The 60,948-nt window shown below is 35.6% G+C and overlaps 1 long non-coding RNA gene and 1 pseudogene across 1 annotated transcript; one reads left to right on the top strand and one right to left on the bottom strand.

The window, feature by feature from the left end:
• The first annotated feature begins 22,263 nt into the window (after nt 1–22,263).
• LOC132641526 (uncharacterized) lies at nt 22,264–23,353 on the top strand. The gene is made up of 4 exons (XR_009582869.1): nt 22,264–22,492; nt 22,592–22,697; nt 22,846–22,931; nt 23,032–23,353. It is a non-coding gene; the product is annotated as an uncharacterized LOC132641526 (long non-coding RNA).
• Nucleotides 23,354–42,422: 19,069 nt separating this feature from the next.
• On the bottom strand, nt 42,423–51,187 carry LOC132639786 (valine--tRNA ligase, mitochondrial 1-like; annotated as a pseudogene).
• Between the last annotated feature and the right edge of the window lie 9,761 nt (nt 51,188–60,948).

Raw genomic sequence — 60,948 nt, 5'->3', positions numbered from 1 at the left:
GTTGATGCTCTAGGGGAAGATGATGTGGTTGGGCAGTAACCAGCTGCTAATGATGATCCAGAGGGTTCTCTCATAAGATCTATTAGAGAGAAAGTAAATTCATCTCGTTATTCTCCCAATGAGTTTGTACTCTTGACTGATGAGGAAGAACCTGAAAGTTTTGATGAGGCCATGGATAGTGAAGAAAAAGAAAGGTGGTTTGATGCTATGCAAGATGAGATTAAATCCTTACATGATAATCATACATTTGATCTGGTTAAGCTTCCTAGAGATAGAAAAGCTTTGAAAAACAGGTGGGTTTTTAGGGTGAAACATGAAGATGGTAACCCAGTTCCACGGTACAAGGCTAGATTGGTTGTCAAGGGCTTTAATCAGAAAAAGGGAGTTGATTTTGATGAATCTTTTCTCTAGTGGTGAAGATGTCATCCATTCAGGTTGTTCTGGGGTTGGCTGCAAGTCTAGATTTAGAGTGTTGCTTGATCGCCGGGATGGCAGTTTCCTCCACATAGTCGGAAGGGGGAGAATTGTTAGGTTTTTGGGTTTTCTTTTCCTATGTGGAATTGGATTAATAAAACCCAATCCAATTTGGAACAGGCCACTTTTGCCCAAAAATTCCTCTATATATAGGATCAATTTAGGTCTTATTTTCATAACACAAGAGCGAATTCATAGCAGCCATATAGAGAGAAAAACATGAGAGAGAAAGCAGATTTTCGTCCAAAAATTTTCTGCTACAGCAGTCCGCTTTAAATTGAGTTTCCCATCGTTAACCGTTGGATCGTGCAGAAATTTCGATTGGAGGTTCTCAACATCTGGTTCTTCGATTTCAATGGTGGAGATCGTATTTTGTGGTCTGTAGCTCCAGTTTTCGAGTACGAACAGTAGCTCATTTTTGGGGTTGATTTCTCTCCTTTCTTCACTAGTTTTGGTGCTATCTTTTATGTATTGTTGCTCCGTGCTTGGCTTTGTTGTTGTAGCCATTTGGAGAGTATTGTTGTAACTCTTGTTGATTATAGTGGAGCTTTTGAGGGCTGAAGGTCCCGTGGATGTTTCCTCTTCACCTTGAAGGGGTTTTACCACGTAAATTTGGTGTCCCTTAGCTTGCATTCGATTTATTTTTGCTTGCTTTGCTATTTTATTGTTGGTATAGTTGTTGCTCGGATTTCCATCTCTGCTAGTGTTTATTGTCTTCTCTTGGTTCAAATAGTGTGGAAAGTTTCGACTTGGGTATTTCTTCCGCTGTTACCTCGTCGTGCAATTTGATTATTGCTTGTTTCTTCCCAATAGGTACAAATATGGGTAATATTAACGTTTGAGAATATCAGAAAAAGGTACTAATTCCTTCTCCAGGCCCTTGGCTTTTCATCCTATATTGTACCTTTTCCTTTTTATCTTTTTTCTTTTCATGCCTTAAAGATCTGGGTGATGGCTTCACTTGCTAATTCTTATACCAATGATTTTAACTTGTGATATTATATATGTAAAACCTAATCAATTACAATCTCAAGTTTTTTTCTTGCATCAATTTGCTGGAAATTATGGGCCTAGACTTTTAAATTTGTTAAAATTTAAGTAGTTTTTCATTTACATACGACATCTTCCACTGCTTGTGTGAACAAGGGTGCTTATGATTTATATTTATGAATTTAATTACTACCATTTTCTTTGACTATTATACGATTCTTTTTAAGTATCTCAATTTTCTTTTAAATAAACTTAAAGAATCATATACGAATTCACTCCGATATTTTAAGATACACTTTGACTCTTCTGTGACCGATGGAGTATATGTGTTTAATAAAGATATTCTAGATCTTGTCCAATTTGCTTTATGGTTGGTAAAATAAGGATTGTCAACAGAAAATATGACGTTGAGTCAATTTTATTTGTGCATGGAATGTTCTCGCTTTATTTTGGTGTAGCTAAAAGCTGAGTCTTGTAAGAGAGAACTCTTCTAATTAAAACTTTTGTAAATTGTTGAAAACGACCAGAAAGAATATTAGAAGACCACTTCTATTTGCCTTCACTTGGATAACAATGCAGACCAAGTTCAATATTAAAATCTCAAGGAGTATATTCTTAGCATTATGAGCCTATTGTACCAAGAAATATTTCTTGTTCAGAGTTCAGAAAGGTCATTTACCCAATTCTGGCTACCCCCTCCAGAATCAATTCAAGGTGCGTTGAAGAGGAATTTTCATGTAAACTATAAAGGCCAATCAGAATGTCATGAGTTTAAGTCTTACCATCATTTATTTTCTGACAAAGGTGCAAATATACTCCTCAACTTTGCGATTTAGAACAGATATACCTTTCGTTAAAAAAATGGTGCATATATACCCCTGCCGTAACACCAGTGGTGAAATATATCCCTGCCGTTACAGAAATGGTGCAAGTATACACTTTCGCTTCCAGATTTTTTTTTAAAATCATTTAGCTTATCTTTTAATGAAGAAAATGTGACGTGGCTATAAAAAAAAAATAAGTCTATCCATTTTTTCTAGTAGACTTATTTTTTAAATGCCACGAGACAATTTTTTTTTTCTAGTGGGTTGTCTCGTTCATTTTAAAAAAATATCTCCTTGGCTTTAAAAAATAAGTCTACCCTTTTGTCAAAATGAAACAGACTCGACCCACCAGAAAAAAAAATATCACATCGGCTTTAAAAAAAATAATCTGTAAGCGGAAAGGGTATATTTGCGCCTTTTATGTAATGACAGGGGTATATATGCACCACTTTTTTAATGAAAAATATATTTGCTCTAAATTACAAAGTTGAGAGATATGTTTGCACCTTTTCCCAATAGGAACTTTTACTTATTGGTTTGAGAAAAAGATTATGATCCCCATATATTTGAGGAGACGTGTTGCAAATACCAAAAAAAAAAAAAAAAAAAAAAAAGAGTTATGAATATTGTTTCCTAATCTTCATTGGCAGAGGTATACAGAAACTTGACACGGGTTCTTCGGCGAACCCAATAATTTTTGCTCAAACAAATGTACTTGTGTTAAAAAAATTCATAGTATTAGATTTAAAACCCTGTTATTTATACATGAAGTGATCGTTCTAAAATTCAAACCCATAAAGTTTTTTTTTTATTTTAACTCTATTATATTAAATTATTTAAACTTTTAAATAAAGTGATCATGCGATTTAGAGGTACATTTTACTTTAGGGGTAGAACAGTTCGGCCTTGCTGATTAATGGTCGCTAAGGAAACTCTGTATGTGTATTAAAAAACTTATTAGGAATAAATAACTGATTTCAAATCACAAATCCATTGAGCTATGATAGAATTCGAACTTAAAGCTCATAAAGTTTAAACTCTGATTCCACTTCTGATACCTGGCTGTATCAGCTGAGATGCATATCAACATTATCTTCCCGTCAGTGACTATGGGTACATGTATTAATTTTCTAACAAAAGCCAATGTCATCCGAGTACCTTAGTGACAATGAGTAGTTCTATTCGAAAAATATAAATGCTGAATGTGCTAATTATGCATACACGCTTAATTGTTAATCAAGTTCATAATATGTTCTATTAAAAACATGTCATTTTTTGTACAATTTAAAAACAAGTCCGCTGTTAATTTTGATGCAATAAGAATAAATATTTAGAGATAATGGTTCAAAATCCTCTTAACTATCGTGTTTTTATTAGTTTCATACGTAAATTAGACATAATTTACGTTACCCCCTAAACTATAAATTTCAAGTGCTACAACCTTCTGGCTTGTCAAGTGGCAAAGTGTGTATAATCACCTCCTTAGAGGCGCGTGAGGGGAGAATTTATACCACTAACAGAGTGTCTAGAGGCCTTTTATTAATAGTAGTAGAATAAAACCTCAACAGGGATAAGAGCAAGGCTAGGCCTCACCTTACACTACTTTGAGAATTTCAATACAAGGGTTAGCTAGGTATAAAATGCATTTATGTTAAATTACTTGATATTTTGTTAAGAAGATTTTCCTTGAGATTTAGTTTTTATATTACATTTATACAAAGTGTCGATGAAGAATAAAAATGACAAAGAAGCGGTTTGGGCTGAATTTGGTTAGATTAAAATGAACTGGATTAATAAATGGTTCATTGTCTAATCTTGCGCAATATTAATTGAGTTGAGATACGTTGGGTGCTAAACAATGAGCCAGAGACAACCCTCCCAACTTCACCTAGTTTTAATTTCATTATTTATTTTCTTATGATTTTTTACCAAACAGCACAACAGCAATGCCACTATCACAAGCAATGCCTTTAGTAATATGGACAGTTTCATCAACAGCTAGAAAAGGATTAGGAAAAAGGATTTTGACCATTTGATCACCTGGGAACATCTTCTTCCTTTCTGCTTCTGGGGAATCTGGTTAAACAGAAATTCCAACCTCTTCAATAACAAACATGATCAGCCCTCCTTTCCAAACTTATATAGTCAAGCCATAGAATTCTCCCTAGTTGGCACCCCTAGTAAAGGGACTAAGACTAAAGCATTCATCTCTATTAAATGGGAACCTCCTGAACTTCAGAAGTTTAAGTTGAACACTGACGGCTCTTGTAAGGGCAATCCTAGGGTGAGAGGTATTGGAGGGGTCATTAGAGATAGTCAAGGAAACTGGGTAATTGGGTTTATGAAAGGCTTGCCTCATACTACTAATAACCATGCTGAACTAACAAGCCTTATGAAGGGACTGCGTATGGCAGTGGATCATAATCTAACTCCTATTGAGATTAACACAGACTCCACAGAGGTAATTACAATGATAAAGAATGGTCACATTCCTTATAATCCTATTATCTCTTAATGAAGGTCCTTACTCATGGCATTGGATCTTCCTGAACTGAAGCATTACTATCGCGAGAAAAACCAAGTAGCAGATATGCTGGCAAAGGAGGGTGGAAAACAACAGCTTTTTGACGGGCCTCAAATTTTGTCTACGTCTCCTGTTTTTGTTAATAGTACTGTTTTGGCTGATATGTACGGCGTTTTGCATCAAATACAAGTCTTTGTAGGTAATGATCCTAGGCGGGATGTTTTCTCGGAACAATTTGATGGCAGAAATGCCATAACAATTATGTAGCTTTTCTGTAGATATTAACATATAAGTAGTATCTATTTCACCAAAAAAAAAAATTATATATATATATAACATATCAAACAAAAAGAAATTGAATATTTTAACAAGGTTTATCATGGATCAATTTGATCAGTTATATATCTCTTTTAGATGGGCGAAATTTGCACAAGTTGCGCTAGATTGAGTTAGTAAATGAGCGGACCATTAATCCCCCCAAACTTGGGCAAATTGGACATGGTATGTTTTCTTGGACTAATTTTATCACTCCAAACGAAAGCTCATGTATTGATGATCTTAACTTGTATGATCGAGATTGAGGGGCAAGTGTTGTTATTCTATTACTCCTTATGTCCCCAATTTATGTGCAGCTTTTTGATTTTCGAGATTTAACTATATAAATTGTGATCAACATTTTAAAATGTATTTTTTTCGACATGACATCATATCAGAAGAATTGCAACTTATAGTACTCGCACATAGTCTTTGAATACCTAAATTTGAAATATTTGTAACACCCTATATCTTAGAACAAAGGTTAGACTTATATCATTAGAGTTTAGCAGAGAATTTGAAAGTTTGTGCGTTTTGCGAAAATGGTCAACAGGCCTACTTCGAGCACCCATAAACCCTTGAGTTATTGAGAATTTGAGAAAACTTAAAACATAAAAGTTGTAGCACTTTGAAATATATTTCCAACGGTATCTTGTGAAGCTCAAACGAAGCTCTGTGCTAAGAGTTATGCCTGTTTTACTATCACTGGTCGGAGCAGAATTTTCAGATTTTGGGTTACGTTTTTAGCCTTTTTCTACTCGAATTGGGACTCCTTATTTTATTATTGTATGAAGTAAAAACGTCCCTAACACTATTATAAACCCTAAGAGACTATTATTTTTCTCTCTACCTCCATTCCTAAAGAACCTAGACACTGCAATCTTGCAAGAAACTCATTCTTGCAATCAAGAAAAATCAAGAAACCTTCAAGAATTTGGTTTGGCAATCTAGTTTCCTAAGGTTTCCTCCAAGGTAAATATTTTAATCAAGAACCTTTGTATTCTACAAGATTTATCATTTATAAAGACTAGAATAAATCCATCCATCCCGTTACCCTATAAAAACCAAGAGTTGTAAAAAAGTTGGAGAAAACTCTAGTATTTTTCTGGTGAGTTTCATTCCGACCAGCCATATTTATTTGGTGTTTTCTGATAATCTAACCATTAGATCAAGCCCAAAATTTAACTGAGTGTTCATAACACATAAGTCTAAAATATGAACGGTGAAGATTTGATTTGGAGGTCCGGAGCAGTACCCTTTGAGCCACGAACAGTAGCTACGAAAATCAGTGAAAATCCTCTCAAGGTTTCCAAATTCAAAGCTTTTGGAATTCTTCTTCAAAGATTCAGACTTTTCTTCAAGTTTTGGAGCGATTAAGGTATGTAGAGTTTCTATCTACGTGTGGGAACATCATTGTTCTTCCCCACGCCTCCTAATCCATAAAGTATGAAACTTTACAAAACTAGGGTTTCTATTCTATACTATGCTCATGATAACCCTAGGTCCATGTCCATGATTATAGTATGTATGAATTGCTATGATTCTATCATTGTGTTCTTAATAACTCCATATGATTATTGAGAATCTGTCTGTAATCCATGAAAACCCATATCTCGTATTCCATGGGTTCTTGCATGCATGTTTTTAAATAAAAATGATTATTTCATGAATATCCTACATGTCTACAAGTTTTCATGCAACTATATTATATAATTACTTTCATGCTATGATACAAGATACATACATACTAAATACAAGTTATTTCATGAAACCATATTTACAAGTTATTTCATGAAACCATGTTTACAAGTTATTTCGTGAAATCATGATTACAAGACAAGTACAAGCTAATTCACGAAAATCATAGGCTTCTTAGCCAACTATATTATGTTCATGTTTTTGGGAGTTGCATGAATTACCGAGAAGGCTCAGATAGCCTGAAACAATGTAGCCACCATAGGACAAGGATCGCTCCGCCCAGTTAGGACGATACCTTAATTTTACACTGAATGGATCCATCATGCACGTTACCACCTTATACCCGGCAAGGTATGAGGGCTCTGCTGGTCCGGCGAGGTACCAGACTCCACGTACCCACGTGGTGATATCACATGTCGGTTTATGAAATGCTCTCCCTACTTATCATGTTTTACTTATGTTATATATATATATATATATATGTACTCATCCTCATGCTCATGTTCATGTCCAGGTTTTCAGTTTCAGTTCTTATCATGTTATTTCATATCCCATGTTATTTGATTCAGTTGCTTTACATACCAGTACATTCAATGTACTGACATCCCCTTTTATTGCCCGGGGGCCTGTATTTCACGATGCAGGTACGTATTTACAGGACGACATATCTGCTTAGTAGGACAGCATTCGTATCAGCTTATTGGTGAGCCCCATCTCATTCAGGGTTTACTCAACTTTTGTTTTATGATTAGTTATGCATCTAAGGTATGTTGGGGGCCTTGTCCCAGTAAGTATGTTTTCCAGTCAGACTCATGATAGAGGTTTCATAGACTAGACAAGTCAGTTATGTTATGTCAGATATTCGGAGTCGTATAGCCATTTTGGCTCATTCATGTTATTTCCGCACTCATGTTTAAATAAGTATTTTTATTAAGTATTATGACTTACTACATTTTATAAAGGCTCATCATGCATTCACGTTATATTCCGCTCATGTTATGCCTCATGATGATTCAGCAAGCCATGTGGTTCGCTCGGTCACATGCAGTAAGGCACCGAGTGCCGTGTTTTGCCCAGGCCATGGTTCGGGGCGTGACAAAGCTTGGTATCAGAGCCTAGGTTCAAGTGTCTTAGGGAGTCTATGAAACCATGTCCAGTGGGGTCACTTTTATATGTGTGTGCGCGCCACATATATAAATAGTTGACCACCAAGACATCTAGGATTGTCTCACTTCTTTCAACTCTAGATCGTGCAATAGAGCTATGTTATCAGAAATCAATTGAACTCGTGCATTGTTTCCCATTCTACCAAATACGCCTTGTCTCAACGGATGAGGGAGATGTAAATTCTAATCATTATCGACATGTTGCTTTCAGATGGAGTCATCAGGAATTATTATAACTCGTGCCATGAAGCTTAGAGCAGTAAGTGACATTTTTTTCTATCGAATTCTGGATTTATCAAATGTGTAAGCAATGAGAAGGAAATTTAAGACCAAGACTCGCCAAATGGGCCTGGTGTGTTTAACAGACGGTAATACCATTTTTTTTTTGACAAGTTTCGGTATGGTAGTACATGTAGGCTATTTACCTTACATAGTAAGTTTATTTGGGTTCTTTGACCATGAAGCTATAGTATAAGGATGATAATTCAGATTTAAGACCCTACAAGGTAACATGGTATGAAGTTAACCACGAGCAGATGATATTAAATTTCTAGGGATAGTTTTTAGATTATTTAAGCTTATTCAAATCAAACCTAGAAAGTATGACGTTAGTAAGTTACTACAAGAAGCAAATATTTATATGAGATAAAAAGATATGACAGTTCCCTCTTAGGGTTATGTTATTAAGTATTTTATCCCTGATGTGTATAGTATGGTAGAATTTTGAAAGTGGGGGTTAGTTGTTCCAATTTCTCGTTTGAGATAGATGAAATTTCCCTAAGTATGATCTATGTCTATAGTTCAGAAAGATAGTATACAATCCAAGAATAGAGTCAGATGAGGAGGAAAAGTTAGAAATAACCTTATGTTTCACTTTAGTACTCAGAGAAGAATTAGAGAATATGATACTAGCAAGTGGTAACAGAAGCTTAGTAAGTAAGTTTGAGTAGTTACAGTGAATTAGAAAATTTCAGCAGAGTTAGTAGTAGTATGATTTTAGTTACTTAGTCAAGTTAATACTAGTGAGTGGGCAACCGTCTAAATACACTGAAGGCGCGTTAGAACCCAAAGGGTTTAAGTTAAATTCGAGTATAGACATGGGTGAAAGAAGAAAACCATCTAAGCAGTAAGAGAGCAAGCTATAGAAGAAGAGCCTTTAAGAATTATCAGAAAAAAGTTTTCCCCAAGACTGACAAAGCCAGGTTATGCCAGTTATGTATATTAGAAACCCATTCATTTAAGTAATCCAATTTTCCCACTAAGTAAGAATTGCTTGAAGTAAGCTAAATAAATGAGTCGTCAGTATTTCAGAGGAAATTAGCGGAACCGCTAGATGACCACTTATCGTTAACTTAAGGGATCCACAGGCTTTAGACGTCTGCTTTTGAACTAAGGGGGAGATAATATGATAAGGTGTCAATATAGATGTTGTGTTTCGTAAGTTGATAGGCGTCAGAGGATAATGTCAGAGGATCACAGTTTCATGTAGCTAAGATAAAGTGTGTGGAATTCGTCTTTTGTCATGTCGCTGAGATCAAGTTTCAGGGCGAATAAAAGGTCTAAAAGTGTAACGTTTCCAATTCCAGAATAATTCATGCACTATGTAGTACCAATGCCCAAACGTACTCTACACATACATAGCATACCTATCTTATGCCCTTGTTAAAGCTTTACACTCCATGTTTAAGATAAAAGAATTAAGACTCCATACGATAGTAAGCTATGCAAGGGAATGTTCTTTCATGTTTCTCACATCAGGTTGTACTCATGTCCAAGGTTAAAGACCGCATTCATGTCTCACGTATCTATCGTGCTTTTATACCCATGACCACGTTCTAGCTTCTAAGTGCTTTCCGAATATGATGTTGATTTTGATAATGATTGAGGAGAAGGTAACACAATAGTTTAAAGACTAAGAATCCTATGGAATGCCCACCTGGTCCTTGAACAAGGGAAAAATTTCTTAGGTAAAGGATTTATTTCAACTCCAAAGATATGCTACCTACGTTCTCACGTACTCGTGCCCACGACCGACTTCTTTGAGCATCCACATATAGAAATAGCATAACAGTGGGGTTGGTAGGTAATGATAAGAGTAAGTCAAGATGGATGTCCTAGCCACGATTCTACGTAACTCATGCTTATGGTCCTCTGGCTACTATTTTAAAGCAGCTCGTAGCTTGGCACGAAGGATGCCATTTTCTTTTCCGAAGTACCTATGCCCTGTTTAAGTTCAAGTTGACTTTCTACTTATGCCTTAGGTGCTTGACGAGCGAAGCATTCATGCCTATGATCATTTCCTTCATGAGTCTTATTTTATAATGAGGGTGTCGACTTACAGTAATAAGAGTAAATTATGTTGAACCATGTCCCATTCTGTAAGTATAGCTAAGTTCCAAAAGTGATATCTTATCCATCCCTATGTCTCTAAGTACTCAAGAGTGAAGCCTACAACTTATACTCCATTTAAGTCACACTTATGTCTTATTCACACTTCAATATTCATGACCTAATGTCAGGGTATGTAGCTTCGAAGTACTTATGTAAATGCCGTGTCTCTCATGCCCCATGCCATGCTACTCATGTATTCATGTCTTATGCCATATTAGTCCCATTTCCATGTATACATGTTCCATGTTATGTTCTTCAATCTGATGTACCCATGCCACATCTATCTTCGAAGATGAAGTGTCTGATTCGTATGAATGATCCCTTTCTCTCACTCCTTAATGATCTGCTTACAATAATAAGCAAGGTAAGCCAAGATATTCATAACTATGTTTCAGAGCGAACAAAGTAAGGTTCGAAGTAAGGTATGTTCCAAGTTCATAGTGAGATCCCTTCAGGTATTCTATGGTAGTTATCTCAAAAATATTCTACTCAGATTTGATGTATCATGTCATGCCTACGCTAGAGCTTTATGAATACCTATGTTAGAATCATATTCCTAGTATATGACTCAACTCTATCTCATTCGCACGGAGTTGCACTTACATTCAGAGCCTAAGTCGTACTCTTATCTCGTATGTCTATCGTGGTAACACATGAACATCTATGATCAAGTCTCTAAGTGTTCAGATCCTACCTGCGCTCAGTATTCAACCCTCATGTTGTAATAATCATATTTTCGACATTCAGATCTCATGTTGATGTCCATGTTTACACGTGTTTTTATCTTATAAAAGTTTAGCACTCATGTTTTCATGCCAACCAGTCTTCATGTATTTATGTCCCATGTCATGCTCCTCACGTCTAGGTAATCATGTCATGTTTGTGCCTATTTTCCAGTACTCATGTCATTCATGCCTACAAATTCTCTTCCAAACCCCATGTATAGTAATCATGTAATCATTAAGCCAATAATCATGCGTTCAGTCCAGCTCAGTATTCGTGTTAGCCACATTCAAGATTCAGTAATTAAGATTATGCCACATCATACGTATTAAGATACCCTGTGAGTTTTATGTTGATACTTTAGTTAGCTGACAGGCGTTTGAGAAATGTCGTGAGAGTCCGAATTACGAAGGAAGTCCTGCCATAATTTTCATAAATTCTAGAGTTAGTAGAAACTCTTAATCGTTATTTATGAATCGAGGACAATGGTTTCATGATTCTAGTTCATCTAGGTACTACTCAGTTTTATTTTCCCATGTACATGTTTATATGTAATCACGTATTTAGTTCTCATGATCCATGACCATGTTTTCATTTAATCATGTCAAGTTCTTATGTTTCATGTCATTTTCATCACGTTCATGTATTCATGCCATGTCCAGTCCCATACCTAACCAAGACCCATCATTCGAGGACGAATGATCCCAAGGGGGAGATATTGTAACACCCCATATCTTAGAACAAAGGTTAGACTTATATCATTAGAGTTTAGCAGAGAATTTGACACCCCAGCTTAGGAGAAAAAGTCCCACATCGGCATAACACAGGAGAGGTGTTGGGTATATAAGTAAGCATGCCTTACCTCCTAGTGACGCGTTTTAAAGCCGTGCGGGCCTAGGCCCAAAGCAGACAATATCACTAGTGGGCTGGGCTGTTACAGATGGTATCAGAGCCACTCCTGTGTCAGCCTTGTCGATGGGGGGCTAGAGTTCAACTGAGTTTAGGCAAATCCCGGGTAGGCGGGGCAAACCTCAGTGTTGAGTCTAGACAAATCCCATGCGGTGGGGCAAACCTCAGCGAGGACGCTGAGTCCATAAGAGGGGGTGTATGTGACACCCCAGCTTAGGAGGAAAAGTCCCACATCGGCATAACACAGGAGAAGTGCTGGGTATATAAGTAAGCATGCCTTACCTCCTAGTGACGCGTTTTAAAGTCGTGCGGGCCTAGGCCTAAAGAGGACAATATCACTAGTGGGCTGGGCTGTTACAATATTGAGTTGATCTAAATTAATTATTCCAAAGATTAGTTAAATTATGTACATACAAAACCCAAATGGGGACTAGAAAAATAAGAAGAAAGAGGAATTACCAAAATGAGTATGTTCACAACGGCTACCTTTTTCTTGAAATGATGGTGATTTCGGTATGTCTTTCAATTAGGGTGTTCACGGTTTGGTTAAAAATTGATCTGAACCGCAAATCGAACCAAACCGATTAAATAAACCGATAATTGTTTGGGTTTGGTTTTAAATTTTACAAAACCGATAATGTTTGGTTTGGTTTGGTTTTATAAAAACGATCTGAACCGCAAATCGAACCAACCCAATTAAATAAACCGATAATTGTTTGGGCTTGGTTTGGTTTGGTTTAGTTTCAAATTTTACAACTTTTTTTTGCGCGGAGTGCCCTTGTTTTGGGGTGGTCTTTATATTTTGCCCCTCATTTATGCCTTCTTTAATTTTTGCCCCTGCCACCTGTTTAATGAAAGTTTTTTGACGAAATTACCCTTACCCCATTAAAACCCTTTCTATTTCGTTTTTTGCCCTTTTTTTTTTTTTTGCTTCTTCGTTCCTCCTCTATTTGTGTCTGTCTTATCTGTTCTAAAATCTAGGTACGAATTTGGATCTTTTAGCTCGTTTCATATTTGTTTTTATGTTAAATTGTTTTTTGTTGAATTAATATCTTTGTCTTCGACGTTTTTTTATATTTAATTGATCCTTTTTTATTTAAAATTATTTTCTAACGTGTTTTGTTAAAGTGTTTGTATGATTTTTTGAACTTTAGTTTCGTTCCCCATGTTATATCTTGGTTTTTTTAATGTCGTATTATGAATGTCGTAATATGTTTTAGTTGATTTTGATATGCGTTTTGGTTTTCTCTTTGTTGAATCTTTGAAGTTTTGCCTGTGAACAGCTGTTTTATGTTGTTGGTGTTGTTTTTGTTTAATAATCTGGTTTTTGTGAAGAATGTGTTTGTGTGAGGAATGCCTGTTCCGGTAGAATTTTTGTTTTTTGAAACTGAATCTATGCCTATTCCGGCATAATTTCGTGATTTAAGTTAGTTTGTATGTGTTTTGATTTTTTTTTTTTTTTTTTTTGGTTAATAATGTTGGTTTTTATGAAAGTTTATATGTTTTCCTGATTGTAGGAAAAAAAATTAGGCATTTTTTGAAGTTTAGTGGTAATAGTTTGTATGAATGAAGTTATTTTGTATGTTTTTTGGTTTTCAGTGTGTTGAATATGTTTATTTTGCCTATCAACATTAGTTTAAGATTTTTGGTGTTGTCTTTTGTTTAGTAACCTGTGTTTTCATGAAGACTGTGTTTGTCTAAGGCAACATATGTCGGGTCCGGCAGAGTTCTTGGTTTTTGAAACTGAAGTTATGCCTGTTCTGGCATAAAGTTATGCCTGTTCCGACATAACTTCGTAAATTAATTTAATTTATGTGTGTCTTGGTTTTTTGGTGTTGTCTTGTTAATAATTTTGGTTTTTATGCAATCTTATGTGTTTTGGTGTTGTTTTGTTAATAATGTTGGTTTTTTATGCAATCTTATGTGTTTTGGTTCTTTCTTCTATTATGCAGGTACTTGTGTACCAGTCTAGGGGCTGATTTTGTATTATGGTATATGTTAATTTTTTTCATTCTCATTTTTGGTTTATTCTCATGTAAATTCTTTGTTTCTGTTGACATTAATTTTTCTTTAATAGAAGGAACATCCCTTGGTTAAGTTTGAACACTGGGTTGAAGGAGGTGGCATGTGGAGTGGTGATTTTCATTTTCGGAGTTTGATTTTGTCCTTTTTGAGTGTCTCTCAATTCGACTTGTTGAAAAAGGGTGTTTTTGGACAGTTTATGGATTTGGTTAACGGCCATCTGAGTGATAGTATTTTCCATTGCTTGATCTTATCCCAACTTTCATCTAGTAATGATAGTGCGTTAAAGTTTAAGATATTTGATCGCGTGTGTGTATTTGATTCCGAGTCTTTCCATCTTATTACTGGTTTGGATTCTTGTGTTGGCGATTTTAGTGTTGTGTCTAGTAGACCAAATAGATTGTTGAGACTTTATTTTCCAAATCAGGATAGAATAAGGTTGGGTGATCTCAAGAGTTTCTTACAGATTAAGTCAAGTGATCGTAGTGGTGGATTTTGGGAAAGATCTAGTGATCCTGTTAGACTTGCTGAGGTCTATATAATGGAGAGGGTTTTGTTGGGTCGTAATGAGAAATGTGTTGTTAAAGGTCAATTAATGAAGATAATTAATGATGACAATCTTCGAGTGTCTTATCCTTGGGGTTCTGTGAGTTTTAATTGGTTGGTACGGTCAATTCGTGGTTGTGTGAAGACTTTCAAGAGCATGCCATCTACACGTTATATGATTAGCGGTTTCCCTTACGCTTTAAATGTGTTGTTGTTGGAGGCTTTCCCTATCTTTCGAGGGTTTCCAAGTTTTCATGGTCTGAAGTCTCCTCGTATGTTGTCTTGGGGTCCTGCAAAGCAAGTTGATTATAAAGTTATTACTGATAATTTCTTCCATGCTGAAAAAGTATGTGTTTCCTTTTTGTTGATGCTTCTTTTTCTTGGTTCTTTTTCCCTCTTGTTATTTTTGTGTTTTTGTCTAATTGATGTGTTTATATTGTGTTATAGAGATTCAAGAAATTTATTGTCCATGCAGTTGTTGTTGGTACGGAACAAGAGATGCTGGATTATCCAGTTACACTCAAATTTCCTGATGATTCAGGCGCTTGTTCTTCCAGTGCGGTTTTGCTATCTCAACTTACTTCTCGGATAGTTGATGTAAGTTGTACTTTTCCTTTTGTGTTTTTGGTTGTTTAACTGAATTATGAGTTAGAGGACTTCTGGTATAGTATTTTAGGAGGAGACATTTTTGTAGTCTTTTTTGTTTTGGTTATGGAAATGAATGTTTATGCCCCTTGAGGCATACTTTTTGGTTTTGCAAACTTAGAATCTGCCCCTTCCGGCATACATTTCTCCTTTCATATTGCAGTTCTGCCCCTACCGGCATACTGTTCTCATTTTGAGACTTATTTTAGTAGGTAACACATTTTGCAGTCTTCTCTGTTTTGGTTATGGAAATGAAAGTTTATGCCCCTTGAGGCATACTTTTTGGTTTTGCAAACTTAAAATCTGCCCCCTTCCGGCATACATTTCTCCTTTCACATTTCATTTCTGCCCCTACCGGCATACATTTCTCCTTTCACATTTCATTTCTGCCCCTACCGGCATACTGTTTTCATTTTTAGACTTCACTTCTGCCGGGTCCGGCATACTTGTTCAACATTAATTTAATGACATCAAAAGTAATGTGTTGTTTTATTGATATGTTATACAGGGTGTTTTGACTAGTGTGAAGAAGCAACTTGATGGGTGTCATGGAAAATTATTATCAAATGGTGGGAGATTTGTGTTGATAAAACATGTTCTTCAATCTTTCCTTATCCATCTTCTCTCAGCTGTAGAACCTCCAAAAGGTGTTTTTGATGAAGTAGAAAAACATATGGCTAGATTCTTTTGGGGGGGTATAGATGGAAAACAAAAATATCATTGGAGTGCCTGGTTTAATATGACTTATCCAACTGATGAAGGGGGCCTGGGACTAAGAAGGTTACAGGATGTTAATGAAAGTCATAATATGAAAAGATGGTGGAAATTTAGGACTGCAGAGTCCTTATGGACCAAATTTCTTATGGCCAAATACTGAAAATTCACCTCTCCAGTGACTAAGAAGACTATGCCTACCCAATCTCTTATCTGGAAGAAGATGCTCAAAAGCAGGGACAAGATGGAGGACAAAATATTATGGAAGATTAATAGCGGCAGTTGCAATTTATGGTGGGATAACTAGAACAACATGGGGGCTATGGCTCTTACAATTCATATTGAGAATCCCCCTATGAATACTCTTGTTCAAGGTCTCATTAACAATTGGGAGTGTAACATTGATCATATACAATTCCCGGAATTCTTAGCAGAGCAAATTCTCTCTATTAATATTGGAGATCTTGATACTCCTGACATACCTATTTGGACCCCTACGGGTCATGGTCGTTTTTCTGCATCTTCTTCTTGGAATGTGGAAAGGCAAAGAAAAGAAAAATATCCTCTTTTGATGAAAATATGGCATAAGCTTATACCTTTCAAAATGTCATTTCTGATGTGGAAACTTTTGAAGAATATGTTGCCCTTTGATGACATCTTATGCAAGTTTAAACAAAATGTAGTTTCAAAATATTTCTGTTGCAGGATTTCTCAGAATGAAACTGTACATCATTCCTTTGTGGCTGGAGATGTGGCTAGAGAGCTTTGGAAATTTTATGGTAATCCCCTTGGCATTAGATGGGAAGATATTCCTATCAGAGCTTTGTTGAAAAGGTGGTGGAACCTGAAGCCTAAAAATTCTATGCATCAAATGTTTTTACAAACCACACCTTTAGTAGTTTGTTGGGAAGTTTGGAAAGCTAGATGTTCTAAAAGATATGGCAATACCAAGTGTTCTATTAAGAGGATAAAATATCATATCTTGCCTCATATGAAATGGATTTTAAACAAGGTAAAACCTGATAAAGAGTGGGGGACAGATTGGTTTTGTATTTGTAATCAAATTCTACATTTGACTCCCAGAATTGAATACACGATTGTTACATAGGGGAAACCATAAGGGGCATGCGTCAAATTGAATACTGATGGAAGCAAAAGTAAAGATGGACCAGCAGGAGCAGGTGGTATATGCAGGGATGCAACAGGGAATATTATCATGGCATTTACTTCTTCTCTTAGCAATGTGAGTAGCAACAATGCTTAAGCCAAAGCTACTCTCCAGGGGCTGAAATGGTGCAATCAAAATGGTGTTGAAAAGCTTATTCTGGAAGGTGATTCCTTGTTAATCATTAACATGCTGAAAGGCATAACAATCCCACCATGGCACTTGAAAGAAACTATTATCGAAGCTCAAAGACTCGCTCAAACTATGGACTGCCGATTTCAACACTGTTTTCGTGAAGCAAATCAAGTTGCAGATGCATAGGCCAAATGGAGTTTCAACAAACTTGATCATAATTTCTTCTCCTTGGAGGAACCACCACAGAGTGCGAGAGACCCTTATAATTTGGATCGAATGCAAATGTCTTCGCTAAGACTCAAACATAAGAAGCTCAATTTTTGGTGACTCTTGTGCTAGAAGCCTAGTAAATAACTAACTGCTTTAGGCTGTTAATATAACCTCTGTATAGTAGGCTGTACTTTTGTTATGCAATTGTGAAGTTGGAGGCATGGATGTTTAATCCACCTCTATGTAAAGCACTGGTTTTTGGTGATAATGAAATACCCAGAAGGCTATTGGGAAATTGATTTTTATTTTTTTAAAGGCAGATTCTTGTGAAGTGTTGCCAAAAAAAGTTACTATATTAGTTGTTGTACACCAGTAACAACATTTTAACTTTAACAGAAATAAAGCAAAAAAAAAATCGTGATAAAGCTATATGAGATAAAATAGGTACAAATTAATCAATTGAAAAATCGGTCACTTTTTTCCAAATGGTGATTCTCTGGAACAACAACCTGAAAATACTGCAATTATTTAGTACCTCAAATTGTGATGTATGAGACGCTCAATATTTTCTTCAATTGTTTTCCATTCTTCCTTTAGGACATTAAGTTTTGATGTATTATATCAAGCGATACAAAGAAAGCCTTCATATCAAGCGATACAAAGAAAGCCTAACATATCGATCTCTCTTGCAATCATTTATATGTGTACGTTCGCGACGGCTACCTTTTTTCTTGAAATGATGGTAAGTTCTATATGTCTTCCAATGTTTCAAATTCTTAACACAATGGATAAGGTAACCTAATCTCTTTGCAAAGTCCTTATACATTTTTATAATGATGAACAGTTGATACATCTAATAGTAGAAGCTACATAGTAGAGTACTTAATTTTAACCTAAAAAAGTACTAGTAAAACTGCCCCTGGGCCAGAATTCTATCCATTGTGCAGCGCATTACAAGAAAGTATAGAAATGGTAATAAAAAATTTAATATTTGGCAACAACTTAGTTTTCTTGTTGGCAAATGAATTTTTTGTTGCCAAAGAATTTAATTTTGTTATCATAGTATTGATTATTGTTGCAAAAAGTATTTTTGGCAACAACAAAAAAAGTTGATGCGCGTTGTTGCAATAACAACAGTTGGGAAAAGTTTGTCAAAACTACTTTTTGCAATAATAATCAATTTATGGCAACAAAAAAAAAACTTTTTTGTCAAATATATTTTTTCTTGTAGTGGCGGCAATGGTACCACCAGCAACTCCGCTGTAACCAATTTTCACGATGAGGCATGCTACTACAATATTATATACTCCCTCTGTCCCAAAAAGATTGTCTTACTTTCCTTATTAGTTTGTCCCAAAATGATTGGCACATTTCTATATTTAAAAATAATTTAACTTAATAAGATGATTTACAGCTACACAAATATCTAAGACTTGATTAAGACCACACATTTCAAAAGTCTTTTTTTATTTCTTAAACTAAGTGTCAAGTCAAACTAAGATAATCTTTTTATGGGACGGAGGGAGTATGTAAAAAAACCATTACTATTAAATTGTCTGAAAAATAATTATAGGTAACTGGTACTGGCATTAGTAACCTAAAAGATAACTTACTTGTTACAACAGGTTAAAATACTCTGAAAATATAAAAGAGGAAATAAGAAATACTACTATCATAGCATAAAGTTAAATTTTTTCAAAGTGAACCCGGGAGTTCCCCCAAACACTTCAGCAGAGCTACAAAAATTGAAGTAAGCCCCGATGAAGCGGTCAGGGGAACTCTAGGGAACACCTTGATAGACTTATACATGAACCATGCATTGTGTTCATCATCTCGAAGTAGTACGTACTCTTCTTGCGCTTCTACTTAGTTTGTTTAATCTTGTTACAACATACACTCCCATTTATACTATTGTTTTGGTAAGAAAATCCCATGGCAAATGTGAAAGTGGGGTTTGAACTTGGATAGGGGGTTACACTACATTGAATCTAGCTGCAAACATGGGTAATATTAAAGTATGAGAATATCAGAAGAAAAGGCATTCCTTCTCCAGATCCTTTTCTTTTCATCCCATGTTGTACTTTTCTCCCTTTTTTTCTTTTTTTCTTTTTCATGTCTTAAAGTTTGGTGATATTCTAATTTTCTTTTTTTTCTTATACCAAGGATTTAACTTGATATTATGTATGTATAACCTAATCAGTTACCATCTTCAAGTTTTAGATCTCTTGCACCAATTTGCTGGAAATCTTTGTTAGACAAAAGCTTTGATTAGGCTCGATACATCATTTTTCACAAATGTACAAAAGTTTCTTTTTACAGGTTAAAAGGCATCGTATATTTCCTGAGATGAAAGGCCGGAGAATCTGTACGACCACTTGAAGAATTAATGGTCATTCTCTAGCATTCACATGGCACAGGATACAGGCGAGGTTCACAATTAAAAAAAAAAAAATGGAAGCAAATGGATGATAAATTAATAATTAGATGCATTGGGGAAAAATTGGAAAAGAAAAACCAAGTATCATGAGAAGAATTGGCAAAAGGGACTCCTTAAGTATTCGATTGGCAAACTACCTTCTGATTTTCTTTTTCTTTATTTTCAGGTCAGAGAATGTCTGACTGCCTTTTAGGGTTCATTAAGTGCTTCACGGGGTTTGTTTAATAATTTTAAAGAGTTTGGGGCAAGGTTTCAAGAATTTATTATCACCATTTCCACCCTCAGTCTCTCTCACGTTCTCCAGTTGTTGCTCGATTCACACTTCATTATTTTCAGGTATTTTGTCAATAAACTTGTCGTTGCTTGCAATCATTATCTTTAGAAGTTCCAGATTCTCTTGAATTGAGAAAAATTCTTATTTTTTTTTCAAAGCTCAATCCTTGGCAAATTCATCTGGGATAATATATTTTTCTGGTTCTTACGAATGAGTTTGTTGGGTTGGGTTATCTTTGTTGTAGTTGTTGTTGTTGTTGTGTATTCATGCTCGACCACCACGCCATCACCATCACCTCTATCGACGCTCTTCATTTGAAGTACTCCTCCTGAGAAAGGACATGGAGCGTCTCTTTAGGGGATGTGGAGAGGACAGGCAATGGATGAACATATACACCCGCGAGATTGCACATCTTTTATATGTCATCCCTGATGATCTGATCACCCCTCCTCCTACTCACCAATAGACTATTTTATGTCATTTTTGGCAAATCTTTCATTTATGAAAGCAATGGAAGCTTTTGGGCTTTCAGAGATGAAAACTTTTAAATATTTTGCTTTTTATGAATGAATAAGTTATGTCCCTATTACTTTCATCTGTCTTTACTTTCTGTAAAAAACACAATCCAAACACAAACGACTTTGTAAAATATAAATCAAAGCAAACAAAGATGACTGGTCGAAAACAGAAGCCTAATAATGACCTACTGAAAACCCCAAACTCCAAACTCCGAACCTCAATTTGCACAAGTCTAATGGACTATGGATAAGAATATCATAAATCAGCCCGTGCCAATTGTCAACAGATATGGTTTTTGCTCAACGACATAATTTGTCAACAATCGACCACTTAGTATATATGGTCTAGGCTACTCTTTGGCTAAATAAGCAATAAATTAATTGATTAAATTAAAATAAAATAAAGGACTTAACACTATTTAAACATGATAATAATAATTTTGTATATTCATATGAGAGTCTCCATCAATTGCTGACAAGATCCAATGAGTTTGAGAACAAGTAACGGTTGTACAAGGCACTTCCTAAGAACAAGATTGTGCTTTGACAACCATTACTTGTTCTTAAGCTCATTGGATCATGTCACCAATTGATGAGTCCTCACATAATAATGTCTTACAAATTAATAATCCTTAACATAATAACATGTGACCGATTATTGTGATTACCATATAACACTACTAAAAAAATGGGCATTTTCGACCTAAAAATTTCGATCACACTTTTGGTCGAAAAAAATCGACCACGGGCGGTCGAAATTGAAGAATTTAATTTTTTATAGAATTTCGACCACACCGGGTCGATTTTTTAATAGGAAAAATGCATTTCGACCACGTCTGGTCGAAATTAATTTTTATACAAATAATAAATTGGAAAAAACATTTTATACATAATTAAATTATATATATATATAAAACAATTAATTAAAAAATAAAAATAGAAATCTAATTTCGACTACATGTGGTCGAAATAATTAAGTCAAAGTCGGTCAAATCTGACTTAATTATTTTCAACCACATGTGGTCGAAAATTTCAAAAGATTTAGACCAGATCTAGTCTCTTTAATTTTCTTTTCATTTTCCCCCTTCTCTTTCACTCTCTTCTCTCTCCCTCTCCTCTCTGTACCATCCCACCACCCGACTGCCCCACCCCTCCTTAGACGGTCAACGCCGCAGCCACCGTCATTTCCGACCAGCAAGCGTCGCCACCAGACGCTGCCGCTGTTTCAGACCAGCAATCGTCGCCACCAGACGCCGCCAGCTCAGGTATTTTGTTTTTCTTCCTCAATCTCATGAACACAACCCCCAAATTGAACTAGTGCTCAAACTTGTATTTCAATACCATGTAATCAGTTACATTACCTTCTATATTTAGTAGATTTGATAACTTTATTTAGTGTTCAATAGTTGTTTTGGGGTTTATATTATGTTATTTTTTTTAGGGATTTGAATTGAAATAGAATGAAATATTGAAATTGAATGTTGTTGTTGTTGTTGTTGCTGCATTTGGCATCACTTTGGGGTTTCTGCACTCTATGTTAATCAATGAATCTTTTAGTTATGGTTTGTTGTTTTGGTCTCTTTTTAGTTATAGTTTGTTGTTTTGGTCTCTTTTTAGTTTTAGTTTAGTTCTATTAACACCTCTGCTCGGCAATAAAGCCAATAATGAGCTTTGACTCCATATGAATTCTCAAGAAACTAAATAAAAAAATGGGTGTTTGAAACAATATCCATCGTGTCCTTCCCCACATGTGAATGAACTTCTGATTGCAGCAGCTGATTTTGAGAGGAATCTAGACTCATGGAACATCAGGTTATATGGAATTCATGTAACTTTGTATCAAAGCAAAAAAATTAATTAGGCTTGCTTAGACAAGTTTTCTCACATTGTTTCTTTTCTTTAATGCTTCAGTTCGGTGCAAGGTGGTGTAGACTCAAGGGGTCTCTTTCATAGTTATATAATGGTTTGGATAGAGGATATGCAACTTCACTTACTCGAACTTTACAAGGCAGAAAAGGTTCGCTTCTCTCTTTATCTTCATAGGCTTAAAGATTTTCAAGAGATGCAATTGGTTTGATGAAGTTGCATATTCTCACTCTATCACCTCTTTCAAGTGTTATGGTCTGGAGTTGTAACAAACTATTCTACTTCTCCTTTTGCTGAAGAAATGTTTGAGGAAACCAAACAAATGTTAACTGAGTATGAAGTAGTGATCAACCGTTGGCCTCAGTACACCGTCATTTTGGAGAATGTAAGCTCTATTTTTGCTTGATCTGTTTTATGGCTGGAGAATGTATAACTGAGAAGCCCTCCCATTTGCTGATAATGCTTTCTGTTGATATCATATATAGGCTGTTGCTAATGTAGAAAGAGCAATTATAAAAGCCATGGAGAAACAATACAATGAGATCTTGACCCCTCTAAAGGATAGCATTCCAAAGAAGCTCGGCATGCAAGTTCAGAAATTAGCAAGAAGGCATTCAACTACTCTTTATAGCATACTCAATTATATATTATGTTTAAGAGTTTGAATGTAGTTTTAATTCGAATTAGAAGTACTTTTAATTTTAAGATGTTTAAGTGTTTGAACGTAATTTATGATGTTTAAGTGTTTGAATGGACAATGTTTAAGTGTTCAAGTGTTTGAACATTGTTTATGGTTGTTGTGTTGCATTGTTGATGAATTGGATGACAGTTTTGGTTGATGAATTTGGTTATTTGAAAATTGGCAGGTGGGATGTCAAAAACAGGCAAATGCTGGAAAAAATATTCCAGATTTTCGACCACAGGTGGTCGAAAGTCATCCCAGATATTTCACAATTTCGACCACATGTGTCAAAATTGTGCCCAGAAAAATACAATTTCGACCACGTGTCGTCGAAATTTAGTAATATGGTTGCCAGATTTCGACCACATGTGGTCGAAAATCTGGGCCCAATTTACAATTTTGACCACATGTGGTCGAAATTGTGAAAATAATTTTTTTTATATTTAAATATAAATAGTGTTTTCGACCACACGTAGTCGAAAAAGTTAAATATATAATTTAATATAAAAATAATTTTTCGACCACATGTGGTCGAAAATAATTTTTCCTTAATTTCGGTAGAATGTGATTGCGACCACGTGTGGTCGAAAAAAATTTCGACCTACCTGTTAGCGACCTACGCGTGTGGTCGAAAAATTGGTCGAAATAAAGGTCTTTCGACCTCGTGTGGTCAAAATTTTTGGTCGAAAATCCCGATTTTTTTAGTAGTGATATAAGCAATGGTCCTCAGAGCACCACACCTTAGAATAAAGATGTGCTTTGAGAACCATAATTACTTGTTCTCAAATTTTTTGGATCACGTGTCCAATTAATGAGAGCTCTCATATGATATAATAAAGTATTATTTTTATGTTTAAATAGTGTTAAGTCTCTTATTATAATTTAATTAATTAATTGCTTTTTTAGCCAAATAGTTGTGCATTGAGGATCATTACTTGTTCTCAAACTCATTATACCGTGTCCAATTGATGGGTACTCTCATATGATATAATAAAGGATTACTTTCATGTTTAAATAATGTTAAGTCCTTTATTTACTTTAATTTATTTATTTATTGCTTTTTAGCCAAATAGTAGTGCTACGAGGATCATTACTTGTTCTCAAACTCATTAGATCATGTGTCCAATTGATGGGGTATGCCTTATGATATAATCAAGAATTCGTTTCATGTTTAAATAATGCCAAATCCCTTTTTATAATTTAATTAATTTTGCTTTTTTAGCCAAATAGTGGCCTAGCCTAATATACCAAGTGGTCGATTATCGACAGATGATTTAGTTGAGTAGAATCTGTTGACAAATGACACGGATCGATTTATGCTATACTCGTCCATTGTCCATCATCGGCATAAGGGGTAGTCTATGATCATTGGTGAAGTGGTTGAGCTTTTACAGCAATGGATAAATTAATTGGCGATAATAGTTTTGAGAGCTAAGATAACAATGGCTGAACTGAAGTCTTTTTCGTCATTGGGGAGTGCTTTTTCGATGAAAAGCCTGAAATTTGCACCGGAAAAGGGATATGAAGGAGAGAAAAACGGGGACTTTTGGAGGGGAAAATTAATTTTTATTTCTGATTTGAGTTTTTTAAAACTTTGGGGAAGGGGATTATTTGATATTTTTCAAGACTTTGGGGTTCGGGTGTAGATCATTCAGGGATGATGACTATTTTGTATTTTTCAAGACTTTGAGGCTAAGGTTGAAGGTTTAATTTGTTTGTTTGTTTGTTTGTTTTTAATTTAAAACCACCATAATGGTGGTGATGAGACACTGTCTAATCCTTCCATTGCACCATAGAGAGAACCAAAAGTAAACAGTGCAGGGGTATTGGATATTAAACTACGTTTGTTGATGTCATAAAAGCGAGGTATTTCGCCAATTTTTTTGACTCAAGGTGTAGTTTCCCAATTGACGACCGAGATCTTTTTGCCAAGAGAGCCAAGATTCATGTGTGTTATGGGTTATTCAGTTGTACGGGATGGCAAATAAAATAAGCTAAGTAGCATTTTGTACAAAAGGCATTTTAACGCTGCACACCCACACTGGGATAGGTGATGCTGTAGTACTAATTTGTATTTAAATTATTCTACACTTCACCTCCAGTGTATGGTTAGAAAGCCAATTTTGATCTTAACAAAAAGTTAAAGCTTAATTGAACTGCAATTTACCGAGTTAATTAGTTAATTTCCTCTATCCCTCCACTAATATTAAATTAGCATCTCCCATGAAGAAATGAACGTCAGATATATGCGTAACTCCTTTTTAAACAGACAATAAAAAACAGTGTCAAACAAAAAGGAAGGAAGGAGTATTACTTTGAGAAAAAGGATCTAGAAGAACACCTTGAAAAAATAGATTTTAGTTTTAAAATACACCTTATATATAAATAAACAATGTAGGGATAAAAAATAACAGCATTAATTTAAAGAAACCCAGTGACTTGAAGTTCTTAGCTTATATATAGATGATGTGAGGTGGCTCCCAGAGTTCCTCCAAACACTTCAGTAGGCACATTAATAATAAAATACACCCAATGAAGTGCTCAGAAGAACTCTAGGGGAAACCTGACTCTTTTTATTACTCTTCCAATTTTCTTAGCTGATAGGAAATGATAATGCTCTCTATGGATTGGAAAATTGCCTATTTATAGAGAAGCCAAAGAATATAATGCATGTGGCTAACATGGGTAATTTTACGATATATAGTAATTTCCTTTCTGACACCAAGAAAACTACGAAAACGCATTTGGCCAGATTGAACCCGGTCACAATGGTGGGTTGAATTCAAGAAATGGAATCATATTTTGTAACAAGTGACCACAAATCTATCTTTTGTTACATTTTTGTTAAAGTTTCTGCTCGACCATACTCTTTGTGCAAAAATATTCTGGCAAAATATATATCCTAGCTGTTTCAATGATTTAGTAAATGGCTTAATGCATATGCAGTCCCCTGAAATTGTCTCTTTTTTTTCTTTTTGGCACCTTAATTAAGTGTTGTTCCTAATGAACTCATAAACTCGTCATCAAGTGTGTCTATCAAACACAATCTGACTTGCATAGTATTCTATCTTCGACGTAGCAACATGCTAATATATATTCTAATTTAATTATGTCACATTTTAGCTAAGATTAGCAGCGGGAAAAAAAGAGTAAGCTCTTAATTAAGCTGGTAGTGAAAAAGCAGAACCAGCAAAAATCAAAACATCCATAACCTAAAGAATAGCTTACCATGCATCTAAAATATTATTTCACCTTCATTACCACAATTTAATTTTTGCTTAAAAAAAATCAGGTTTAGAGAGTTTGATAGACACACTTGAGGACGAGTTCAGGGGTTCAATAGAAACAACACTTAGTTGAGGTGCCAAAATGGGAAAAAAGGACAAGTTTAAGGGGCTGCATATGCATTAAGCCTTAGTAAATTTACAAATTTTGAATTGATTTCAAGCATAATGACAAAAACAAAAACAAAAAAATCTAATACGTACCTTTTGCAGCCGAGGAAAGTGTAGTGCAGATAAATTATAGAAAAGTAAAGTGATAACTTTGTCTCTTTTGATGCTCGTCCTTCTTCTAACCAGTAAGTTGGCCTAAATTCAGAAAACCACTATCTTTTCCATCCATTTCTCTTACTTTTTCTTTTTATTTCGACTTACCTCAGTGCGAGAGTTAATTACATTGATGGTCAATTAGTTTTTACTTTATTTCATTAAAGTTACTAAAATATTTTTTGTAAAGAGAAAGTGATTATTCAACTCTACCTAAGTATCATAAAATGTCATACATTTGTTTGTTACAAAAAATTCACTCAATTTTACCTTCTTCTTCTTTTAGTTTATTCCAGCTACCCAGGATACATGCTCCCGTAGGGACTTAATAGCTCAGTTGGTTGGCTACCTGAACTTTCACCTTGTTGCTGAGGGTTCGAATCCCCATATTGTAATCTCCTCCCCTATTTCCCCTTCCCCTACCCCTATGTAATAAAAACAATTTTTTCAAAAAAAAAAAAAAGATACATGCTCCCAAGATGGTGGTCAACTTTACCTAAGTATCGTAAAAAGTCATTAAATATTTTTTTGCAACAACAAAAGAGATTTAACATTGTCTAATTATCATAAAAAAAAATATGTTTTTGCAACAACAAAAGTGATTTAACATTGTCTAATTATCATAAAAAGACACTTAACAATTTTTTTTATATCCAAAAAGTCATTCAAATTTAAATAAGTATGATAAAAAATTAATGCATGTTCCTGACATAATTGATGTAAAAAAAAATGACAATCATGCATGTCCAATCACACGAAGACCACTATAAATAGTAGCACGGTAGCACCACCTTATTCTTGTAATAAAAGATGGCAATGAAATAGCAAGATCAGGTTTCCCCAAGAGTTCTCTCAATCACTTCATTGAGTTGTTATTCCTTAACTTTTCTAAGAAGAAATGTACCCACTTAAGTGTTTGGGGTATGGGTGTCTAGTGGGCCGGGCCAGGCCATTTTAACGTGGGCCACAAGGGGTCGGGTCGGGGCCGGGCTGGGGGCCGGGCTTGGAGAGGGAAAGGGTGTCCGGCCCAGCCCTCCTCGGATAGGGGCTACACCTCGGGCTAACCGGGCCCGTTAGTGGGTCGGGCCGGGTTTTAGTTAGTGGGCTGGGCCGGGTTTTAGTTAGTGGGCCGAGCCGGATTTTAATTATTTTTAAAAAAAATTCTAATACTAAAATTTATTAAGTTTGATACTTTAAAATCTAGTTGTTGTCAACTTTATTTTAACCATCAAGTTCCTTAAATTATACTTTGGCCGTATTTTCAATCTATAAATACCATTCATTCCTCTCCATATTATCTCACAATTCCCTACTCTCCTCTTTCTCTAAATTTCCTACTCATCTAAATGGGAACAATGCACATGAGTTTTGATACTAAACCAAAGTTCTTAATTTAATTATCTCATCTGATCCTAAGTCCTAATGTCATGGGTAGATTGTCACACCTCCATCCTCGGCGGAGACATTTCAATAAGCTAAAAAATATTTAATTATTATTATATATAAAATATTTGAAACTAATAAGATTTTATTAATATATATATATATATTATTATTATATACTGTATAACCTATTGAAATATTTTTGAACTTGTGTAAGCCAACAGCAAGATAGTAACTTAAAAGGGGTATTTGATTTATTTCACGCATCAGCAATTTCATAGGCTTGTCATTTCATTTAGTAGCAATGAAATATTGATCCGACTCCTCTCCATTTTCATTGTCTCCATTTTCCCCAAGTTCTTACTTGAATAAGAGACACATTACATGAGTTAAAATTAATGGTTAAGTTTTAATTAACTAAAGTAAGATTCTAACTATGGTTTGAATAATTAATAAATATTTCATATATTTGCTTCCAAAATTTTGAGAATCCCACAATTATAGCTACAGCTATTTTATTGGGATACAATATTTTTAAAATACTTATTATTAGTAATAAATGTAGTACTTATTTTTTTTTTATTTGAAGTGGGCCGGGCCGGTGCCCCGGTGGGCCATCACCCGGGCTGGTGGTGGGCCGGGCTGGTGGGCTGTCCACCTTGTCCGGCCCAGCCCCCTAATAAAACCCACCTAGCCCAGCCCCTTACACCTCTTAGTGGGCTTGGGCCGAGCCGGTGGTGGGCCGGGTTTACCGAGCCGGGTCCGGGCTGGCCCGGCCCACTTGACACCCTTAGTTTGGGGGAACTCCTGTGGTTATTTGGTGCTGTCATACAATGGACTGTTCACTTATATATGTTTTAGCTATTATATCTTGATTAACTTTTCTGCACTTCTACTATTTTAACTATGGCATCGGATAATTCTACCTACCTTTGTGTCCATGCATGGGACCATAATAGCACTTCCAGCATTAAGTTTGTCAACAATATTGCTTTTTGGTAATCTCTTGTTTGTTTATAATTGCCATCGACCGGTAAAGTTAGAAGGCAAAGTTCTTAGGGGCATGGAATTAATATTCATTGTTTTCTCACTTCTTCAATTTACATGTTTTCCTCCCCTTTTTTCCTCCTTTTTCTTCTCACTAGCAGTTTTTGTTGTCTAAAATAATCCAAAAATATTATTAATATGTGATGTTGACCCCTTTGGGCAAAATCCCCAGGGTTTTTTTCAAAATGTCTCACGCCATTAAAAGTATCACTATACCTTATATCTAGTTTTTTTTCTTTGCCAATGCAAGACTTTGATCCAAAAATAAGACCATAGATTCGTACGTTGAGATTTTGATTTCTTTGCTTCCAAAACCATTGTTGCAAAAAAAGGAAAAAGAAAAGCTTACGAGTATTTTATCGTTAATAAACGACTAATGTATTCCTCTCAAGATGGGAATTTTCTTCTTAAATAATAATCCCGTAAGAATTGCCTTGTATTCTTAAATAATATAACAAAACCAACCGCGGCAACCATCATCATCAATCCAATTAATCAATACTCATAATATAACAATCAATCTAACAACATAATCAAATAAAAAACATTATCTATGTACAAGCAATACTAAAAGTAAAATGTTCATTTATCAAATCAATAAATTCAGATAAAATTAAACCATAGGCCAAATAGGCAGCCCCAGAAATTATTATTTAGACACCTCAACTTAGGTCATGATTTATTAATTGGATTTCCCATTATTGGTAGGAGTACAAGTTGGGCAACCAATGTTCCTCTCTAACCAATGTTTCATGCAGTTGAAGTGAAACATATGTTTGCACGGCATCTTTAGAATTGGGGATCCTCCAAAAATGTCTTCTTCACATATTATGCAATTCTCAGTGGGAAGAGTTCTTGCCATGGCATTCCTATCACTCTCATTTATTTGCTTGTACCTATGCGACATATCAATCTTAACACCAAGATTCAACACATGACGATCATCAACGAGCACTGAACGATTGCTATGTTCATGTGCCAATTGAATTAATTCATCGACGATCACTTTGCATTCGAAGAGTGGAAATTGGAAGATTTTTAGCTGCTCATATATGGCTAGACGAGTCTTTTCTGGGTTCGTAAAATCTTGAGATTCCATTGTGATACAAGTTGAAATCTGTGGACGTTCGCAGCTTCCCTTCTTTTTATTAGAAAAATTATGCCAAAGATGTTCTACTTTGCAAATCAACTGGATTTCGACTAATTCAAAGGTAGGAGGAGGATTTTGGGAATTCTTTGGTTTCGTTTTAGGCCATCCAAAGGTGTAATGCAATTTGCACTCTTCATAAGCAAAAATCTCCATGCTAAATTTACCTGACAAAAGATTGTTAGGTTTGTCAGGAATTTATAGATATTTTTATTCTAAACCTTCTCTAAGAAGGATTTAAGTGTTTTACTATAATTAAACCTATTTGGACTTGTTTTAATAATATTAACAAATTTAAGGTTATTCAATGATGAAATTAAAAGGGAAAAAGAATTATGTCCGTGCAGATATCGTATGACTTTATTTATATTCTAGTTTAAAAATTAATTATGAGAGAAGAGTATGGGATAACTGGAACAATGTAAAATTATGTAAATGAATAAATCAACTTTCAGGCCACTTCCTTCAAATAAAACAGAGCAACAAAATAAGAAAAACTAGAATGAGAGAGGTTCCAGATCTATGTTCTAAGCAACAAAAATATAAACAAGATGATTCACCTCCTTCTAAACAATGCCTTAGCCTATTTATGCAATTCTGTGCAAGGACCTATCCTCTAACCGTTTGACAGAGGAGTTATTCTTTTAGACTTTGGGACTACATAGTGGTCCAAATATTTAGGCACGCGTTTATCCCTTGTGCTACATCTAAGGGCCTCTGACGTGTCATGCTGATTTGTTACAATAACGCTTTTAAGTTCAAACCAATTTGGACTTGATTTATGTTTAACGAAGTTAGACTTCTTTGACGTTTGAAATGGAAAAAGTTTAGGCTGGTGCAGATATTATAGAGGCTTTTGAGTTGGGATCATTTGCACCTTTGTCCCTTATTTTGTGATGGTTTTTAATTTTTGTCCCTCTAATAAATATTTTTTCCGCGGGGCATAAAATATATTTTTATATCGTAACATCCGCGCCCTTAGAGAACTTATGTCCGCTAGGCATAAGTTCGATTTTGAAGGGCAAAAGTTAAAGATCAACCCATTTGAAGGGAAAACCGTGCAATTGCACCTTTAACTTGGATACTACTTTTTTGTTTGCAACCTATCATCTTATCTTTATTTCTTCTTCTTCTTCTTTTTTTTTGTTTTTTTGGTGTGTATTGAAATAATTGTAATTTCTACCTCAATAGAATGTTTCGAAGTCGTTACCAGAGCTGTGTGTCCTTCAATTTATGTGACTCTATTATTGATTTAATTTAAGAATTTTAGTTAATCACAACTTGAAAAATACCAAAATTCCTAGGAAATAGGAAGTTTGAACACGTTAGCCTCTAAATTCTACTAAACTTGGTCTACTATCATCCAAAGTTTTCTCTGTAAGAAGTAAAGGAAATAAAAATAATCAAATTGTTTGTTGTCAACTTTAGTGTCTGCTACTAATCATTTTTCGGATATATTTTTTTATCAGAAGTACTATTCATTTTCAGACATAAACAACCAGCAGATAGTATCCCACAAGAAAAAGGTTGATTGTGAATTTGCAATAGCTACTCCTCAACTTTAGTGTCTTTCATCTCCTTTATAAAGCGACGTCTCCGCAATTTTCGATATCTTCAGCAATTTTGATTCAAAGGCATAATATTAATAGTATCATATAGTACAATACTATTGAAATTAAATAAGTCAAAAGAAAACTATAATTTGCCTTTTAATTTACATTTATAAGGAGATTTACACCAAGTCTGATAATCAAAAATTGTTGTGTAATTGATATATTGTTAACTCCAAGATAACTTTAGTACTACAGTCGAACCTTTCCTTCGATTGCTCCAATATTCTTTTTGTTGCAATAGCGAAATATTGTTGTAGAGAATATATAATATAACATTACATGAAAGATCTGTTCCACACAATCACATGGTTATTAAGTGAAGTGCTATTATATAAGGATGTTGCTATAGAAGGTCTGGCTATACTTAAATAGCTCTTCTAGACCAGCTTCAATATCGTTACCGAAAAAAAAAATTGAAGTGTTGCAAAAGTAAGTTACTATATTAGACATACTGTACACTAGTAACAACATATTATACTTAACAGATGTCACGTCCCAAAATACCCGCTAGACGTGATTGGCACCCAACAAACACCACCCGTCAGGCGAACCATATATCATACTCTTAATCATTTACAAAAGCACTAAAAGAAAATAAGTGCAGGTCCAACAACGTTATTAATGATAACAATGCGAAATAGTCGCCAACCAAATCCATAATCGATTTATGAAAACCAATCAACGCTAAGATAAAAAGAATCTCTAACCCACATCCCACGCTAAGACCATAGAGCATCTAACAGAGTTACATGAGTTTGAGTGTCGGGCATGTAAACCCAAAATAAAAGAAATAACTAGAAATAAACTAGATAAAGCCGAAATGGCTGCCTCCACGAACAATGCGGTGGCTCACCTCAGCAACAGAATCCACTCACGAAGTCTTCAATTACCAGCCTCGTTCTCAACGACAGTATCTGCATGGACATGCAGGTAAGGAGTGAGTTATACATAAATATAACCCAGTAAGATCCTCGACCCGCCACTTCAAATACCCCTGGAACAAGTGTTAGAAAATACAAGCACACAACAAGCACAAAAATATTATGCACATGAATATATCATTATATAATAGCAACCAAGGTCCAAACCACTGTTTATCAAATATATTATATATCTCAACTCAATTTACACTACGAACCGTCATAAGTGGCAGTTAAAGAATTAGTCAACACTATGAATCCACGGCAACATACACAATGTGTCAAATATGTCAGGAAGCATACACAATGCTAATCATGGCTCGCGGCTATATCACATCATAAAATAATTTATAAATAGAGTTTTGGATTATTTGAATATAAAGTATATGCGGTTGGCCTTAAGGACCACCGATTCTGCCAAGCACACGCTCGCCCCAATACATGGACCAGGCGGACAAAACATATTTTTAAAACGGGTTTGAAAAGCAAGTACCCAAAGCTTAAAGTCTCACTTACCTCAAATTCACAATTCAAGCACACTTCCCAATAAATCAAAACTGCATTCTCGAGTCTCCAAATTGCCTCAAACTACACAAAATCGGATTTAGAATGGTCAAAACCCTTAGGGTAAACCACTTCTATATTTTTAGAGGCTTAAACGGTTAAAGTCAAATTTTAAAGGACGAAAACACCCTCTGATCAATGTGTTCAAAACCCGACAAGACTTATGTTTTCATAAAGTCCTTAACGAGAGGATTCCAACAATATATAGAAGTCTAAAATCCGACGCTTTTTGCCCTTTCAAATCAATGATTTTGGTTGAAGAACCCTAGAGCTAAACTTCCTCATTCCTCAAAATATCCCCATGTTTTCTCCACAAATATTCACCCATAATTACTTAATAAACTTAAATAAAAGATTAGAAGCATTACCTTGATGATTAGGGTTGAAAATCCCTATTTTTCTCTTTTCTTTTCCTCTCTTTTTCTCCCTCGCTTTTCTTTTCTTTTTCTGCGTATTTTCTGCCTTTTATGCTTCTGTTACATAGGCTTCCTTTTTCTTTTTAAATCATTCTTCTCTTTTCTTTCAAATTTGGGCTTCAGCCCTTCCTTTTCAATTTTTTTTTCTTTTTCCTTTTTGGGCTTGGCCCATTAAATTCCTTCTGTTCTATTTTCTTTTTAATTCCTTTTAGCAAAAATTACCAAACAAACCCTTATTTAAAAAAAAATGAGTTATTACATTCTCCACCACTTAAAATAACGTTCGTCCTCGAACATGTTCAAGAACTTTTCGAAATTGTCAGGATATGAATACTCAGTACGCATGTCCCACTCATACTATCAAAGTGGTCTTTTTTTTAGATAGTCCTACTATAATACTTTGACCTCAGAATACATGTTCATCCATAACCAACAAAGTCATATGTTCGAATATAGAATAACAACTTCCTACAAAAAGACGTAATTCGCATTTACCAGCACTATTTCAGTCTCAATAACATGGATCCGATCATAAATGCACTCTCGGAACGTATTCACATAATATAACATGTACCTCTTGCAGCATAGCAAGTATCTTAGCTACCACCACAACCTATTGCCCATAATCTTATCGGTAATACGCTTGCACCCCACAACTTATCCTTCTTTCAATATCCCACACAACACTGCTAACGATAAAAGAAACCTCTAAAAGCAGTCACTCACTATAAATTTAAGTCATGAATTTTTCTTGTTCGAAGGGAAAAGGAAACTTTACCTGCTCCAAGCTGTATTTTGGTCCAACCCAATCTTATCAGAGCCTATCACACTTGTTTTCTTAATAAAATAGCATTGCCTTCTCGAGCTCAAACAACTCAACTAGAGACGATATCGATATCCTAATAAAGCCTTAAAAAAAACATGATTTGCACACCATACTTCCACTTAAGAAACCTTGTTCGAGCTCAATTATCGCACTTGTCTTTACAATAGATATTGAACCTTCTTCGCAAGTCAAATTTTAATCTAGCTCCACTTTTTTTTGGACTGAATCATGACTATCATTACGAACATATGATCTAAGCATGGACACGTGAAACATGAGATATGAACAACAGACAATCACAGAGGTAAAGCAAGTTCACATGCACCAACCTGATTCGATCCCAATCCCACAAGAAACAATATACCTAAGATTTTGCCTACCGTTCGACTGAATCTCATGACTCATTTCGTATTGAGAACTTTCAAATTACTCCCTTTCATAAGCTTCAAATCACAATCTTGTTTATCACTATAAGACTTTTGTCTACTCTATGCTATCTGAATTCGTTCCCGCATTCAATGCAACCTTCTTTAAGGCTTGCTAATCAAAGTCTAGACCCCACTACTCTGATTTAGAGTATTCAATCAACCAGATAGAGTAAGACTCCAGCATTCGTATAAAACCTAAAACGACAAGATTTGCATAATGAGTTAGTAAACTAATATCATACACGAACTCGGTCAAAAGCAACTGATCATTAACCACTTATCAGGTAATATCCATCTGACTAGTGCTAAGACTGGGCACCCAAGGATGGCACAATCCAAGTGCCACAACCACGATCCTATGACGAAACATTGTATCTTTTCGAGTACAAATCTCCTTAAGTCAACCACCATAGGTGTACACACATTCAACTCTTTAATTAGAATGTTCCCCCTTTTTTTTTCCACTATCAAGTAGCCTCGTCTTTAGAGACTATCACTAATCCCCAATAAGGTCAAGACTCTCATATCAATCAACTGTGTATGTTAAAAAAAACAATTGTAGCATAACACATGATAGAGCCTTAGTGTGTGTATTAAACTCAACCTTCCATCCTTTTACTAGACACCACAAGGCTCATAACGCCATGATGTAAAAATTAAACTTCACACTTTTAACCTCAGTTGTTTAATCAATATTATCCCGGCATCTTTTTCAACCACATCATATGCTTCTATCGACTAAGAAGATATACGTATATGTCATTAATGAACATAACAAATAGAGAGCTAATGAACGTTTTTGAATACCTCAATCCTCTAGTGCATGACAATCACTAATGCATTCTCTATCCAAAAGATATCACTAGAAATTTACACTAACCAAAATAAGTCTTGGTACATGTCTTCAGATTATCCACCCCTTTCTCCTACTACTCAGCGTATCCTGATCACAAATCAATCTTAGAATAGCATATAACACCCTGTAACTGAAGCCACATATCATGTAATTTAGGAAAAGACAAAAAGATACTTGCCCATCATATGATAAAAATTAAGTCACTTTTCTCTTAGTGATAAAAATCTGCATAGATTCAATGTTCTCCCCAACAAACAGAAATTAAGCACCTCCGGGCTCTATACTTGGTATAGTGACCTCTCAAACACGAAATCTTGTAACTTATAATTTACTTCCTTTGACTTTGCAGTCATTCTATAATTAAAAATAAAAATATACCAGATTAATGACAGTATATCAATACCAAGTTTTAGTCGACCTCCCCATTATATGGTATAATTAGTAGGTTCGCTGAAAGAATAGTCAAAAACTTATTACCAACTCATATTCAAAAACTTATTAACTACTCACACTAACCCACTAGTTAGTTATTCAAGATAGGTGCCTCGAGTTAAAGTTAGCTACGACCTATATTATCGACGAGGTTGCTTTGTCTGTGGACATACCAATTGAATCCTTTAAACTCATTACAAACTCAATATTAGGCTCTATCGAAATGGGAAATGGAACGGTCTTTTTATGGCAATCAAGCTTAAGGCAAGACGAAGTTATTCAATCTGAATCAAAGATAACCTCAAGGTCAATAACGCCATGTTTTCTTTTTCTAGCACATAAACGTATCATGACTCTGAACTGTGTCCACACATGTTCGATAGACCAGCCAATAATAGTAGACTCCACCGCGAAATCACAAAGGGTACATCTAAGTATCAACTTTTCTCTTTATCCTCATCTATACTATCATCTGATTAACGTGTTTCTCATCTTCCTCAAGCTTGTGCTTTATCGAAAACAATGTATATTAACAAAACTGTGTGAACTAGTTATCTGCGACAATCATGTCATTTCTTATTTACTCCAACTTCTTTTATGGTTCATTTATTTTCTTGGTGCGTAATAGTCTTTAATATTCCACGTCTTTCCCTTCAACAACTAATCAAGCCACTATACACAGAGTTTCATGCTAAACATCTTACTATCTTGTTTCAATAATTCTTATACTTAAGTCTTATTCTCGCTCACAATCTGGAATTCACCCAGGGACCTACTCCACGAACAAGTTGTGCATCTCCTAGGGCCATTATTATGCTAATACTTAATACACTTAAGATATGTAATATTACGCCACAGTCACACTTATGACATCACCATCACGACGTTACTAATAATAGTGAATCGCTTTAAGAGGCATTAATCTTAGAGCCATTTAAGCACTTTCCTCAAAATATCTTTCACCATAAAGCCCAACAACTTAGGCATGGGTATGCAATTACACTTCTTACTTTCCCGCTACCCTCTTTCTCTTTACCGATAAGACGCATAATATAAAGTTATAGCAACAACCCCAGATTTGGATGGTCGCTCTTACACAAATTTTTTTTTATATCATTTGACCACTTTTTTTTTTATGACTAGGGAACCCGCAGACGCTACCCTTTCATTCAACGATTTCTTAACGTTCAAAATTTTCACTAACTCTTAAACATTCAAAAAAATATTTGGCAGAATTTTCTTTGTAAATAAAACTATCCCAAAGTGTACACCGGTCCAATCTCAACTACAATCAACGCACACAACATTTCATGTACTCAGTATCACTCTCAGTTGCACATATGACGTTAAAAAAAAACTTTTGAATCAACCGTGACATCTAGCAGAGGAGGATATGCATGTCCTAGCCGTCTGCGGAATAAGTATTACAACAATTAGACTAGATTCAACTCAACGCACGAATAAGGAATGAAAGAAGGGAAAACTTCCTAGATATTCAGTAGCCTCAAGGTCATAAGTATGGGCGCCTACATACCGATGAACAAGACTCTACTAAACACTGCTCCATGACCCCGGACTTAAAGCCTAAGCTCTGATACCAACTTTGTCACGTCCCAAAATACCCGCTAGACGTGATTGGCACCCAACAAACACCACCCGTCAGGCGAACCATATATCATACTCTTAATCATTTACAAAAGCACTAAAAGAAAATAAGTGCAGGTCCAACAACGTTATTAATGATAAAAATGCGAAATAGTCGCCAACCAAATCCATAATCGATTTATGAAAACCAATCAACGCTAAGATAAAAAGAATCTCTAACCCACATCCCACGCTAAGACCATAGAGCATCTAACAGAGTTACATGAGTTTGAGTGTCGGGCATGTAAACCCAAAATAAAAGAAATAAACTAGATAAAGCTGAAATGGCTGCCTCCACGAACAATGCGGTGGCTCACCTCAGCAACAGAATCCACTCACGAAGTCTTCAATTACCAGCCTCGTTCTCAACGACAGTATCTGCATGGACATGCAGGTAAGTAGTGAGTTATACATAAATATAACCCAGTAAGATCCTCGACCCGCCACTTCAAATACCCCTGGAACAAGTGTTAGAAAATACAAACACACAACAAGCACAAAAATATTATGCACATAAATATATCATTATATAATAGCAACCAAGGTCCAAACCACTGTTTATCAAATATATTATATATCTCAACTCAATTTACACTACGAACCGTCATAAGTGGCAATTAAAGAATTAGTCAACACTATGAATCCACGGCAACATACACAATGTGTCAAATATGTCAGGAAGCATACACAATGCTAAGGGAAGCATACACTGTCACACCCCAATTCCGCTAGGGTGTGATGGGCACCCGACCCCGTATCCGAAGCCGAGCGAACCCACAAATTCTTATTTCACACATAATTTCTTCAGACTCTGAAAATCAGATAAAAGTAAAATACATATTAAGCTTTCGAAATCCATCTTTTTTCGTTCTCAATTTTAGGCAAAATCCGTAATTATATAAAATTTACTACATAACACAGAATGACATATCGGCAGATGGAGCCGCTTACAGACTGATAACCAATACCCACGACTCTGTCTGCAAAGTCTCTAACATCAATCCAGAAAAACATACGTACAAACCCTGACTCGGCAGCACTCCGGGAGCAAATGGAGCTTGCCAACTCTGCCGGAACATCCTCTGTAATAACTTCATATCATCTAGGTGTACCTGCGCGGCATGAAACGCAGCGTCCACAAGAAGGGACGTCAGTACGAGTAATGTACCGAGTATGTAAGGCATGAATAATAACATACAGGAAATATAGAACATGGATAATGACATCAAAGAAATACCGAGCATATCATGAGGTAGAAAAATAACCTGTGCATATAAGTGCCCTTGGGCGAATACCATGCATGCTTGACGCTGCGGAACGTGCAGCCCGATCCATATGTGCATATACTATAACATATTGCTGCGGAACGTGCAGCCCGGTCCATACACATATATTACTATACTTTCTTAGGAAGACATTTCTTTCCATATATATAGAAAATAGAACATGTCATATTGTCGAGGCGTCGGCTCCGATCCATTTAACCATATATCCCGCGTCCGGGACGATATCATGTACCATACTCCAACTGATCAGGTGGTTGTGCGTCTATAGCGCCTTCCCTTTTCCAATCTTCCCCATATACATATACATATACTTATAACATATAAACAGCATGCATGAGAGCCTAAAGAAAATCGTGTCCGTATCGGAGTGACATAAGGTCGGTAGCCTCCGATTATCTTATGGAATAACCATGGTCACTTTGTCTCGCCTTGGAGGAACTAGTACTATAAAGCGAGACCATAAACGTAGAGTAGTATTAAGAGAAGACATATAATAAGATCACAAACCTCATAAGGCGTCACCTTGTATTCTTGAAGTCTTTAGAAAGTAGAGTCATGTTCAAAGAAATAAGATTGAGGATTAGGCACTAACTCTATTTTCTCATATTCATATTGAGTCCATAACTCGTGATCTTTGACCATGAAACCATATTCGTCATATTCATCATAGAAATATTCTCATTAGGATAGTCACAACACCTATGAAGGTTTTAGTGTAATCCGATTTCATTTGACAAGTTATAGACGTTAGATGCAATTGTCTCAATAAGATATGGAAAGCTTAATTCAATTTTATTGAATGAAAAAAGGTTAATTTCAAACTCGGATTTCTAGGAATAGGATCGTCTCCGAGGCTCGTATTCAAACCTATTATGTCTAAGACATGCCAAAGAAGGAAGAGTGAAGCCTTACATACCTTTTCCGCTTCATACACGTCTCCAAAATCAAGTTTCAAGTTCGCCAAAATCTATAATTTGGTCACAATTACCAAATGTTAATTGTAAGGCTTTAAGATTTCAATCTTAACCAATACTTGTCTACAAAAATTTGGGCAACATCTCCCCTATACATACAACATCCCCGAGATTTAACTCGGCTCAAATATCAACAACCATACCAACAACAATACCAATAATCATCACAAAACACAATATAGCATAACTAGTCTCCTTTCCAACATAGTGTAATAGTTTTCATTCCAACTTCACATTTTCAAATCAATACCAACCTTCTCATATTCATTTACTAATCAAGATCATTACAATACAATTTGGAAATATTTCATATCATTTCTACGAAATATTCACAAAATATACAAAGTATACAAATTTTTCACCAAAACCATAATCCATCCAAAACTTCTAATCTTCAACATACATATTCATAACATATTTCCATCTTCCAATTTCATCAACCATAATCATAATTCACATCTTAACAACTTCATTTCCATAATATCACAAAATCATTCTAAAGTGACATAATCTTCTACATTCCAATTCAATACCAACTTAAACCATTTAACCTTCATTTACATTATAAGAATCACAACAACATAACTAACATATTAAACAAAATTAATCCATTTCCATTCTACTTCCATACACCACATGACTATATTCCATATTTCCAACCTCAATCAAAGTCATTCATTTTCCATTTCCAATATGAATTCCACCACAACCACAACTAGAATACAACATAGAATTCAACTCATATTATCTATACAACAATATACATATACGGCCACCTACATATATACACACCCACTTTGCAAACTTCCATATTTCCATAAACTCTTTTCATTTCTACATTCTACAACATAAACAAACCTTCATAACATAATAAAAATGAATTAATTCTTACCTTTTTCTCCAATCTTCTTCACTTGACCAAGTTGTCAAATTGATGAAACAAGTGTCCTTTCTTCCAAAATAACTACACCAAGTTGTAAAGGACCCTTGAATTAGTAGGAATACCACAAGAAAATAATTTTTGGAACAATATTTCAAAGGGGCAAAAATTTTTGGAGATGGCCGAATGGCCCTCTTGCTTTGCTCTCCTTTCTTTTGTTTTTTTCTCCTTCTAAATTTTTCTTGAAAGTTCTATGATAATGATCCCCTTTTATCTAATTAGCACATGGAAAAATTAATTAAATCTCATGGGCTTGCCAAGCCATGGCCGGCCACCCCCTTTATTTGGGCCTCAATTTCCTTTTTTTTGTCATGGGCCTAACTCGGTTGGCCCCGAGTTGGGCCTAGCCCACTGACCTTTCGACCTTAAAACGTCCATATCTCCTTGTACCGACGTCACCTGGGAACCCACGACCTATGGTTTGAAAGATAATTCAATTATATACAACTTCTATTTCTTGGTATTTTCTCAAATTCCAAACTTATAATACCGTTTTTGCCTCTCAAAGTCAAGTCACCCGAAAACGTTTTCTTAAAAATATTCGTTTGGAGGGCTTCCACTTTGATTTGGCCCAAGGTTCCTTCATGAGTTGTGTTTAAATTTACATATGTGATTCATATAACTTGTCACATGTTCCATAAAGTTTGCCCCATAAAGCATAATTAAAAGTTTGCCTTGAAAAGTAAAATATATATATATATATATATATATATATATATATATATATATATGTCTCAAGGCAAAGTCTGCCCCCTCCAGCATAACTTTAGTTTTTCCTTAAGGATTGTATGCCGGATCCGGCATACACTCCCCCCAGTCCTGCCTTGCAAAATTATTTTTTTATTTTATGCCTGAGTGGGGATTCGAACCCAGAACCTCAGGTATCCAAGCGAACGGCAAAACTTAAAGAACACAAATATGAGGGGCAAAATTTAAAGACCACCACAAAAGAAGGGCAATCCGTGCAAAAAAATGCTTCCTTTTTCTTTTTAAATCATTCTTCTCTTTTCTTTCAAATTTGGGCTTCAGCCCTTCCTTTTAATTTTTTTTTCCTTTTCCTTTTTGGGCTTGGCCCACTAAATTCCTTCTTTTCTATTTTCTTTTTAATTCCTTTTAGCAAAAATTACCAAACAAACACTTATTTAAAAAAAATGAGTTATTACAACAGAATGAAAGCAAAAACAAATTTGTGGTAAAGCTTATGAAGAGACCAAATGGGTACATATGAGTTGAGAAATCGGCCACATTCTTCCAAATGGTGATTTTCCGGCACAACAACCTGAAAATATTGCAATTATCTAGTACCTCAAATTGTGATATGAGACACTACAACTCAGTATTTTCTTCAAATGATTGACGTATGAGACGTAAGATATCTTGTTGACATATGTGAAGTATGAGACGCTCAATATTTTCTTCAATTGTTTCCAGCTCTTCCTTTAAGACAACTAAGCTTCAATGTATTGTCATCATGGACGTTAGGCGGAACTTTCTCTTTATAGCCAGAGGCACTCATGTTTTTGTTCAACTTTTCATATTGCCTGCAAAAGAAAGAAAGAGTTGGTTCACATCATCAATGACGAACCGAACAAATTGTTAACTTCACAATATAAACCGACTCAAATATCACGATAGATTTTGGAGGGGGAAGGAGGAACATGATTTCGGATTAGCAAAGGAATAACATGCTAGATTTGATCTTTCACACAATTTTTCCTATTCGCCAAACATTTTTCGTGATGTCATTCAATGACCTCAAGTATCAGTGACTCAAAAGACTAAGACAAACAGCGATTTCCTGTTTCTGCAAAGCTGAAATGCTTTATACACTGACTCAATTAATACCAGACAAAAAGCGTCTAGTTTGCTTCTCTGATAGAAAAAACAGGTAGTATAGCTTCGAGGAGAAACTTCAGAGGCACTTATTCTACTAGTTGATAAATCAATTTTGCAAACACCTGCACTTAGTCTATGAAATTTAACTTACTTCCTCGTCTCTTCTTCCATCTTTCCGAGCCTTTTAACTTGAGCATCTGGGTTACCTGTAGTCTCAAGAAAAACTGTGATAGATTCATGATCCACAATTTCTTTTTTATTTGAAACTGGTACAACTTTTGTCAGCCATTGAGGTGGAGCTGCATCACTATCACTTGAGACCTGACGAAAATTAATGCAAGAAAAATAAGGATGTAGATTCTCTTCTTTTTCGTGTGCTTCTACACACAGCAGATTTTCCCATTATCAATAAAATCATTTACTTTATAAAAATAAAATAGGGAAGACAAGGATGACTATAACATGTTTCTCGTATGCAATTGCAAAACGACAAAACTAGTTTTTACAGCACAGTTGCGCAAACTCACATCAAAACACATGCATTGATTGGATTTATTTTCCAGGTGTTACAGAATCAGTCTACAACTGTATAATCTTGTATATATGGTAGTATAGCTGATTTATAGGGATTAGAATATCTAGTTACCAGAGTTAGCTTATTCTCTTCATGTATTTATATCATTGTATCCTTGGGGTAATAAACATGAAATTCTCCTAAAATACCTTGTTTAGTAACACCAAGTAATATACTTGTCCAATTGAAACAAAAGTATAAACCATCCTCAAAACAAGACCATAAATAAGCAACAATACTGATAAGACTTTCCTCCTCTTTTTTCCACAAACCACGAAGATATCATCAGGAGGATACGAAAAAGTCTCGGATCAAAAAGAACCAAACCAGACATAAAAAGAAGTACCTTCAAAGATGACAATGTAGCTACTAGACTACAAATCTCCACTTTCCGGCTTTTTACGGTCCCCACAGTATCATTCGTCCGGCAAAGCACAAATGCTTCTCGCCTAAGGACAGCAAGATCACCACCGTTAGTTTGGAAAGTTCAAAGTCAAAAAAACTATTTCCTGCTCAACACAAACTATCATATCAAGCAATACAAAGAAAGCCTAACATATCAATTCTCTTGCAATCACTTATATGCATCAAAAGGATATGTATCACTTACTGAATGATTCACAAACACATAATCAAACAGATCAAAGCACACTGGTATCCTTTGTTCAAGTACCATGCATACATTATATATCTTGTGGAATTTAGCATAGGTCCCTAAAGAAACTACAACTCAACTGATAAATATCAATTACAGCAGTATGAAAGCTTAAGTAGCAAATTCCAATCTTCTAAAGATAGGCAAAGAAGATTGATATTACAAACAATTAAGACGAGAGATTGTATTAGGAATGAAAAATTAACTAATTCACTGATTGTCGATTATTAAATGAAAAGGCACTTGAAACTTCTTTATTACACTCCCACACCCAAACTGTGACTACTTTTAACTCTTCCCACTATAGCTTTTCCACCAATTCAAAGATAAATTCAACTTTCTCACATCTCTAGTAATCACAAAGCTGATATTGACCAACCGCATATAAATTGGACAACACTTAAATTAACATGCTCTTTATCCTCTCTATCACTTGTCTTCCATGCAAAAGTGATCCATATGGGTACTTCAAACATTCTTGTGTGTATAAGGTTGCACATGTTCACCATCCATGATGGATTTTTTGCTTAATGCTCAACGGACAATGAATAGTGAACAAAGGTGATTTCACACACTATGTTACACCACATATAACTTTTCCCTGGAAGAGATACCAAACGAAACCAGAAAATGTCATTTCAAATGCAGATTATACGAAAAGATAAGTTCACCCAGAAGATAGAAGTTACGCCTAACACTTACCTTGCAAATCTCTCATTTTCGAACAATGCCCTCGTCGACCTCAGTCCATTAACAATAGATGACACCTTCTCCATCTCAGCTTCCACACTATCATTATTCCAGCTCTGAAAAAGTGAACAGACGTAGAGCAACACGGTCAGTAGACAATAAAATAACCATATAGCAGCTAGCATGGAGCATTCTATTAAGTCCTGTTTTTCACTACTAGACTCAACTTGATAAGCTGCCTATTATTGAAAAACAAATTGCCTACAAGGGCTTCTTTTCACAGATACTTGATGAGAGGTTTGACAACGTACATATGTGAATCGCTATATTGATTTTTCAGAAATAGATCCCATACCGCTTAAGAGTAGTCATTAAGACTCTAGACCATCACACCAAAACCAACAGCAAAAAGATAAGAGGAAAAGAATACACTTTAAACTCAGACAAATAAAAAGAGGAAGTATACATCAAATTTTACTTAACAGCCACCAACGGAGGTAATGTATCTAATGTTCTGGTCCTTAAAATTTGTGCTATAAATCATACCTCTATTATTGAAGGATAATCACTTATCACTATAGATTCTTTCTTTATAGAATTCCCTTTATCAGGAAGACGCTGCCATAATTCTTCGGTGACATATGGCATAAATGGATGGAGTAATCTCAACCCGTTATCTAAACAAAGCCACAAGGTGTCTTGAGCAAATCTTCTTGCAGATACAAATTCTGGATTATCACCGGCAAAGTATGGCTTGATTACTTCTATAAACACATCACACAACTGATTCTGCCACCATGAATATACCTCTTCTGCTGCATTGGAGAAATAATAAGATTCCAGGGATGAGACAGTTCTCGCTATGGTCTTGTTAAGTGCTGAGAGTATCCACTGGCAGATAAAAGGCAGTTCACGAGGAACTATCTTTATTGGAGGGGTGTAATCTTCACCCAGTTTACTCTTGGCAAACTTAACGACATTCCATAGTTTGTTACACCATTGACGATACCCAACCACTATGTTGATATCCAGATTTATCTTATCGGACTGGAAGGAGACATAAGAATATTAATAATCCAAAGAAAGTCAAAAGAAACATCTTATTAAATTTTAAGACACAAATGTGACAAACCTGGCCGGTATATTTGATTAGCGCAAATCGAAGAGCATCAGCACCACAAGGAAAGTTCTTTTCCTGACCCTCTTTTGCCCTCTCAAATTCTTTGACCGCATCAGCACCACAAGTGAAGTCCTTTGCCCGTCCCTCTTTTGCCCTCTCAAATTCTTTGGCATCCAGGTTACCCTCATTTAATCTCTTACGAAGATCATCAAGGGTTCCATTAATTACCTCAAGAGGATCAACAACATTTCCTAATGATTTGGACATCTTACGTCCATGTGCATCACGGATCATTGGATGCAAATAAACCTGCAAATCATGTTAAAATGAATAAGATTAGTTATGATCCCAGCAGAAAGATAAAGTTACATAACTACTTCCTGTAGATAAAAAAAATTATATGAGCAGATAAAATATGGATTAATAAATAACTTTCAGAAGCACTCCACTTAAAATTTTGTTTTAAGCACTGAAAATGCCATGGATCATGGAAACAGAGCTTTTTGGTGAAAACGACACCAACTGCTCCTAAAATAGATTCAAAGAACCAAAATCCACGTATAGCATAAATCTCAATAAGAAAAATTGGGTTTTTCTACGAGGAATGATGAAGCTTGCTAACCTTCATAAATGGTACATCACCTCCCAGTGTAATCGCCAACATGACCATTCGTGCAACCCAGAAGAAGAGAATATCATGTCCAGTTTCAAGAACCGAAGTTGGATAAAATGTTTTTAAATCTGCAGTATCATCTGGCCACCCCAGTGCAGATAATGGGAAAAGACCAGATGAAAACCAGGTATCCAGCACATCTGGATCTTGAGAGAGCTCAAGAACCTCCCTCCCTGAAAATTTCCTACAAGCCAAATCCCGAGCCTCTTCTTCATTTCTAGCGACAATCCAGTGATCATCACAGACACCAAATTCCTTCTGCTTATCATCATGCAGTTTCACATACCAAGCAGGAATACGATGACCCCACCAAAGCTGCCTTGAGATGCACCAATCACGAATATTCTCAAGCCATCTAAATGTTCACCACATAAGTCTTTGTCACATGGAACACAAAGTATTTTTAAGCAAGTGATGAATCAAGAAGAAAAAATTGGCACAGAACATCCTATTATCTTTAAAATCCATAAAAATCACAACCAAGTTTTTTGCATGTATACATCTACATTTGATGAGATACTTGCACAAACGTAAATGATACTATATCCATTTCCACCACGAACAAAGGACAATAACAAATAGAAGAACTCAAAACATTCATTAGGCCCATCAAAATGCACTAGTCTACATATGGGTAGGGCAGTGGGGGATACAAGTTAGCATCTCATTTATACCCTTGCATTCATTTAATTAAAGAATCTTTTTGGGGCCAGATCAAAAATTACCTTTTCCATTCAGCAACATATTGTTTTGGGATGATCTCTACTTTCCGATCCAAAACAGCATCCAATGCCTGTTCAGCCATACTTTTGCAGTTGACAAACCACTGGGGCTTTATAAGAGGTTCCACTACATCATTGCTTCTTGAACAAATCCCAAGGCGCATCTCATTATCCTTAGCACCCCTGTAGAGACCCTGTGACATCAACACGCCACAGTCAACTTCACTAATCCTCATCCCATTATCTCAGAGACTAGTTGACTTACTGAAGTCTCTCATAAAAAGCCCTATGCACCATGTTACATAAGACAGTTTCTTCTTGGAATTATCCTCAAATGTAACCCACACTTTCACAGGTAACAAACTTGAGCACAATTCAAAAGTCTCAAGAACTCATAAAGCTAAAAGTCAAACATGATGTTACATATCAAAAAGAAAAAGTTTTAAGACACTTTCTATTTGCTAACAGCTACCAAACAGCAAACAGCAAGGCCTGGGAGCTCAAAACCGCTACCAAGGCCTCTGGATATCTGCTAATAACTTGTTTTCATTAATAAACTGAATGCAGCTCACTACATCTTATTTCCCCTAGTTTTGACTGTGGTGGTTATAAATACGGAATCACAACCTCCGCCCTGATATATATGACATTTTCTAGTTTGAGACATCCAAAATGTTTACACACTTAAGAATTTTTTATAGTATTTGATAAGCGCATCTGACCATAAAAAGTCATCTACCGGTATATGAAAGTATATGAAAAGCCTATTTTTCGATTATACTTTAATTGCTAGTTAAAACATAATTTTTTACAAGGAAAAATCTAGAGTATTTTGTCCTAGGATGCACTGTCATATAGCACATGTATTCGTGTATTTGTGTGCACACACAAACACACACACAGCAAACACATACATGTGTGGGTATGGCAAATTGGAAATTCTATTTGAAGTATATTTGTGTATCAGGCGTCCATCAACTTTGAACCATGGATGCTACAGAATGGCCATAAACACAATATGGAATAGGATCCTTTTTATTTTTAATGAAGACATCCATGGATCTTTTAAATGCAAGACATCATAAATTAGAACAAAATTTTGATATATCAATTCATGCACGCAAGTCCATGAACATTCCATTTCCAGCTAAGACAGTACACAAAAGTTATGATGGTACCTTTTCCTTTAAAGCTTTGGTCACAGCGACACGAGCTTTGAAACGAGCCATTCCTTCAAAGTCTGCACCTGCATTGCTGTTTATTTTCCCGTCATCAGTAAAAATACTTATGAATTCAAGTTTGTGACGCTGTCCAACCTCAAAATCATTTGGATCGTGGGCTGGAGTTATCTGCAAGGATATTCAAAGAATGGTCCATAAGCAATGGTGAATATCTGGAGATGCAAGCAATTGTTTCTCAACATTCATTCAAAATATAATGGTATAAAGCACCTTAACAGCACCAGTCCCAAAGTTCATATCTACAAGTATTTCATCACAGACTATTGGAAGCTCCTTCCATTGAATGGATGAATAACGAATTTCCCATGAAGGTGACTGTATCTTTTGTCTTCAGGATGTATAGCAATTGCAGTATCACCAAGCATAGTTTCAATTCTGGTGGTCGCCACAACAACTTCACCAAGGCCACCTTCCAAGGGGTAAGCAAATGATGTCAGCACCCCAAACTCCACAGGCTCTTCATATCCAGGAACGTTCAGAAATGTCTTCTCTTTTATGTCTGTATATTAAACCTACAAACAGCAAGAGCTTCTACAGTGTATAAAGAAGTATTTTCTACACCATCCAAAACTTGATCCTGAAGGGAGACGTGGCTCACCTCAATATCAGAGATTGCGGTGCGCAAGACACAATCCCAATGCACCATACGTGGAGCCCTTGATAGATGATAACTAAAGGTTAATATAGAGCCAAAACTAATTCGAGGAACTTAGGCATTCAAGAGAACGGCTACTTCCTACCCATAGGCAAGAAGACATTCACATGCACATGATGAGAGAACGCAGGCAGAGAGGAAGAAAAAGAACTACATACCTGTATATAAGACCTTTGCTGGACAGCCTAACAAATGCTTCAGTAACAGCCTTAGACCTTTTCTCATCCATGGTAAAGCACTGATTTAGGAGAACACATGTTAGAGCACAATTAATAACTAACTTCAGGATTTTATCGACAGAGGGAGAAAAGGGTAAAATCTCGATTCATACCTCACGAAACCAATCAAGTGACGCACCCAGGCGACGTAATTGCTTCAATATGGTACCCGCATACTCATTCTTCCAATTCCATACCTACAAAAACAGTAGCAAGTACAACTAATTAACAAATCTATGGGTGCAATGAATTGTCAAGAATTAGTAATCGGCTTCTTTAGTTAACTCTTCAGCAGAGACCTTGTTCCAGACTGAGAAAGAGGCAACAATTGGAAGGATATTATAGCCATTGAAGTGATGTTTTGACGGGATTGAAATGCTAATAATGATAGACTAAAAAATAAGTTCGACATTAAAAGGTGTTAGCACTTGGCAGTAATACTTACTTCAGATACAAAGTTCTCCCGACCTATATCATGTCTAGTCAAATTCCTCTCCTGCATGATCTTCTCCACAACAACCTAGATTCAGCATAAACGACACACAATAAAAAAAATAGTAGATAGGAATGCAAGTAGAAGAAAAGGCCATGTATTTTAAGTAAAAAACAATTGCATTAACCTAAAACCCTGCTATACCACGATCTGACCCCCTAACAAATCTTCGAGAAACAAATCGTAGAGGTTTAGGAACACTAAACTTACTGACCTGAATATTATCTTAACTTGTGGTAGCTATTTTGTCCTTGACTCTGATTCATCTTGGAAAAAAAAAATGTAATTTCAACAATCCTCTCTAAGTAACCTTTTGATTCAAGTTCTGGCCATGCGAATGTATCTAAGTAATTGCAATTCCATAAGACCATACTGAAAACACTTTTTTATTTTTCTTCTGGAAGAATATGATGTTGCTTCTTTCCCAGGACATGAATGGTTCCTTCTAAATTATCTAACTTAAGGAAAATATTATTACTTTAGTCCATCTTTCTTTTCTGAATATTGACATATAATCCAAAAAGCGTATCTCTAGCAAATTGCATATCGTGATCAAACTGTAAACTCATTTCATTCCACGCACCCAAGCAGTATATATAGAATATTTTTCTTGAGAGACAGCGGTTAGCAAAACCAAAAAAAGAACTCCACAATCATATATCTATAATATCTTTTTTTTTAAATAAGTGCATCTGTATGAAGATCATGGTCCTCACATAACATAGAATCTAACAGAAGTCCTTATCTCACATAGTTCCATATATTCTGCAAATGCAAACAAACAAGCCATTGCATAGAGTCATGATTTTGACATGTCTGACACACAACCTGGGTTGCAATCCCAGCATGTTCCATCCCTGGGACCCACAACGTATTGCATCCAGACATCCTCTTCCAACGAATAATTGTATCCTGGAAATAAAGGTAAAATATAAAATCTGTATAAATAGATGAACAGTCAGTACTAGGCTCGGTGATTCTGATACCTGGATAGCAGCAGTGAGTGCATGTCCTATATGGAGAACACCAGTCACATTTGATGGGGGCAAGACCTGCATTTAAACAGAGACGGAAGCAGCTCAGGATAGGGGAGTCCAAGCTAGATACAGTACACAGTAACAAGCAAGACTTTCAATCTCAGCTTATTTCCCTTCCAAATTACTGAGCAACGCAATGCACCAAGTGATTGTCTCAAATGAAAAGATACCGCTTAGGTCCATCATTATCATACTCCGTATAGAGTTTTTCTAAAACTTTTGGGCAGCTAGCATTCACTGAAAGTAAGTGAAATGGAGTCTCCTTGACATCACGGAATTCCATCCAGGCAGCGGTTTGGTAGGTAATCTGGAGAAAAAGCAACTCCAGAATTTTTTAAGATGAAAAGAGTTACTCCTATACTTAGTCTTAAGCTCAAATGTACTGTTTTGCTTTCTTTTTGGAAAAGAATGGCTGTTGTAAATGATTTTGACTTCCATGTTAGACTTTTTTAGCTCACTGCAGAATCTAAGTCTAAGATTTCTTTCTATCCTTTCTGAAACTATCAGCTCACACTTGTTACTGGTCTTACTTACTAATATCACCTTATCAAAAAATAAAAGAAGGTAAATGTAACACCCCGTACCTTTAACTTAAACTTTGATCATGATTCTAGATTTAGAAAATCAGATAAAGAATGTGAGAGTTAGAATTTCTCTGTTCAGTTGAAAGATGGTGGTTTACGCCCATGAACAGTGACCGTATTTCAGTTTACGCCCATGAACAGTGATCGAAAACTGAAACCAAAAATTTCTGAACATTCTGGAATTTGACATTTTGATGTCACATGGTTAAATACGGACCATATTTCTATTTACGGCCCATATTTCAAAATGTATTTGGAATTTGGGAAAACTTCCTTGATTAAAGTTGTATAGCATTGAAATACCTTTCCAACGGTATATTATGGGGGTCAAACGGACATCTGTGCAAAAGAGTTATGACCATTTTACTGAAGAGATGCAGTGCAGTCCGTATTTCAAAATACGACCCGTATTTCAGTTTACGGCCCGTATTTTCGTACGATGAATTATTCATAAGCTGAGGTGGGTCCACATGTCGAGATTTTTTTTTTAGAACATATGACAAGTTATATGAATAATATATGCGAAGTTAAACACAACCCAAGAAGGACCCTTAGCCAAATCAAAGTGAAAGCCCTCCAAAATAATATTTTTAAGATACGTTTTCGGGTGATTTGATTTCGGGAGGTCATAACCTTATCGTCCTTTGGGAATTTGGGAAAACTCCCAGAATGAAAGTTGTAGATAATTGAAATAGCTTTCAAACCATAGGTCGTGGGTCTTCATGTGACATCGGGATAAGGAGATATGAACATTTTAAGGCAGAAAGGTCAAGCTGGGCAATGAATTCGGCCCAACCCGATTCCAAGTCGGGTCAGCCCATTTTCTTTGCCATTTAATGAAAAACTTCGGCCTTCTCTTTCATTTTCAGACCTCAAAAAACCCAGAAATTTCAGAGGTAGAGAGAGAGAGAGGAGGGATAGAGAAAGAAACCAAATTTTGACCACAATCTAAGCCCCGAATTGCGAAGCTCCTGAAGAGAAAAGTGTTGTACGTCGCGTTGCCTTCAATTTGAGCTAAAAATCAGCCAAGAAAGAGAGGGTGGAAGTGGTTGCTGCATAATTAAGGTAAGATTAAGGTCCATTTTTCATTGTTAACAAGTTTATTTAGAGTTTTAACGGATTAGAACGGAGAAAATAGCATTATAAACTCGTTTGTTGTTTTGTTGGGATTTATGGATTAAGGGGCTGTTTTAGGTGGATTAAATGGATGGAATTAGCTGAGTTATGATGTATAATAATTGTTGACATTGTTGTTGAAGTTGTTGATAAGTTGTTGTTCTTGAATTTGGGAGAATAAAGCGTATAAAGATATTGTATACAAAGCGTATACCGGGCTGTTTTGTGCCGATATTTGGGGCTGTTTTATGTAATTTTCGTGATTGTTTATTGACAATATTTTGGGGCTGTTTTATATAATTTTCGTGGCTGTTTTATGATAAAATTTTGGGGCTGTTTTATGTAATTTTTGTGGCTGTTTTGTGACTATATTTTGGAGCTGTTTGGTATAATATTTGTGGCTGTTTTGCGATGATATTTTGGGGACTGTTTTATGATCGTTATGGACTGTTTTGTAGGCTGGAATATCGGGGGATTGGCTGTAGTTGTTGTTGTTATATTATGGATATACGGAAATAAAGAAGTGTATACAAGCATTGGCATCCGAATGTATATTGGGCTGTTTTGGGAGTAATTTAAGAATGGATTTAAGTCTAGTTTGATATGAAATTGTTGGTATTGTTGTTGTTGGTATTTTGATTGATGTTTGGCTAAGTTGGAATTTCGAGGATTGTTAAGTTTACAGGGGAAATGCTGCCCAATTTTCTCTAGAATTTACGACGCGTCCTTATAATCTATTAACTAATGTTAATATGAATTCTCCCGTGAAGGTAACGACGTGACATTGGAGGAGAGCAAGTGAACGATAACATAGCTAAACGACAAAGGTATGTGAGGCTAGTCCTTTCTTTCAAATGGCATGAATCCTATAGCATAAGTTCTTTTCCTCTTCATGAGTTCCTATTTTCCGGAAAGCTAGAAGCCTAAGTCCATAAATGTCTATATAAGATAAGAGATATGATATGATGATGCCATATTGATAATGATGATATTTATTGCTTACACTCACCTTATGTACTAATTCCTTCAAGGTGAGGCAGAATGTCAATAATTGCTCCATAATGAAATCGGGGGATCACGACCTTATGTCACCCCGATAGAGTATAGTTGATCTTGAGTCTTATGCATGTACTATGATAAGCATATTATTACAAGTATTTTTTATGAGCATGTCATGATCATATTACACCACGCCTAGTTGGCCGGGCAGTCACCGCCAAGGCGGGCAGCTATACGGATACACCATGACCTTTTGGCATGGGCAGACACCACTAGTGGGCGGCATGAGATGGTACCCCGGACGCGGGAGGCCTGGACGCGTGCTAATGTTATTGATTATTACACCGTTCCGATATGGATGGGCAGCTTGCATATTATGCATATATGAGATTATGATGAGTATGAGTAAGACAGCATGCATTACTTCTTTTATGATTGTCATTCAGATTCAGATGTTTCATATTGATGTTCACATTATATTATCACTGTCTTTCTTCATTGTTTATGTCTCTCATACTCAGTACAAGGTTCGTACTGACGTCCGTTTTCTTTGGACGCTGTGTTCATGCCCACAGGTAGACAGGAAGGTGAGCTTGGCCCAGACCCTTAGTAGCTGTCAACTGATCGAGAGCACTCCATTGTCCGGAGGTGCTTATGGTTCTTCTTTTGGTATATATGCATATTTTGGGCATGACGGAGTCTTGTTCCGTCTATATGTTTAGTATGTCAGTAGAGGCTCGTAGATACGCAGTGTGGGTCAGATGGTCTCGCAAGATGTTATTATTATGTATATGTTATTTTGATGGCCGAGAGACAAATGTATATAAGTATTTATGTTTTTATATAAAATATGATTTTCCTACAATTCGTGTATAAAATTAGTAAAAAGGCATTAAATGAGTAAGATGAGTATTAGAACGAGTGGTGCTCGGTGGCTAGTGTCGGGTACCCGTCACGGCCCCTAGCTGGGTCGTGACATCAAAATACGGCCAGCACTGTTCAGGACGTAAATTGCAATTTCACAGGACAGTATATATTCGTCCATATCAGTTCAACTCATTATTTTTCATTCCTTCAAACCCTAGAACGACCTCCTACTCTCCTCCATCATCAAGAACACCAAGGTAAGTCCACTCTAATTATTCCAACTCAATTCTAATACATATCCTTGTAATCTAAACAAGAAATCATTCTTCCTAATCTAGGGTTTTTCAAGAAAACCCATCTCAAAGTTCAAGATTTAGGAAATCTTCTCCAAAATTCAAGTCTTTAATTCAAGTTTTGGAACAATTAAGGTATGTAGGCGCTATCTACGTGTGGGAACATCCTTGTTCTTCCCCATGTTTCAGTATTCCATAATTACACACCAAGTTTTAGGATTCTAGGTATATTCATGCTAAACCTTAGACACTTGAACCATGATGTATATTATATGGTCAGTTACAATTCCATTTGATTAGTCTTAATTTACTGTTTTGGTAATTGAGACCCAGTCTGTAATCTATGAAAACCCATAACTTGCATCCCGTGGGTTCTATAACACAAGGTCTGAGATATTTTTCTTATTTCCGTGAAAAGCTCGTATATATGTATTTATTGTCATGTCTTCATGTACCCATGTTCATGTCAAGAATCAGAAATCATGACTTCAGTTATTTTCATGTTCGGGAGTTGTATTAATACCGAGAAGGCTCAGATAGCCTGAAACTACGTATGCCAACGTAAGATAAGGATCGCTCCGCCCAGTTAGGACGATTCCTTAATGTTTTCCCCATTGAGGGATTTTGGATCCATTCATGTCATGTTCATGTCTCGTGCCCCGGCAAGGTACGAGATAGCTTAACTGATCGGGCAGAGATCAGACTTCACGTTTCTCCCCGTGGTGGATCATGTCGGTATTGTTATACCCCATTTAAACGGGTTAAAGTAGAGTACAACATATTGGTGATTCCTATTTTGTTTAATTTAAGGGGTCGCCACCTAATTAGTTTATTGGTGAATTAGGACACCTAAATATTAACTAAGGTAAAGTTAAACTAAACCTCTGTTAATGGTCTGCTCAATTAGCGTGATTCTAGGTAAGAGTTCTAGATTATCCTTAAAGGAAGGGATTAAGCATCCTTTAGAATCCATTAATTATGGTTTACCGTCCAAACTTAGGTTAATTAAAATATGACTAAAAATGAATATTTTGAAAATATTATACTAATGTATATTTATTGAAACCTTACAAAATATGAATGCATGAGTAAAACATTAAAGTGGAAAGTAGGACATCTATTAGTTTAAATTATATAAGAATAAAAATACAAATTGTGCCATCCAAGAAAATAAAATGTAGCAAATTTATAGAAGGTTCGAACTGTTAAAAATATTTAGCCACGTATGGGAAAAAATATGGTGACTTGACTTAACAAAATTGAGAAAAAGCAGTAAAATGATTTCTGGTCAAACTTGTAAAAATGTGGTTTGATTTAAAATTAAATTTTGACTTATGAAATAAGTAATTTTTGGTGGATTAAAGCTTGGTTAAGCATGTTTATAGGATTCCATTACCGATTTAGACTACTCTATTAATTCGACGTGAATCCTAGGCATTGAGGAGTAAAGAGTGACATAATATTAAAGCATATAACCCATACTAATTCTTCCCAAGCATCACGAAATAATAGGGGGTGGGGAACTATTTCCACTATTTTGACTTTTACATAGCTAAGACAAGAGAAAATGATAGTTCGGGAAGAGTGACTCCGTGTCCATGCTCGGGAAGAGTCTTGCATTAAGACTCCATGTTTGCTCCAAAGTGTTCATGCAAATAAAACAAGACAATAAAGATTAATATGGAGAATCCATAGATCCAACTTAATGAAAGCAAAACTAGACTAAATCTCAACAAGGACAACAAGAAAATAACGAATGGTTGGAAATCAAGACTTCTGGACTCAGCAAATTACTCTAAAAAAAATGGAACTATTCTATATACGTATCTAAAATCTCAAGTTGATTACTAATGTATGACATATTTGGATGGTTGTTCATATGTTTACTAATTAATTAATTAAACTACTAAAGCCATATATACTTCCCAACAATGACGCCTCAATAATAATAATAATAATAATAATAATAATAATAATAATAATAATAATAATAATAATAATAATAATAAATAATAATAATAATAATAAATAATAATAATAATAATAATAAGTAACAAACCATGACTTCATTTAGATAAATACATTAAAATAAATTCCTAATACCATGACATCTAAAAGTCGAGAGAAACAACAATTCAGGATATAACTCACACGTACATATTCAAGCTAACAGTATTTGAAAATTAAACATGCTAAAAGTATCTCCAAACAAAACAGAAAAATAAAAATAAAGTATGCATCCATATTCCATGTGAAAGGAAATGGAATCGAACATATTATTCTCTACCATATTAAAAACACCATATTATATCTTAAGATTTCGAGGGATGATTTTTGTACGGAAGATGAAAGCAAAACATAAGTAAAACATAGCTTCGTAACGCATGAAAATACCCAAACAAATGCAGCATATGTTGTACTCAGACTGTCAAAAAATGGACAGATCTATTTCATGATTTTTTTGAACAAACACAGCGATTCTAACATGAAAAGTAAAAGAACGGTGTCGGATTATTACCTTCCACGGGAGCAGTGAATGGGGCCTTGAGGTCTTAGATCTATTCGCCTTCGAACGAAATCAAAACGGACAGAGATCGAGAGAGGAAAATACTAAAGTTACTTTGAGAGATAGTAGAAAATATCAATAGCTTGAAATGATTTTTATGGTTCCCACCGAAAACTTCCCCCTCCGGCTGGAGCATTAGAGAAATATTTATAGGCAAACATTAGGGTTTTCGGATTTGAACTTTGAACAAACAAAAGGGGGTCACAGACTGAGATTTTGGCTCCAAAGAGCCATTTGAAAAGAGTCAAATCTCTGAAAATACAGACTTCTTCAAAAGTTTTTTGGCTTTTTGCTTGACCAAATCGTGTGATAGAGATGAAAGAGGAAGATTTTGAAAACTTTCGCCAAAATGGAGCTACAGGTTTTGGATTTTTGAAAGAGAAGACTAATTTTGTTCATAAAAGGGGGAAAGAGACGTGATGGTTGCTGGAAAAAGATGAAAAGTTGGAACATTAATTTTTGTTTTTCGGTTTTTTCTTGGCTGAAGAGTTTAAGAGGGTTTTCATTTGGGCTGGGTTGGGATTCGTTTGGGTCAGTGGTGAGAGAAAAAAAATGGGCTGCTAAAAACAATAAATTGGGCCACGAAAACAGTGGGCTTAGTTAAGGGAATTGGGCTAGAGGCTAGTTGTTGGTTGAAAATGGTGTTGGATAGAATTTGGCTGAAATGTGGCCTTTTTCCTACAACAACATTTCTTTAACTTCCTTATCTTAATAATTTTAAATAATTTATAATTATAACACAGACTATTTACTATATATATATATATATATATATATGAACATTATAACTAGAAAATATACGTATAAACATACTACCTAAATAATAATACTAATGATACGAATTATAATTTAATAATTAGCGTAGTGACTATTATTATTATGATTACTAATAATACGTAAAAATAATAGCAACATATGATTATAATAGTACTAATGTTAATAATAAGAGTGATAATAATAGTATTACCAATATAGTAGTTGTATTAGAAATGGAAATAATTACACTAATAAGTAAAAATTGATTATTAATGACTAGGAAGCGTAAAGAAATTATTTAGAGTTAAGTGGGACAAAATTGGGTGTCAACAGGTATTACAGATTATTTCATGCTTACAGTACTCATGTTTATGTTCAGTTTCAGTATTCAGTTTCAGTTTCAGTTTCAATTTCATGTTTATGTATCATGTGCCTGCTATTTCTCTCATGTGTTTACATACTAGTACATTCAAAGTACTGACGTCCCCATTTATTTGCCTTGGGGGCCTGCATTTCACGATGCAGGTACTGACTTACAAGACGACGCACCTGCTCAGTAGGACAACTCTCGTATCAGTTTTTGGGTGAGCCCCATTCTCTTCGGGGTTTAGTCAGTTGTTTACCTTATGTCATTGATGCATTAAGGGTATGCTGGGGTCCTTGTCCCAGTAAGTACGTTTTATGTTCAGACTCATGCTAGAGGTTTCATAGACTAGACAAGTCAGTTGGGTCATGTCAGACTTTCAGAATTGGTTAGCCATTTTGGCTCAGTTATGGTATTATCCGCGCTCTTGTTTTTAAACAAGTATTTTATAATTATCATGACTTCATATGTTTTCTTAAGCCCATCATGTTTCATAATATATTTCCGCTCATGTATGCCTCATGATGATTCAGCAAGTCATGTGGTTCGCTCGGTCACATGCAGTCAGGCACCGAGTGTCGTGTTACGCCCATGCCATGATTCGGGGCGTGACAGTAAATAATTTCCCTCTAATTGGAATAATAACATCCACCCCTTTAAAAGGGTCTAGATGTACATATATTCAAACTTTAACATCCCAGTAATTAGAAATTGCTATGTTGAGAGATACCAGCATGTGCTTTGCGCTTAAAAAACTATCTTGTAGATATTCAGTTGACACCAACATCTTCAACTAGAACAACATCCTAGGAGGTCAGAAGGTACACTTACCATCACAAAAGCTTGTTTAGAGCAGTTTGCGTCTGCAGCGAAGAAATTGGACTTTTCCCACCATGCATACCACCTATTCAGGTTAGAATAAAGAATCATAATAGTGTCCAAACATGAGAATTTGTTATTTAAAAAGAAGTATAATTAGCAAGTAAAGGTGCAAAACCAATTTCAAACTCACGATTTCTCTACAGCTCTGGGATCATAACTCTTTGCCATTTGACGGGAGAGCTGCTTCTTCTCCCCTAGAGGTGTTTCTGGATCAACATAATCCATAGGGTTGAGCTCTTCTTCTTCCTTTTTTGAGCTCTTCTTCTTCTTAGCCGTCTTCGACACATTGGAGGCGGCTTGTAGCTTAATGCAGACCAACCATGTCAGAGAAGCTTAGGAAAACCATAAAGTAGATAAGACTAAAAGCAACTTTCATAATTTTATCAGGTGTTGTAATAGATGCACCAAGAATTTAGTAATCTCTTTTCCTCCAAAACTGATATATGGCATAACAGAGATAGCTAAGAAGACAGACATTTATGATAATGAAATACACAAATAAATAAATAAACATAAGTAGTTTTTACCTGTTTTGCTGCTTCCGCTTTTTGTGCAGCCTTGAGTTTTTTCAATTCTTTCTCTTTGGCCTACCACAATCAATAAACACAAATGGACCCTTAGCAAGTGTAAGCCCAGTAAACACATTAATAAACAGGAAATACATTGAAAGCGTATAATTTATTTTTGTGATTTATTGTAGACCACAAGTTTCAAAGGTGTACTTCGTCTCCAATCAAACAACATGTTAGAACATTTTGACTCAATCAATCAAGTTAACTCCATCAATCCTAATTTCGAATCCATATACTTGAATAATTAGAACGCCAAAACTATTGTTGCAATGTCGAATTGCAATGGTTCAATGTGAAGAATCTGTTGGAATATAAGGAGGACACTTGATAAATCATAGGGCACAAAGAGGATGAAAGAGAGGTGTTGGGGTAATTAAAGTATCGAGCTAATATGAGAGAAAAATACTTCTATTACTTTCAAGAATAGAAAGAAGAGACATACAAGCTCTAACAAAAAAAAACTCTCAAAAGACACCTCACAAATCTCTCAAGGATATTACACAACTCTTCTTGGTTGTGCTGTGATGATCTAATATCTGATGATAGAAAGCTTTACAAGCTTCTCTATTTATAGGACCAAAACTAGGTAGGTGGAAGGTGTGAGGAAGCTTGGAGGAAGCTTCAATGGTGGGTGAGAGGAAGGTGACTCCTAGGTGTGAGAAAGCATCCTTTGTCATTCATACATTTGGAGGAAGCTTCATAGAAAGTGCTAGGATATGTCATGGAAATTTCTTCAATTCTCCCCTTCCAGGCATATTCAGAACAAGCATCCCGACTATGTCT

This window comes from Lycium barbarum, chromosome 5, assembly GCF_019175385.1.
Source record: "Lycium barbarum isolate Lr01 chromosome 5, ASM1917538v2, whole genome shotgun sequence".
Classification (NCBI taxonomy): Eukaryota; Viridiplantae; Streptophyta; class Magnoliopsida; order Solanales; family Solanaceae; genus Lycium; species Lycium barbarum.
The sequence above is the reverse complement of the archived record's forward strand: the minus strand, read 5'-3'. Positions and strand labels throughout refer to the sequence as shown.